The following is a 70847-nucleotide window of genomic DNA, read 5'->3' as shown; positions in this document are numbered from 1 at the left end:
GCATTTATTATACGTGATTGTAGCTATATTATTTAACAATAATCCTATAATATCGTCATAGGGACTTGAATGTGTATGTCAGACTCTCTTTCCAAGTTTTACTTCGTATTTATATAGTATTTTGGTTTATACCGGATGTCTAATGTTATATTTAAGGACTCAATAAGTCGTTGGAAATTAATCTACAATGAGATTTTAAAGGATTTATAGGATATTTTGTACCTTGTGTCACCATAATTTCGTAATAACAACATCATATTATATTTAACATAAGGTTGTAGTTGTTCCTATGTATAAGGTGATAAATAAAGACTTCTACCTTTGCTGTATGATTATACAGCTTGTGTGGAGAATAAGCTTGCTCGACATACATCATGACTTCACACACACACACAGAGAGAGAGAGAGAGAGAGAGAGAGAGAGAGAGAGAGAGAGAGAGAGAGAGAGAGAGAGAGAGAGAGAGACACTCAAACAACAGATCCCTCCTCCGGATACAATCACCTTTATGCAAACACGTGGGTCTCTGTCTGAGCACTTCACTCCTGGAGTGGTGGGAGTGGAGTGGTGGTGGTGGTGGGTGGGGGAGGGGGGATGGGGGCACAGGTGTCCAACAATCCAACAGCCACCCACCCCACCCCCCAAAACACCCTCTACACACACTCAAACACACACTTTCATGTCATTGACCGCACTGCAGATCCCAGGTCGCAACTAAAGCTTCGACTAAACAAAAAAAAATCAGGAAATTTTTATCAAATTTCATCAAGTGTATCGATGAATCTTGATTTTTGTTTGCATTCTTCGTAAAATAAATGCAAGGCCTGTGCAAGAAAAGCGCCAAAGAGTGCTAAAAGAGGCGTTTTGGGGAGTTTTGGTGCGTCAAGTAGCTCAACAGGCCGTCAGAAGGTCAGAGCCCAGCTTGCATTTAAAAGTATATATCTAAAATAACATAACTCACTGTGTGTTTGCATTTGTGTTCATTTATACCTCAATATAACTGAAAATCATTGCGAGTTTTCTGCTTCGTTCCGCCTTGTTTGACGTCAACAGCTCACCTTTATTTCAGAAAATCAATGACAATATATGCTGCATCTAAATTTCCTATTTGACCTAACGAAACCCAGATTTTCAGACTTAGTAATAATTATAAAAACAGACCTACAAAGACACACTGTGTTCACGTTTCCAATAATTCCTAGACAGTTTTGGTCTGCAGTTCCAAAACATACAGACCTGAATTCAGGCCCTCCATTCGTCACGCTATAGGTTTAAAAAAAGAAGTCTTTTTGGGGAGGGGGGTAAAGGGGGTCAGGGAGCTTTAACTCGGTGACAAAGCCTCATTTGCAGGTCAATGCGATGGCACACTCGCCTCTCCTCTCCATCCAGCTCGCCTTTGTTCCCTGTCGCCTGCGCCGATGCCAGATGGTCATGGAAAATGCTAATTCCCCCTGGCTGATTTTCCTCCTTTCTATATTTAATTGCAGTCTTTGCAGACTGTCCCTGTTAATTGTGTGTTTTGAGTGGAAAATGTGATTTAAGGTTGTTTTTTTTTTGTTTTTTTTCTCCTCTGAAATTATATTTTTAGTTGCTACATTTGCACGAAGTCTGCGCCACATGTGAAAGTGGCTGCATCTAAATTATTTGCCACCTTCTTCCAGACTCATAAAGGGAATACTTTTCAGTGGAATCAATGGAGCATTTTACTGAGGACTGACGAGATATTATTAGCAATCAATGTGACTAATTATTAGAGGCAGAAATAACAGACTCCTGCCTAAACGCACAGGTTAGAGGACGCATGCTCCCTTCGTTGTTTTCTAACTTTCATATATATGACAAACGTAATCTGTCAATGCAGAGTTTATAAAAGAACGAATAGACTCAGATTTTGATGTGAATTTATTCGTTCCTGTTGGGCAATTCAAGTGCAAGTACAGTTAAAATAAATCCAATTTTACCTACCTGTTTTATTATATTTACACACATTTTTAAGGAGGGAATACACATACTTTTATACATCTTTTATCTTATGAAGTAAATTTAAACGTGATCTATTATATTAAAGGGATTAGAACCTGTTCATATAAAGTCTTAAAAAGCTAAAAAATATGGCTTTTCTGACCTGATAATTGATGATCACACACACATATGCAGTGATGTAAGATTGATAGATCCTGGAGGGATAGACTTTAAAGAATCGATCAAGACTAATACCGTTTTTACTGATGACTGAGACATATCAGACTGTGGATATGAGTTAGTTTAAAGGTCAGAGAGACTTGCAGGGCCCACGGGGCTGACTCTCTCCATCAGCAGCTGCCTGTTTAATTATATTCTATTGCAGCAGGCTTGTTAATGAGGCCTGTATGTTAGCTGTCATCTCTTTCCTGTATGCCCATCAAACTGGCCTGAATTAAGTTATAATCGCCCTGTACATCCTATACGGAGCCCGTCAATAAAGATGTACATATTAAATGTAAAATAAAAACAATGTAAAAGGTGTAAAAAGTGTAAAATATTAAGGCCTTGGTTTAGGAGTTCATATTATTTGTGAAAACAATCACTTATTATGCAAGCTGATTATAATAATTTACTCTCAGTTTCATGTTTCTGTTTAAAGAGGAGCTCACTGAGTTGTATCTCGGGCCTTAACCTATGACCTCTTCCACAATGGCTCAAATTCAACACCATTTTGGGAAAACGAATGCAATTTATTTGGACAAATTTTATATAGTTGCACAGCTGAGGAGATAAATAAAGGAAGATGACCCCTTTAACTCTGAGGGGGGACCTGAGCCCCCGAATGTGTCCAGTCTTCAACATAGAGGGGACTTCATTAAAGTAACACATGAACAGCTGTTGTCTTTAACATGTAAACTATTGAGATTTTAAAAGTACACTGAATGGCCTCGCAGCTCCCCGTGGGCATATGGGCGTTAATTAGCTGGATATAGCCATAGATTAATTATAATATTTTTTTCTCCCATTCGTATCAATAGAGCACCCAGACAAAGTGTCTTTTGTTCTCTGATGCAGGACATTCTGTGGCTGACTGAATGGGTCTTGGCTATGTCTACATGGATTTGCCATATGGCAACAAAAAGGAAAGAATGGAGCCGGAGAGCGCTTTGTGTTGGAAATCAGAACAAGCCCGTCAGAGCTTATGGCTGCATAGAGCTGACAAAGTCACTCTGGCCATCAAAAGTCTCCATTTTTATCAAAACATTAATGTCAGATAGTCAGAACCATTCAAAGAAAATGGAGAAACTTGTGGAAAATTATGAGATGTGGCTTTTGTTATGTGCGCACTGACAGGCAGTGCAGGCCCAGCACGCATTCAGACACTGCATTTGGCTTCTTTCAATTAAGGGTAAACTTGCAAGTATGACCTGTTGAATGGTTTGTTTCAATAGACGAGGACAATTACAAAGACTAGTAGTTTTCTTTTTCCAGATCTGGCAGGTGGCCTCCACGCCCGGTGTATCCACGGCGGGGTAAACAGTGTGTATGAGTGGGTCTTTAGAGGGCTTGTTGAGTGCGGGTGGATGTGGGGGTGTCTTCTTTGCGGACAAAGCGGGGATCCAAAGGCAGCTGCTGCTTCTTTAGAGGGGCGAAAGGGCCTTTAAATCCCAGCCTATATCCCGCAGCTGCCATGCTGCAAGGGTGCACGTCTGAATGCGTTTTCCCCCCGCAAGGTATATGAGCCCACAGAGGCAGACAGATACAGGCGGAGCTCAATGAAAAGTACCTGCGTCCTCTGGGGGAGGAGGGTAATAAAATAACACTGCATGGATCTTATATATATATATATATATATATATATATATGCAGATGTTAAAGTCTCTTATCTCAACAAGTAACCTGGACAAAAACACCAACAAATCTGGTTAAAGTTGAAGTGAAAAATATTTTTATTCTCCTCTTTTGCAAGACATAATTAGGGCACTTGTATGAAAACACAAAAAAAACACGGCTCAGAGACACAAAGAAACCTATTTTTTCAAGTGTGGACTACTAAAAGGGGAAGCTACATGATTGCAAAACATCACAATAAAAAATAGTAAATAAAATAAAATAAAAATATGCCCTTTGGCTAAATCAACAAGGCATTTAACAAATATAAAGAAACATAAATAAATTATAAGTTAGAATAAAATATACATTTACAGGAAAAAAAAACACAAACACAAATAAACATTTATAGGCTATTGTCTCTATAAAGCTGTACACTTTTGGCCAGTGTGGACCATTTTTTTTAAAAAAGTAATTTAGGATTGCACAGATGTTAAAACATTTAACACTGTCGAGTGGCTGTATGCAAAAGCAACAATGAATGCTACATTTGTACTGGATAGAAGTCATCCGGCGAAATCCCCCCCCTCAACCCCCCCAAACCGTTCAGTCCGTTCAGTCCTGAGAGTCTGGTCCGGTGTTCAGGCTGCGCTCCGCCGGGGCGCACCGCGCTGAAGCAGCCGGCGGCCGGTCGGGCTTCTTTCTCCCACACCGTCCCTAGTGTTTCCTCTCCTCTCCGGCGTTTAAGTGTCGGGGAGAAACATCGTCCCCCTTGATCCTCAAAAAATGCGCAAGCAAGTAGTGCAAAAGAAAAAACACCTGAAAGGAAGAATAACACACAGTCAATTTTTCTGAGCAACAGTCAATCCGAAGAAAAGACGCGAGTCAGCTTTCTGAGGAAACAGGAGATGTAACCTCAGCAGCAGGCGTCACCCTTTACCCAAGCCTTTTCCCGCCACATCGTGACGCACACACCCCTCCCCCAGCCTCTAGTGTTACTACAGCTACTACTATCACTACTACTTCGATTTCTCCACCACAAACTCTCCCCACCCCACCTCCCTGATAAGCCTGCCAGCGCTTTTTGGCTCATTAAGTGCTTTACAATTAACACAGACAAAAAAAAGAAAAGAAATGACTAGCTATAGGGCAACAAACAGCCTAAAAACAACCCATAATATTTAACATTTTAACAACATTTCAAGATGTAAGAAAGTATCATCATAATATGAGACCATATTAAAGCAGTTTAAACTGGGTTTTAACAATTAATAAATGATGATAAATCTTCATACCTTCAACGGATCCTCTTTCGTGGAGTTTGTTCCACCTTGATTGGAGACTTGGAGTGATGGCAAGCGTTCATATCATTAGATTTTCTATCAGCAGCCCTCCTTCGTTTAACGAAGAAGTCTGTAGGAAAAGAAGAAATACAGTTAAGACACATAAATATCTTGGAGGTGAAATTACGCACGAAAGGGAACGAAAAAAACCAAGGGATAATTTGGATACGACGCGCACCTCTGAATCTAAGAGAGCACACAGCCAGAATATGAGATTTAACAAAACCTTTCTTTTTTTTTCTTTTTCTTTACCTGTGATGTGTGTGTTGTTGTCAGTAGTGGCCGACCTCTTGCGTCTAACACACGGGACTTGTCTCTGAGTCTGATTCCCTGAGTTGAGCTTGTCTGTGCGGTTCTCCTGGTTGACCTCCACAGGGCAGGGAGTACTGCTGCTTTCGGGCACGACCAGGCGCTCCAGTACATCCATATGAGGGGTCTCCGGGGCAGCAGAGTCCGAGGAGGGCCTCTGCTTAACAGGCGTCGCGGGTACCCGGGTCCTGCCGTTCTGTGCGGAGTCCTGATAAAACGCCGGGGTCTTATCCACGGGGACCTCTTCCCACTTGTAATCCCCATCCAGCGGGGTGTTGGCCTCGAAATTAAAGTTCCATCTCTGCTGGTCCCGCTCGGAAATCTCCCGTAGCTTGGCTTTCATCTCCTGACTCAGCTCATCGTGATCCACCGGTCCGAAGAGGTTGCGACAGACGCTGGTGCGCCTGTGGAGAGGGAAGGTCCTCCTGGCCACCAGCCTCTCCAGCGCGATGCTCGATAACTGGACGTTAGACATGTCCAAAATCTCTCCAACAGAAGCCCCAAAAACACAAAGTAAAAGATGCCCAATGTGTCTGATTGATCCCCGATGAGAGAATATCAGGTGATGGATGTTGTTGTTGTTGTGGTTGATGATGTGTGTGTGCGTCTCCTCGCTCCTCTGTCTCTATACACCACACAGTTCTGTTTAAATGTACCTTCGTCTTGAGACGCGAGGTATATAACCTCCCATCAACCCGTCAGTCAGAGCAGGCACCTCGGACGACTTCCTCATTGGTTGCTTTAAGTCCAACCCTTTCCAAAAGACACTCACAACCCCCACCCTGATTTCCCGTCGGGTCGCGGTGCTGTGAGCCGAGCTGAGCGCAGCGTTTTGATTTTTCTCTCAGAGTGTCAACCCTTGGATAACACTGAGCGGACTTTCCCGGTGTCAGCGTGAATCTGTTGTAGCAACATGTTTAGGTCGTATTCGGGCACTACTGGGTACTATTATTACATAAGCTGCTGGTAGTGGTGCATCCATTATCGGACAGTGTGTTTCCCCCCCCCCACCTTCCTCAGCACAATAAAGCCACTGCCGTGATGTGTGTCCGATTATGCGTTTATAGGAGGCTCGATCGTACGGTGTAAAATGAAGGCACTAATGGTTGACAATATGCAGACAGAATCAAACGTACAAAGAAGGACTGAATCTCGTCCGTTCAATTTTTTTCTGTCCGATGATTGACCCCTCAACCTTACTCTACACATAGCATCCTGTGCCAACACACCCTCTTCGCTTTTATCTCTCACCACAATAACACTGCAGATGAGCTTCTAGGGTCATAGACTATCTTCACTCAGCAGTTTGTGGGGATTTTGCACCGACGAAACTGCTTTGGTTTTACGCACAGAAGCAAAGTAAACAGCAGCAAGAGAGGACAGGGTCACTCCACATATGAACAACTATTCCTCATAAATGAAAACGGTGTCTGTGTTGACATAAGACCATTTGACAATTTTTTATGCAGACCCTTCTGTTTATGAACTGAGCAAGATGCCTTTTCAGCTTCTTTTTCTGACTGACTATACTCTTTTATGTTTAAACGATTGATGTAGTCCAGTTAAATAGTGAATTGCAACCCCTACTTTTCAGCACTGACAAAAAATGGCTGTAGTGAAAGACATATTCAGTGTATTTTAAATAGTATCAATATCCCATTTGATCACTAAAGGTGCTCAATTTGCGTATGGCAGAGTAGGATTATGCACAAAGGTAAAAATCACTGCAGCCATAATCAGGTGTGGCTTGGAGGATGATTATTGGTTATGATAGGTAAGTAATTCAGTATTGGTTTATGTATCATTATTACATGCAGTTCATTGTGGGGTAACATATAACTTTCCCTTGTCAGAGCACCATCAATTGACTGCAAAGTGCCCGCAGAGTCTCCAGTCTGCTGACCTCAGGTCCTCAAATTCAGGAGACAGACAACGCCTTCGCAGTGGATGATGGGTGCACAGCGGCCCCCAGTGGTTTTAAACTGGAACTGCTTAAGCATGGTCATGCTTAAAGTACAAATGCAGCAAGAAGACTTGCCAAGAAACAACAAATGAAACACACAGCACAGCTGCTTTACTATAATTGTCGTAACATAAATATTAATATTGTGACATATTACTGCATATTTAAACACAGGTTTACTGAATTCAACAGTACAAGTATTAAACTTTAAACATGAAAGAGTTATCAGTCATAAAACAGGTATTTATTGTTAAAATACTTGTACAAATTCAATCCATTTATTCTCAGTAGCATAAAGAACAATGTCACAAAACTCATTTAAAACAGTAACATAGGTTTCTTTTAAGCTTTTCCATTTAAAAAAAAAACACTAAATGTACAAGAACAAAACCACAGGACCCTAAACCTACAAGGCCGTATTGACAGAAAGCACATAAATTTAAATGAGTCACCTAACCTCGGTTAGCATCTCTGGAATACACAGTTGTGAGGTCTGAACCTGTGACTCTTTGTTTACATGTGACACCGCGATGACACCCATGAGTGTCATCCAGTTCAACTAGGTCACAGTTACTCTACATGTGAGTTCTCAGAGTCACATGAATTACAGTGTGAGACCCCATGGGGAGGGATGACATTAAGTAGCTGCCTGTTTAAATGATTTAGACCACCTCTAAGGTCAGCTGTCTTCCCAGGTGATGTTCAGGCTGCTGAGAAATGCAAAGAAAGAGATATTGTATAGATGAATCTGCAGTACATACATAAAAAAGCACTAATATCACAGTTAATACTTCCTGATCTCACTGAACTGTGACAAATTCTATGTATCTGGATTATGTACTTGTTTATCTTTTGTTTATTACTAAAATCTAATCTAATGAGAGAACTTTCATCCTTGTTGCTCATTTGGTGTGATTTACGTAAAGGTCTTTGTAATACATGTAAGCACTGATCACTGCTGTTCATTATAACGGTTTAAAAAATGACAAGATCAAATTGTGAGTCACTTCTGCTAAGATACAATAACGCCACACCCAGCTGATGATTTAGGCTCTGATCAATAACATGAATTCACCGTGATCAAAGCTACAGAAATCTCTATGTGTTGTGTGTTGGTACCCTCTAGTGGTAAAAGGTAGTTACTAAAATATGGCCTTTTTTATCAGTTTAACTCAAAGCAGTACATGCTTTCTGGAAAATGTATTGAATGTGTATATCTCATAAAATGAAGTGTCAGTAAATTATCAACTAAAGTACCCGATTCCCTCATATTAAAATTCCCTGTAAACAATCAAGAGCATAAACATAAATAGATAGTTGATTGGATTACAGAGCATGATGATGAAGCAGACATCAGTTCATCAGTGCTTTTGTCCTGATAATTGACATAAAAACTCTACCTCAAGAGAAAATATTCTTACCTGTCACATCTCATTGATCACTTTCAAACTGGTTACAGATTCACTTTGAGGTGTAGCTGGAAAGCCTCTGTTCCTGCAGGTGTTGTTTTTCTTTCAGATGTTATCAGCTGGAGTTTTAAGAGGCATGAAAATGCAAAGAGAAAGTCTGTATTAACTATTTTATCTCACAGCTTTCATCAGAGTACGTACAAGCAGTCAACACAAGCGATGTCCTCGGACCTGTTTCTCTGATAAATGCATCTGTATGATTCTTTCATCTCAAAGGTACACACATACCTCCACTAGCTTAACCTAAGAGATGCATAGACCCAGAGGGCTGAATGCATGTTAAAAAGAAAGACCCAGGCCCTAAAGACTCTGATGTCGATCGATGGAGCAGACAAAGACCAAGAACAGGTTTGCACGGTTTGTATTTGAAGGCGATGTTGTCCAAGAGCTTCTAAAGGTGTTCAAGCTATTGTGAAAGAGCCAATAAATCATTGTAAGACCTTGAACCAAGAAAAGTTTTTTTTAAAAAAGGTTAAGTTAAGTGGAGTTTGTGTGTTGCAATTTATCTTGGTGAACAATGTTTTTCATGTCTGCTGCTGAAACACATATAAGACTTGTTTTGTGCTCTTCTTTTATTGTTGCTGTTGTTTTTGAAAAGCCATTTTTCCAGGGTGTTGCTATCCACCCCCCGCCACCCCCACCTTGACCACTCACCTGAGAAAATCTCAGCCTTTTAATGTTGCAGAGCGGCTGCAGGCAACACCGCAGGGCCTTTGGGAAGGAGGATGAATAGTCATTTGATCCCCACAATTCAACGTGACACCTATAAAACTGTTTTCTCTGCATGGTGCCTGTAAAAGCTTGATACTTGGGAAGCTGGGCATGGTTTGGCACACCCGGTTTGGAGTGATTTCCTGGATGAGTTAGCTACTGTTTCCTACCTAATGACCTGCTCCGCCAAATTATGTACTGCATGTGTGTCTGTAAACTCATTAGATCTTTCAGAGGCATGCCTTCTAACAAGAAGTGGGGTGTTGTTCTGTCATGTCTTGCTATGGGATGAAACTTCAGCTCTGTAGAAAGCAGAAACAGAAAAAATAACAGATTCATTTATGTTTTAAGCTCAGTTAAATATAGTATCCACACTATCTGGGGACATTTCTATTACTTTTGTCATAGATATGCATGTCTTTGGATTTAAAGCGATATTGAACTTAAGCAGTTGACTGTAAATGTGCAAATATTGCTTGAGTTTATTTCACTAAAAACCTGCAGCTACATTTCTGTGAATCCTCTCTGGTTTTCATCCAATTCTGCTAAAGTCTGGAAGCATTGAGAACGACACATCCAGCTCATGTCTCTTACTGTTTTATACCTTGAAGATGTGCTGACAAGTAGGAGTAGCAGAAAAGTGCATATCAGTGAAAAATCCAATGGGAAGTAATCACATTTATAATATTTAATATTGTTTTCATTTTGGTTGGGAAAATGTATATTAAAGAACCCTACAAATTTGAGTCTTTATTCAGTGGCATCTCCATTTTAAAACAATTAAAAATCAAACATCCAATAGGATATTTCACCCAAAACATGTTCTGAAATACAGCAAATGGTGTCCAAGGATTTATAGATACCTTTCCGCTGTGTTGCTTGGAGCTGTTAAATATAGAGCTCAGAATGTTCTCTATCTACGTAAGATCTAAATTAAATTAAATTATGAAATGGCAACCATGTGCTGCTTGCACCTAACTTGTGCAGTTTCTTATAAGATAAGACTTTATAGCTGTGTGGTTTATCTAACTGTGTCCTGCACTACTTTTGAACTCTGCCTCAGTATTTTAAGCTGTATTTTATAGTCTTTAAAGATTCTCCCCTTTCCATCCCAGTTGTTTTATGCCTTGTATTTTTTTTTTATTATTTCTTTTTAGTTATGGGATTTGAAGAGCTTCATGTTATGCTTTGGATCAGAGAGATTGTCACCATATCAAAAGCATATTCTTTGTTTAGAAACAATATTTATATGCTAAATGTCTTTAAAGGAGCAGCCTCTTCACCACTCGGGGATTTTTGTTTTTGAAAGCAAATTGTTTTATATGCCATTCAGTCAAACATTATAAACTGAGTTCTTCAGAGAAGTACTTGAAGCCTTGGGCTAATCCTGCCATTCATTTACTCTTATAATAACAAAACCCCTGTCCTCACAGTTTATGATCTACTGTGGCCATTATGGTTCTCAGCTCTCAGTGGGCCTCGTCCAGCCTGCGGAGAATGTTGTCTTTGGCTGTAGATACTACAATACCAATCATTTTACACACACACACACACACACACACACACACACACACACACACACACACACACACACACACAGTCAAATTTCCATAACTTCAGAGAACATTACATTGACTTACATTCATTTCCTGGAGACTTACCCTAACCTCAACATTAACAACTACTTGCATAACCCTAACCTAACCTTAATATAACCCTAAACTAACCTTAACTTTAAACCAAGTCTTCACCCTAAAATTAATGATTTACGTTAATAGGACTTGAAGGTAGGCAAGTCCCCACAACATGAGGAATACCTGGTACACACACACACACACACACACACACACACACAATGTGGTTAAAGTCACTACACTATTCCAATAGCTACCATGAGCAATGGAGTAAAAAGCCATTTAACCCTATAAAAGTAGTGATATCACATTTAAATGTTGCATTCAAAACTGTACTTGAATGTGCAGCAATAAAAAGCATTAAATACAACTCATCTATTACTAAAAGTACTTTGAACAATATATTGATGCATTGACCTGTAATTAAATCCATGTAAATGTGGTGTAGTAATAAGTACAATATTTCCCTCCCAGATACACTCGAATAAAAATAAAGTATTCCAAAGTGGAAATACTCAAGTAGAACTGTTTTTTCACTTTACCTCTGGCCTGCAGTCACCAACTCTGGTTACACAAGAGAAAGATAAACGGTGTTTTTTTGCCATGTGTTGTCAGCTGAGGGATTTTCCCAGCAGAAAATTAAGTCTTGAGGAGAATTTTCTGAATGGATCTTTGACAAGCCAAAGATGGCGATGCAGTCTAAGCAAAGGGTATGATTGCCCAACAGTGTCTGTTCGAAAAGCTTTTAAAAAGCTTCTGTAATAGTTGTTGTTGATCAGAGTGAGGCTAAGGTTTTCAGATTGCTTCATCTGTGGGCAAGTAAAGCTGTTGGGGACCGTTAGGGTGAGTTTACACCACACTCACTGATAGAAATGAGATATTCTGCTTCTTACACAAAATAACCACATTGTTTGAATTTCTAGGTTTTTTAAGCTAATAAATTATGTAACTACAGTACTATACACAAGAACTTGTAAGTTCTAAAAATAACTTGTTACTAATGGCTCCATTAGTTTGAACGATCATCTACTAAAAACATTACAGAAAGACATTTAGGTTTCCAGGTGATGATAGAAATCTGTGTGTCTGGTTGTTATCCTTCTCCAGCATGAAACTTGCCAATTTATATTCAGTGGAACTTCTGACGTGATGGATTGTTGTTTAAATATAAACCTAAATTAATGCCTCATGAATCACTGCTGACATGATGGCTTATTACAAAGAAAGAACCATCTTAGCATTTATCAATGGATTACCAACATTTATAAGATTTAAAAAAGAAGAAGAAAAAGAAAAAGAAAAAAAAAAAACACAGCCGAAAGGATTTTGTCCAAACTGGCAAACCAAAAGCTGCATTTCATCTAGCCCAGTGGTTCTCAAAGTGGGACCCAGGACTCCCAGGGGTCCTTGAGGTGGTTCCCCGCAAAAAGGAGAATAATTTATTTTCACTATAATTCCATCCATAAATAACACAATGACAGAATGTATTACTATTTTGGTTATTTGTTTCATAGACGTTCTGTAATAAAACATCTAAAAGCAAAAACCTTATCAGATGGGAGTTCATGGTCTAATTTGTGTCAGTTTGGGGGTCCTTGATGTGAAAAAGTTCGAGAACCACTGATCTATATGATCGATGAATCAATTTAACTAATTAATAGAGCCATTAGTTGCAATTTATAGCCTTTATTATTATTATTATTATTATTATTATTATTATTATTATTATTATTATTACCTTGAATTCCCGATGCGTAGATAAACGGAAGTGACGACATACAAATTAGTCAAAACATCTTGTTGGGCTTTTGGTAGCATGATGCATGTCTTTACAATTTTACAAACGGCGCACTGTGGTGACGTTTCTCATATGTCATCGACAGTTACTGCATGGTTTTAAAACTTAAACAACAACTCATCAGCTCTTACAATCAAAGCACAGTCTGTCTGCTACGGATGATCTGGTAGACCCACCAGATAGGTCAGGCTGACAGAAAGTATCAAGAGTACGACTTCAGATTTAAAGTTTTAGGTTTAAAAATAAAATCACATCCCATTAAAGTAACATTATTTTGAAGAGTGAATGACCGGATGCTTTCCTCTTTACTTCTGCTTAACAGAATCGACGCCATCCATGCCCATGTGAACACTGTAGACTATGGTTTGGAGCGGTCTGTGTGATTGTTTCCACAGTAGAGACAGTCTCCAGGCGGTGTGTGGCACAGTTTACCGCCAATTTGGTTTCCTTTCTACTTACAAAACGGATTTCAATCGTTTGTACTGATGTAGCCTCAGTAGCTCGTTAACTCACCCGGACTGGTAATCCCATAAATTCAGTTGGTAAGTAATGTTAGCTTAAATTTAACGGCAACACCGTTCCTAGTACCTAACATAAAGGTTATTTGTGACAAACAGATAAAGCACTGGCTTGAGTAATGATGGTTTTGCGTCAGTTTATTGTTAACGAGCTTGTTGATTTAGCCTTGTTAGCAAGGTCAAATAGTCAAAAGAAAGCCTGCTATAAATAGCTAACGCAGTTAGCCAAGCTGAGAGACTGTGATTTGTTCACTATCTGATCAAGTTAATATCCCGAGAGTGGTGCTGTCAAAAAGTCGTCGCCATTGTTTGACGCGTGACAGTCTTGCCACGCTTGTTTTTGCAGAAATGCGTTGGCATAAGTAGGCGGTCAGAGAAGTCTTAGCTACATGTCTGTCTCGTCTGCATGCATATACTACACTGTACTGTATTGTGCTGGGCGGTGTTAAACAGCCAGCAGCTAAAGCAATCGCAGGACGTGAATTTCTGGTTATTCTCTCCTCTCTAGTATCGTGTAATAAGTAACGTTCATGTCCTCCGACCACCCCAGGATGTTGACAGCCACTTGGGTGGGGCTGACGCGGATGACAGTACAGGGGAACACAGCCCGAGGTTAAACCAAACCGCATATTTTATCTCACCCTGGACGGTTGGTCGGTGAAGACATGACCAAGCAGGAGTCGAAGAAAAGCGGCGTGGCCGCGGTCAACGCAGCCGGCAAGTGTGCCAGCGCCGCATGCGCCGCCGAGCAGGTCAACAACGGCCCAGTGGAGCCGCGCTGTCCGGATCAGAGCGCACCGATCAAAGCCAAGGTGATGAAGCAGACATCCAGGGAGAGCCTGCACCGGCGAAACACCGAGTCCGAAGTCTACGACGACGGGACCAACACCTTTTTCTGGTGAGTGCTCTCTGGCAATGTCAACTATAATGTAAATGTCAAATCCTGGACACTGCAGCGTCTGAAGTGTGATGGTGTTGTTTTGTCAGTGCCAACAAGAAAATACCTACAGCGCAATAAGAGGCATGTGTTTGGTAACAGCAGGGTGTGTTATAGGTTTCAAGGTGAACTGAAAGACAGGCCCAAGTGACCTCCATTAATTATAACAAGTACTGTCACCTTGATCGACATCTTTAAATGTGCGTTACAGTATATAGTAAGTCGAGCTGAAAGGAGGTTTTGGTTTAATTATTCAAATGCAAAATGATAGCAAGGAATCACAGATGCTTACTCCACAAGGTGTCAGTTTTTAAGGTGCTCTGCTAATGTTTGCCTTGCTGCCATGGATGCTTACATTGCAGATTCAAGCTCAGAGCTTGTTGTTGACAAGCCAAAAGCTAATATGCCTACCTGCACCTTCAGCAGAAAGAGATCCACGACAGAGTTGAAGTCAGAGCGGATATTTTGCTCATGCAGTGAACTGGAGGAGTCAGTTGTGCATGCACCTACTGACACAAGTACACACGCACACAGATGCAGCGTGTTGAAATGTGCAGGATGCAGGTGCTGTCATGTGAGAGCATGAGGCTAGTCTGGAAAAGTGACATTCTCCTCTGCAGCCTTCCTTAATTTATTGCTGCCGCTGCCTCTCAACCTGTCGCTCCAGCAGTATTTATGCCTGACTGTGCCTTTGTGTGTGTGTGTTTCTCAGCTCTGCTTTGTGTAGAAAGCGAGGAGCGGTAAGGATCTGCTAAGATATCCAATATCTCTGGCAGCGAAACCTTAATGAGAATTTGTCATTACTGTGATTCAACCCGCCAAAAACGACCACTAAGTCACATCAGCACCTCTCTTAAACGGTTGCTTTTCATGAAAGGATAGCTCAGTTCGGACACAAACCGCCCATGGTAACACTCGCTTGTGATTTTGTGTGGAGGAATTTGTTCTCACAGTGGTTGGTTGGCACTCCCAGTTTAGTTATAATGGAGAACTGATAATGAATGTAGCTATTTACTTTGTGGTCAACTTGGAGACTCGTGGCCATTGTGAATCATATGGCGTGCTTTGTCTTTATGGGCAACTAATGCATCCATGAAACACATTGAGAACAAAAAAAAAAGAATGAGAATATGTAGCATCTCAGTGTTTCCTGTCTGATTTCACTAGAAATTCACATTAGTTGGTTCCTTTTTTTTATCGCATTATAAAAACCATAATGGGGATTTTTTTTTTTTTTCCTAAAGCTAGAAGCTTTGCGGTAATGAAACCACACACCGGCATTCAAATAGAGGAAATGGCAGTGAAATAGTCATATGTCTGATTATGGAGTCAGTATAGGAGCACTGTGTTGTGGGAGTATTACAGATATACTAAAGAACTCTCTGGTGACGTTCGCAGCTTCCCCTGGATGTTGTTGTAAGAAACTGTCGTGCAACCTGCCTCAGATTGGAATTAGGGAAGTGTTTTTTTTTTCCTGAGAAAACTGAAATAGCTTTGATAGACTTCAGATAGCCCTATAGACCTTAGACAGATGTGACAGAATTTTATGCTGTGACACCACTTTTGCTATTTCCCCAAATAGCATTTCTGCGCACACATTTCAGTTCTAAGAAACTACTGAGATTGTTTTCAACGTTTAGACTACTGGCAATGTCTTAGAGAAGGTTTATTTTTAGATTTTATTGAAAGAGAAGAACCTAAGTTGGGGTAGTGATTGCACTCATAAGAACATAGTGCTCCCAACAGTATTTAATTTTATAAAAGTGTCACAAGGCTCATGAATTTAACAAACTTGGATCATAGAAACCAGAGGCTGCTGTGGTCAAACACATGAAACGGCCACAATCGAGTATGTTGTATCGAGTGAACTCATATTATTTGGTTCAGTTAAGTCACAAATTGTATTTGACAAGCCTGTCTCAACCCTGCTGTCCGCCTCAAGACTAAATCATATTGGACATTAGGCTATTTCTGTATATGGCTGTAACGGTCATAAGACTGTCAACCATCAGCTCATTTAATCTTGATTCTCCACCTGTGAGTTTAGCCTGTCTCTCAGTCGCACCGGGTTGGTATTTCCGTTGCATCTTTTCATTCCCAGTGGTGTGTGGTTGTCAGGTGAGAGAGACGCCAAGCCTTCCCCCGTGTCTCCTGTGAAACAGGTTGGATAAGGAGGTGGAATGGGGGAGAAAATGCTAATGACACCCGGTGTGCCGTCTCCATCACTCAGACTCTGAGCCAAAAGGCTGGCAGGGGGTGGTCTTTAGTTTGAAGAGCGGCAATAGCAACCTCAATATGGAAAAAAAGTGTTTTAAACCATTGTTATACTTACCAATAATAAGCACTTTAAATGATAAGACTGGTGTTGTTTTATCAACATGTCCCCCTGGCTGCAGCCATGTATAGCTTCTGCCTCTGTGCTATAGATGTCTATTTTTGTCCGAAAACACATAAAAGAGCTGCATTGTTGCATCGGACGACATTTTCCATACCGACAGGGAGCATGGCCGGTGTATTTAATTCATAAACAATGCCGTGAGTGTATTACCGATCTCTGGAGAGAAACTCTGTGTCACACGTTACTGAGAATGCTCGGGCACATGGTGTCGTGTTTACACAGCTTTTGCCAGTTTGATAAGCTGAGAGGAATAAACCACGCTCACTGTTTTTATTGTGAAAAGCTGCGTTAATCGATTTTTGGTCACAAGGGGCAGAAAAACAAGCTGACTAACGCACATCTACACTGAAATCGCCAGCAAATTTGACTTCATTATTTCAGTTTCCCCCCTCGTCTGACGGAAAACATCTTTATTCTTTATTAAACTTATTGTTTAAAAAATATTCCTTTTCCTCATTCCTCTAATTACCCTACTTTTAAATGATTTACTAAGCCTACATTAATTGAAACAATTAGAAGTCACCGCAAATTGATGTCTTAGTAATAGGTAGATATATCAGTGTTGATGTATATGTTGCTCTAACACCAAACTGCAGTACAGAAAAGATATAATTGAGCAACATAGTTCACCAGAGAGTAATAAAAAGTTTACATACATCACTATTTGTAATGGCCGATGCCACTTGCCATCTGATCGATCTGACATTACAAACTGTATGTTCATGTGACTCATATCAGCATGTTGATAAATAAAACTTTGCCCTCTGAGTTACGATAAATCACAGATAGCACGGATGAATATCTGGACCGCTATTGTTGAAACTGTTGTACAACAAAGGCCAAAGTTTGCTTTCTCCCTGCCGTCCGGTAGGATATATATGAGCCTGTAGCTAATGTCATAGCCTTAAACGTCATTGAAGTATATGTTATTAGTCCTACACCATGATTTTTTTTTTTTTTACAGGCCTAAGGCAGAAAATGAATACACAACTAAAAGAAAATATCAAACTGACTCAGAAAATCTTACGGATTCCTCATTTCAGAAGGTTGTGAAGTTTCTTTCTTCACAAGCACAGGATGTTTATTCACCTTCTAAACTAACCACCAATGTGAACAGGGTTCAAATGACAGTGCAGTGATGTTGCTCAACTTTTCTCCCTCTGCAACATCAGATAGCATCAGCAGATTTTTCTCTCTCTACAGGCTTTTATTGTATTTTTTTCTCTTTGCAAATGGTATTAATATCACTCTCCTCTCTCTCTCTGTCTCTCTGTCTCTACAGGCGAGCCCATACTGTGACAGTGCTCTTCATTCTGACCTGTGCTCTGGTCTACGTCACACTGTTGGAAGAAACCCCACAGGACACGGCCTACAATACTAAGAGGTCAGTTGTTTGTGCTCATCACTTCCCCAACTGTCTCTACAACCAGAACCACACAGGACACAACAGCCAGCTCCAAAAACACTTCATGTAATCCACACGAGTCTTGTTATTGGACTGCAGAACTGTCATATTGGTAGCAGTTTCTTTTACCTATTTCATTAGTAATCCAAACTACTATTAACTCAGTGTTTATCCTAATTTTGTCTTCTCTTCAAGTATCATTCTGTCCATCCGGTGACATGTTTTATTAAAGAGGCACGAACGATTTGCCTCTTTGTGTGTGAGATGTGGGGGAAAAGGCAGCAGTGCGTGTGTTTGTCTATTTGTTGTGGGTCATGTCACATTGTCACTCAATGAATAGGTCACATAATGAAAACCAGCAAATGAGCACACCGATGTTGATCTCACCTTTAACACCATTTGGCATTAAGCCACACAGTCGCCGCAACACGTTTGCAGTACAAAACCCTCATCATCATCAGTCGAATCACTTTCTTCGTCAGCAGCATTCACCTTGAGCCCAGCTGGCCCTCTTTTTTTTTTTTTTTCAAGGCCACATGTAGCTGTTTGGAGCTGGGGAGAAAAAAAAAACCCTGATGACCATGAAAAGAAGAGCATGAATATCAGGTTACAATTTGATCAGATTAAGATTCGGTAAATGTGTTTGAAGCTTTACTCTTTGAGCACAGAGAAAACACGCAACCTTGTACAATTAATTAACTGAAGCATGCAGACTTTGATGAAAGCAAGATGATAGAGGTGTAATCCAGCTTGTCTTTTTAGTGTCTTATGACCAAAGAAAGAGGCACAGCATGCTGAGTACTTTGGGGTTGTGCAGTAGCTCATATAGGTATGAAATGACCTATATCAGGATATGGGATTTCGGGAGAGAGAGAGAGGAGGAGGCTGGTGCGGAGGGAAAGCCAATGAGAGGTTCCAACTGAGACGTAGCTGATTATGAAAGTGCAGGCAGGGAGACACCGACTGAGCCAGTGAAGAAGAAAAAAGTACTACTTTGAACAACAGCGGCTAACGCAGTACGTGTGGTTGCTGGTCACTGGTGCTACCAGTGGAAAAGTTATTCCGGAGCCCAGATATCTTTTAAATATTAATATTCTGGCTGTCTTTGGCTTGCTCGCTCGGGCTGAATTGACCTCATGGTGTCGGTCAGGAGTTGATTCACACTGGTCTGATGACAGCCACCTGAGCACTGAGCTCCTCTCTGTTCTGCCAAACTCTAAACTCGGCTTCGACGAGTGTTCGGAAGCTTACTTAACGCAGGAAAAGGCCTGCTTTGTGTAACGTCTCATGTGAACTGAAAGTGTAGAGAGAAAAAAAAAGAGAATCTTAACTTAAGTCTTATGATATTATACGTTTCCAAGGGCCGTGTGTGTGTGTGTGTGTGTGTGTGTGTGACACAGAGAGTGATTGTAGGTTGTGTTTGTGTGCTTGTGAGGGATTGTGGGACAGTTCTTAACAGGATTTGCTGCAGTCAGCGCAGACTGGCTCGTGGGGGATAAAGACGCTAGAGCTTCTTCCTGGCAGCAGAGAGCACACACACACACACACACACACACACACAACGTCTCAATCACTTACTCATTTCTACACTGTTTAATACACCAATTCCATTTGAAACATTGTTATCTGGGCCATTTACTCACTCTCACCAGCTCACTAACACACACACATACATCCGCCCTCACTTTGACACATATTTATGTTCCCAAACCCACACACTTTCACACAATCAATCAGTCAGTCATTTACAGTCACGCTCCCACACTCGTTGGCGAGCACGAGCTTTAATCCCGTCGTGTGTCCAGTGTCTAATCCTACCCTGTTAATTTGTAAGTTCAGAGCAGCGACCTCGTCTTGTTTTCAAGAGTTAAACACAACAGGGATCAGAAGCAACACAATCTCACACCAGCAGCTGCAAGACGGTCTCATCACTAAGCAAACACAGTGGGGAATTGTAGTAAGGTGGCTGCTGCCTCTCTGCTCTTTGTACTCGCATCATAGATCTTTGAGATTAGACAAGGGTTTTAAGTCCATTAGAGACTTATTATTTGAATCAATAGTGTAACGTAGACGTTTTTTCTGATTTGTGCTCTCGTAGGGGGATTGTGGCCAGTATCCTGGTGTTCCTCTGTTTTGGAGTGACACAAGCCAAAGATGGACCCTTCACAAGACCACATCCAGGTAAGATGAGTACAGTTATTGCGTAAAAACAAACATGAACAAATATCCCCCTTTCTTTCTTCTTCTCTTGTTTCCTGTGCGTCTCTATGATAGAGTTGCAAAGTGGGAGGAGCTATTTTGGACACTCCTGGTTCAGGAAGTAAAAATCCCATTTTCCCCATAAACAACATTATGTGACTCATAGTTTCAGCGGCTTATTTAAGCAGTTTGCGGCTGCTTAAATCAACAGTACGAAACAACAGTACAATACCTTTTTCTCTTCTACGTCATTCGATACCCATCGTGTGAATGGAATCATTCAGTCGCGTAAAATGCCACCACTCCTCCCCATCCAAATTATTTTTACACAAATACATTTTGAAAGTGTTGAAATTATTGAAATATTTATTAAATAACTGTACAAAACTGTACAATATAGCATTATCGCTACAAACTGTATGGGATGTGGCTGCTGCTGTAGTTGGCCAGTCACACGTCGCATTAAATCAAAGAATGCTTGCAGTGATTGGCTGCTAGCAAAACCATACAAATAGTCATTTTTTTCTACATCTGGGTTCAGCAAGGATCCAATACAGGTGTCATTTGACTTGGAGGAGCTTCGATGCTGCTTGGTACTGAGTTATTTCGGTCGATACCTTAAAGTTATCGAGTACTGCTGATTCTTTTTTTATTCTTATTTCAACCAATAATATCATGACATCCACCCATCAATCAATCTTCAACTTTTAGTGGCACAGAGCTATGATTCATTATGACACGCCCACCCTCCCAACGTCATGTCCCGCCTGTCTATCCAGTTATCCTCCAGCGGCCTCTCTCATCTCATCGTTTGTTCAGTAACGGATAAAATGTCAAAGAAACTGAAGGGATGGCAATGCAGGTTAAATATCACATGAAGAATATGAGTCAGTCAAGCTCTTGCAGTGCCATTCTGAAGCATAACGGGATGCATCTATGAACATCCTCCTCATCACTGAAGCACTTGTTTACAAATATAAGCAATGAAACATAAGAGATAGTAATCGACAGGAACTTGCTGCTGTTCATATAGCGTGCTATCATCAGGAGAATCCCAGGTGTTGAGGCTGATGTTTTAACGGCACACTGTTTTTCCCTTTCCCTTCCTGTGCAGATGAGTGAGAGAACCTGAGAGCAGTTATCACTATATCGATCAATAGCAACATTTGAGAATCTCATCTTGGTTTTTAATATGATATATAGATCCTCTGAGTGCTGGGAATCAATGGCTCACTGAATGTAATTGTCCAAATAAAGGAGGCATATGAATAAATGAAGAATCCATAGTGTCTTGAAAGCAGGTGGGGTGTTTTTCCTGGCATGGCTTAGATCTAATCAAATCCCTTTTAGAAAACAAGATAAACAACAACAAACAGAAGCCCAGACAGGACTGTAATTCTCAGTGAATAGCTTAATCAGTAAAATCACGCACTCACTCTAACATGACGTTCCCAACCCGCTCATTTCTCCCACTCGTATTTTAGCTGCTGTTTAAATTCAGAAAAGTGACATCAAACACATCAAAAAAATGTTCCTTATGATCTTAATCCTCCTCCACAGCAACCCCTATCAATCCAAGAGATCCAAGAGATTGAGACAAATTTACATTAAGCAAGTTTGTTTTACCTGTTATTATGTAATGGCTACTGAGAACTGTCTAGTAACCGAGCAACATAACTCCATAACACCTCTGATGCAGGTGTTTGTTTACAGCTCTAATTAAATGCCTCAATATTTAAATTCTAGGTAAAGACGGCAACCACAGGGTTTCAGCTAAAGAGCTCGGTGCTTTGTTATTTATGTAACCAATTAAAAAAAAGATAGATAGCTGCTCTGTAAATGCCACACAAATGTATTTTTAAACATCTTTGATATTTGCATGAATCTGGGCATCCAAATGGTAAAAGGAGGAAAGAGAGGAAACTGGTAGCTGGTGGGTTTGAAGGACAGCTGCAGGGAATCATAGTGAGAAAAAGCGACCATATAATTTGTTGGTTATTATCCCGTAAACGTACACATCAGAGTTTTCCTCAAACACTGACTAGGAGTGCTGCTGAAGACTTTATAGGATCGTGTATTGTTCATAAACATATATTGACTGCTCGCTGTGTTGTTATAGATCTATAAAATAAATAACAACTGCACGGTGTCTGGATGCAGAAGAAGTGCTGTTACAGTTGGATTTATGTCCTAATAGTTGATATAAAGTCCGCATCATTATTGAAAGTGCTTCTTTATTTGCTCAAGAGTTTTATTGTCACTTGCTTTCGATAAGGGCCTCAGCCACAGTATGTTTTTATAGTTATAGTTTTATATAATTTTACAGACTTAATGAAACTGTTTACATGGTGATATATTTGGTGAGTGCATTAGCTTAACTGTGGCACCTTTTTTTTTTTTTTTTTTAAATCTCCCATTCAGTATGAAAGGATGCCTCTATGTAAACAGTGCAGTTCTTAGTAATTGGCTATTTATGTTTTTAACCAGGAAATTCATGCAGAGTACACTTACATCTCATCCCTCACGCAACTTGTTCCTCACTAAATCCTGAGAGAAAGGAAGGAAGGAACTACAATAACAGGGTGTGGAGGACAGCGTGCATGGAAACACACATAGAATATTTGCAGTCTTCGAAGGCGTGAAGTGGCCGGGCAAGAATTCGAGCCGCTGTTGCTGCATTTCTTGTGCCTTCTTGACCCCTCCTTTTGTGGTCTGAAAGACAAAGGGGGTGTTTTATGTGTGTGTGTGTGTGTGTGTGTGTGTGTGTATTTTGTGACTGCGTCATACTCCCTGACCTGTTGAGCCAGACAAGTAGGTTCCATTGTTGTTCACCTGGTTGCAGTCGAGTTGAAACTCCACAGGTTTGTATCCAAGGAAAAGACCCAGAGGGGTTTTCAGATGTATATCCTCACAGCAAACTGAGCTCACACACATGAATTCAAAAGGGATTACAGTTATAGTAACGGTTGAATTTAAAAACAATAGCTTCATTCTTGTGTGAGACATTCATTACAGTATCTTACAGTAGCTTTAGGCTGTGGAAGTAATCCTTCCACTTCATTTTTTTTATCTACTGATGAAGTTTAACTTTAATGGAAACCAGGTTCTTCTGACTGATTCTCTATTTTATTACTTCATTTAATTTGTTTTCATTTTACATCTCATAATCATGATTTGGCACTAAATCAAACACCCGCACCCCGAGTCCCTCATGTATTCCTGTTCCTAAATGTCAAAACACACGCTACCCATTTATTTCCTGTAAATTAAGGGCTTCAGTGTGAAGACCGAATGTCAAAGTCAGGGCAGTTAACATAGAAGTTAACTTACCCACCGCTATGATTTTCAGTGCGTTGAAAGCCAAATGCTTGTAAAACAAAGGAAGGGTACAGAAACAGCTAGAGGTATCTATAGGTGCAGTTAGGATTGTTAGGAAGGTTTGTCTATGACAGAGAGAGAGACACATAATGGAGCATCACTCACATTGTCAGACTGCATAATATGAACATAATCTTTGATCTGGAACCTGTAAAAAAAAAACAACAACTCTGTTCTCTGTTTATTTTTTTAGGAGTGAAGAGTGTGCAGCGTAACTCTGACCGTTACTTTCTCTCTCTCTCTCTCTCTCTCTTTCCCTGCAGCTTACTGGCGGTTCTGGCTTTGTGTCACAGTCGTCTACGAGCTGTTCCTCATCTTCATCCTGTTCCAAGTGGGTGTGCTGATGATATTAATGCCTTGATGGGCTAAAAACCTGCATTCAAATATTTAAAGATGCACACATACAGCAACATACGCACATACAAATACATGAGAGAAGGTAAAATCACGAGACACGTGCATATTCATACAGTGTACATCAGTTATATTTGATTACATCGCATGTTTGCATGTACATCTTTCTTTTGTGAACCGTTTTGGTAACGCAGAAGTCATCAATATAGAAGCTCTCATTCTTCTAGACATTCAAACGGACCTTTATCACTGCAGAATTAGCCTCAAAATATCTCTTAAAACAAAGTGGTAGCACTCCTCATATTCCTTCCTAGTCCTCAGTATTGAATGAAACCCGATGGATATTTCTATGATTGTACATTTATACAATTTGTAGGACTTGATGATAACAAACCATCACTATCAACTAATAGTAATCATTTGGCTTTGTAAAAGATATATATAGATTCTTTCTTTTGTCTAAAAGTATGAATCTTTGGTTGTAGAATTTGTTGCAGATCTTTAGTTTCATTTGGATCTGTATGACAGTAATCTCTATAACATTCAACTTTCATTTTAATTCACGATTCCTATAGCGATTTGCAAATCGGTCCTGATTTAAATTGTGTATCCTGTAGTGTCCAGAAACCAAAGCAAAGCAGCTCCATCCTGAAATATCACGTGGTGGAGTCAATACGGGCATCTTCAAACTAGCCAAAATCAGGGATTTTGTTCAGAGTTTTCTTTCCAATCTCTGGTACTTTTCTGATGTCATCCTCCTACATCTGAAACCCTGGAAGCCTCTCTACTCTCTCCCAGTTTAATTAAAATGTCTCACAGAATCAGACTCTCAGCAGAAATAGCTGCCTTTTACATAACACTTTACCACCGGCAAACTGTACGTTCTTGTTTGGACACTGTTAAAAAAAAAAAAAAAAAAAGTTCAAATACTGAAGCCATCTGCCTTTTTAAATAATAAAATAAAAAATGTCACTTGGGAAAAGCTTCCAGAACAGTTTTGTTGTGTGTTGATGGGAAAAAAAGAGGAAAACTCACTGTATTGAAAGTGAAGTATGTTATGGAGGAGCTCAGTTTAACTAATATATGATATATATTTTAAACTGATTAAAGAGATTTTTCTATCTGTGACTTAAAGCATATGTTTTTTTGTTTTGTTTTTTTAAATAACATTGTAAAAGCAATATGCAGCGTAAACAAAAGTATAACAACAAAATCCCTTTTTGTAGGAGTCATCATAGTGGTGCCTTTTATGGTTGAAATTGTGATTCTAGGTAATAATCAAGATTCTTCAACATTATTATTTTTGGATCTCAGTTGTCTTAACCTTTTATGTATCACCTTTAGCCATTAATTATGACTTGTAACTATAACAACGGTGCACTTGAATACGTTTTTCTTTCATGAATTTGTCAGTGTTCTATAATGATAGTCTCATTGCAGCTCTGTGTCTCTATAAAGCTCTTTTTTCAGTTAGAATAAGTGCTAATGTTGCTTTTTCTTTTTTTTAATTCAACCCCTGTTATCCAGACGGTGCATGATGGGCGGCAGTTCATGAAGTACATCGACCCCAAGCTCGGGGTGCCCCTCCCCGAGCGCGACTATGGAGGAAACTGCCTCATGTACGACCCAGGCAACACCACCGACCCCTTTCATAACATCTGGGTGAGACTGTTAATTTTATTTTATCTGTGCACCTTGTCTGTTTGGTTTTTAAGGTTTTTCTCGCTCCATTTCATTTGGGAAACATATATGTCATTTAGTTTAAAACATATTATCTGAGAGGTGTGATATTTTGCTAGTAACTGGCTGCACAGTGACAAGTAACTTTCTCCTGCTGAACGTTTAAAGCTATTTATATTATGACAAGCTTTGCCCTCAATTATTACTAATAAGGAAATGACCCAGATCACAAATTGCGTGGCTGTCTGTACACAGTCCTCTGTGTTCATGTGAAATTTAAGAGAATCCTCTTTCTCCTCTTTCTGTTCCTTTCTCACATTCATTCACACACACTCATTCAGCATTTGATGTGATTTCTCCCTCCCTGCCTCTTTCTATTTTCTGTCTCAGTTTTTTTTTTCTCTTTCTCACACACACACACACACACACACACACACACACACACACACACACACACACACACACACACAGACATTTGGTGTGGCTGTGTGTTAACTGGCTCCAGAGGCCTGTGTCTGGTGCAGATTAAAGCCCGTCAGTAGAACCAGGCCTTCTTTCCTCCTGGGGAGGCGGTCTGCAGCTGCCGTCATGACCCAGAGCCCATCTCTACCATTGGCCTGCTTTCAGCATCACCACTTCCTCCACAAAACTATAAAAAAAAATCAGTTTGAACCCCTTTTCAACCTTGTAGGTAACAGTAAATGACATATAAAACTAGAAGAGTGCACTCTAGTGCAGATATCCGTCAGATCTGTACAGTCAAGATGGTGGCGAAGATAACAGAAACAGGGATTTATTCATGTCGTATCGCACCTAACTTTAGTGGATCATAACATCATAACATGTTTTTTAGTATTATTGTAAAGAGAACAAGGTGTTAAAAATAACATGTTGGTTTTTCTTTACAGGACAAGATGGATGGCTTTGTTCCAGCTCACTTCCTGGGATGGTATATCAAGGTATCAATGCTAATTGCCTAACTGAACGCAAATGAATACACCAGGATGCACTAATTGACTGGCCTTAATCAGACATTAAATGGCAAAAAGACTGTTGGAATGGGTCATCATTATTTCAGCTGCCCAATCAAAAGAAAAAAAAATATATAGTTTACATATCAGGGAAGCAGTTAAATGCACTGGATAAAAGGAAGAGCTTGTGTTGCTGTGATGAAAATAAGACTGCAAACACTAACTGATATGTTATTACAATTGTCCTGATAAAATCTATGATTTATTTACTGGAAAATAAGCAGGCGTCTGTGAAACACAGTGCTGTATTTAAATGTTACTGTTCGGTTTTGCTTGGTTTGCACTTTTACATGCTAGGTAAATGAATGTTTGGGTGGGATGTTTACAGCACCAGTCTTGCCGTGTTGCATTTGCCGCACTGAACAGTGTTAAATCTCTTCCTGTGATATCTCGCTGACCTCCTCCCACTCCACACCTCTTACTCATCCTCCCCCCCCGCTCTGTTTTCCTCCTCAGACGCTGATGATTCGGGATTGGTGGATGTGTATGATAATCAGTGTCATGTTTGAGTTCCTGGAATACAGCCTGGAGCACCAGTTACCTAACTTCTCAGAGTGCTGGTGGGACCACGTATGTATAAATATTACTGCTCTTATCCTTTGCTTGCTTTCAGATTACCTCGTGTTATCATGCCAGTATTTTTTTATGCTGGGGTGGTTTGCAGTGGGACGGTGTAATCATCAACAGGTGTTGCCCTTAAAACAAATAAGATTAAAAATGTTGATTTTTAAAGCTCCTCAGTATGTAAAAGAATGAATATATAAACAGGAAGTTGAGAAATCCTCATACTCCTTATAATGTGAAGATAAAATAAAGTTTGTTAATTCAAGACCAGTAAAATAATTGATGATTCTGTTTTTTAGACACATAACACAGGTTGAGATGTTGCATTTTTGGCTATCTTGCCTTCATCTGATGAAGAGTTGTGTGACATTTTGACTGACTTGCATTGAAGCTCACACTAGTCCGCACCTCACTGTGTGTACATCCTCAGTGTCTTCCACTGAATAACTGATATAAATAGAAAGAATCTGGCATGTTTTCAGGTTCCTCAAAATAAGGAGTGAACAGACATACACGAAATGTAGCATACCAGTAAAAAATAAACCTAAAAAAACCATAGAAACTCATCCCCCTTGTTCAGGTTTGTGAAGGTCACTGTAATCCTGAGCTGTTTCTCTGCAGTGCAGTAACTGGTAAAAGGGCAAAATGTGGAGCAGTGTTCTGCATTAGGAGATGAGGAAGCACTGAAATTCAGTCATATCCTGGCCCAGAATGCCCTCTGGTGCATAATTAAAGCTGTTTCATTTCTGCTGTTGAGATTTATGGTAACAATTAAATGCTCAATTATTTTATGGTAAGAAACTTCAGTGATACCAGTGTGGAAACTAGGTGGTCAAAAGTGACCGTAAACCTTGTAAACAGCAATAGAAAGCATTACAGCAATGTCATAGAATGTAAACAAACAAAAACTGGGGCATCATATAAAGATAAACTGTTGACTGTAAAAACACTTAAAGTAGGCTGTGTCAATTGATTGTAAGGGCAGTTACTTAACAGTTGTTAGACAAACTAGGTTATTGCTTATCTACAGTAAATATGGATTACAATACAAAAATATAATCTATCATGTCTATCAACATATGGAGTTTATACACCATAAAATGTAAGTATCTACTATTAATTTAAAGGCCCTAGTGCACACCCATATTTTATTATAGGTCATCACACCACTTTTCAGGTTAAAGTTGAGTGAAACTGTGATGGAAATTTGTTAAATACTAAGGCTGCAACTGATTATTTTCATTATTGATGAATCTTCCAATGATTTTTAAAAAATGTATCTTCTGATGGTTGGTCTGTCACAGTTTCCTAGAAGTCAAGGTGACGTTATCAGCTTGTTTGTCTGACCAACAGTCCAAAAGCCAGATATTCATTTTACTATAATGCAAGACAAGGGGAGGCAGTAAACTGTTCATGAAAAGATTGACCTGAAACCATCAAATATTTTGACCTACATGTTGAATTATTAATCATTGCAGATTAATTTTCTGTCGATTGACTCCATTAATCAACTAGCAGCTCTACTAAAAACAGCGTCAGGCAGATGTTAATGAAGCGTACAAAGTGCTTAGAAAAGATCTAATATAACAAATAAAACATTTGTGTATGCCCTATTACCCTTAGATAAAATTATGCTTTTTTTTTCTCTCTGCAGTGGATCATGGATGTGTTGGTGTGTAACGGTCTGGGGATCTACTGTGGCATGAAGACGTTGGCCTGGTTGTCAATGAAGCCCTACCAGTGGCAGGGCCTGTGGAACATTCCCACATACAAGTACGACTTCACACTGCAACTGCAACAACCTGCAGCTTACATCTCCTGTTCTTTCCAAAATCAGATAAACTTATCATTGGAGAAAGACCTCTACTTTTACAGAAGTATTGAATTCACAAAATCTCAATGAATGATTAACATTTTTGGTTAAAGACCATGTGATGCTTTTTTTTTTGTTCTGTTTCAATAACTGGTATCCTCCACATATTGTTTGACAGATATATGGAAGGTAAAACTGCTCATGTTGGGATGGTATTGCCTTTAGCTGCAGAAGTACCAACATTGCTGTGTTTCTAACTACGTCTCTGCCGTGTCTCTCTCAGGGGGAAGATAAAGCGTATAGCCTTTCAGTTCACACCGTACAGCTGGGTGAAGTTCGAGTGGAAGCCTGCTTCCAACCTTCGTCGCTGGCTTGCTGTGTTAGGCATCATCTTTATGGTGAGAAATAAACCTGTCTCTACTTAAGTTAACCTTTCAAGAGGACTTTTTCACGGGGACAACACAATGAAAAATATTAAACAGTGTACACATACCTTAGTCATACACATCCTCCACATAATTTACATTACCTCATCTAAAGTCTATTTCTTAAACTTCTCACAGTAGCTTAGTTCTATTAGTATTTACAAGCAAGAAAACTTTATTATATAGAAGTTTTGAAAACAAAAGTTACAGATGGCTTAACAGAAAAAAAGGTATAGCATGAGATAAAATAGTTCCTCTTCTTGTCACCATACTTATTCCCTTTTTTCTTCTTTGTGTCATAATATTTGACCGCTGAAATGATTTAATGTTTATCACAAAGTCTTTAGTGTATATAGTGCTCAAAGAAGTAGTTGACTAAAATGACTCAGTGTAGTCAATGATAAGATTAGCTATTTTCTCTCTCTATCTTATCATTGTAAAGTGAGCATTTATGGCTTTTATGACTCTTTGTCACACAGTATAAGCTATTTTAAGACAATGTGCGATGTGGACATTGGTCATTGTTTATGACATTTTATCGAGTAAATGATCAATTGATAAATTGAAAAAGTAATCAGGTGATGAATTCTCACTGCTATCTCTGTCTTTACTCATCATTTTCAGTTCCTCCTGGCAGAGCTGAACACCTTCTACCTGAAGTTTGTGCTGTGGATGCCCCCTGAACACTACCTGGTGCTGCTCCGCCTGGTGTTTTTTGTCAATGTCGGAGGCGTAGCCATGAGGGAGATCTACGATTTCATGGACGACCCGTGAGTAGCAACGACATGGAGTGAGGCTGTTGGGTGGCGCCGGGGTTTTTTTTTTTTAGGTTTATAGGCTGATCATGTGTACAAATAGAGTGAGTAACACTTACCATACAACACCTGGAACAGTGATCCATACCACAGTATGTTGTATTGAATAAAGATATTGCTGAAATTCATGTAGTTGTGCTGTAGCTATTACTCAAGTTTATTATACTTTATTATAAGTGTTTGCTGCTGACTTTTGTACATGTCAGAATGGAAAGCTGTGCTACATTTTCAGCCAGAAAAGTAGATGATAAGCGATACAATAGTGAAGGAATAAATGAACCTGTTGCACAACTGGTAGCAAACGTATTTAATTGGTCAAAAACATGCTCTAAAAGTACCGATAAACCCCATAGATTATTGGTAGCCATCCTGTAAAGAGCCATTTTTCTGACAGTTACCGTGTATGGACATCCAGTCTGTACTGCTATATTTCCAGTGAGAGAGAAATCAGCAGAGACCTGTGCCATGATACCTATATGAACCAGTATGCATTACATGTAAGCTTCTTGTTGGCAAACTGATCAGCTTAGGAAGTGAGTGTATTTATCTGACTGATAATAAGTAAGCTTCTTATCACATCCGTCTACTGAAAGCAAGCATTTCTGCTTGTCTGACAAATATGCAAATGCTATTCAGCACTGTATTTAACATTTGACAACACCTTTTTTTGTGCAGTGGAGATGACTTTCATCTGCATATTAATTCTGTTTACAGTCTGCTTTTAGCAAATATGCTCCCCATATTTAGCAACCATAATCACATGAATACTGATACATACTAGCCATATACAAATCTCTGTATTATTTCCATCGGTATTGGTAATTTATTTCAAGTAATCTGTGAGGAAAGTTTCAAGCCTCCCTTCATCCAGTGAAACACACTGCATCATATTGAATTGGTTTCAGTTCGTTTGTGAGAAACTGATTTACTGAATATCTGTTTGCTTCAGGCAGCTTTTTCTTAACTGATGTGGATAACAGCGCTGCTGCTTTCATGTGGCCTTCAAGGCTGTTACTTTTATGTATGCCATTATAAGAGTCATTGACCTTGAGTGCTGAGTTTACAGTGATATAATGTTTATTTTGTTTGGCCCACATCAAGAGCTTACCTATAAACATAAGAGATCCTCTCCACAGTTATTTTTAACTGTTCCATAATAACACCTTTTTGTCTTCTTGTCAGGAAATTCCATAAGAAGCTCGGCCAGCAGGCGTGGCTGGTGGCGGCGATCACAGTGACAGAGTTCCTCATAGTGGTCAAGTATGACCCCAACACCATCATGCTGCCCATTCCCTTCTTCATCATGCAGTGCTGGCTTTTAGGAATCCTCCTCATCTTCACCTGGACCCTGTGGCGGTTCTTCATCCGGTAAGAAGTGGAGGCGGGTTACTGGGCAGAGGGAAAGTCAGTGACAGAGTACAAAAGACACAGGACATGGATGCCTCAAAGAAATGATAAAACTATGTATTCATCCAGGTAAAGAATTTATTTTGGTGCAAATAACCCTTTGGCAAAAATGGGTAAATTACAAAAATGGTCTGCACTCAAAGATAATAAATCACATTCACATCTGATTTATCACAGGAGAGCATAAGAGCCGTGTGATTAACTGTGTTTATTCTTTTAGTGGAGAAAACAAAGTAGAGCAGACAAAAGAAGAGGCGATTGAGCAAAAAAAAAAAAAAAAAAAAAAAAGATGTTTTTTGAATGAAACCTTGCACATACAGGAATCAGTCCACCAACACTAGCTTCTGTAGTTTAATGAATGGCCAATTGTTCTCAGTTCACAGTTGCATTGTAAAAAGTACAGTTTGATCACAATAGTCCATTGAAGTTCATTGGTGTTGGCTTCACATGCGCATGATCCCGTTCAACTTGGGTTTCAGCCACAGCTCCTGTACAGGCCACAAAATTAGCACCAGCCAAAAAAAACAATGGTAGTCTATTGAGTGGCTGGTAAAATTTGAACATTCACTAGCCATTTGACCAGTGGACAAAAAAAAGATCGCACAGTGGTCCCATATTTTGATTTTGTTCTTCCTCATGACATCATGCAGCAATATGATTTTAGATTACTTTTGCTTCCTCACCTTCTGTTGAGTAGTGTTCTCGTCAAGCGTAGCCCTGCCCCAGCATGTTAAGCTTCTCATCTGTTTTTTCCCCCCCTCCCTGCCTCCCCGTCTTCCCGCCTTTTCTCCTTCCCTAAACTTCCCTAAACTCCATCCTGCACATGCTCAGCAGTAATGTCCATGTCCAGTGAGGTAGGTATGGGAGAGAAGCGTTTGGCCCGTCCGCTCCCTCCATCAGTAATGTTGTATTTTGTTTTGTTTCCTTTTTAATACATCACTGTTTGGATCCATAATTACACAGAGGATCTTTGGGATCCTCTAGACTCTACATGGATCCATCTCTCGCATGGCACTTTTCTGTTTTTTGCTGTGGTGGATTTTATCATCTTCATTTTTTAGTATTTTCCTTCACATCTGTATTATTTTTTAATTCTGAAGTGCAGTTAGTTAAGCAAAGGAGAAGACAGCCAGCTTGTGCTGACACTATATGAGTACATCCCAAGTCCCTTATTTGATCTTTACTCACTCCTTGATCATTGCTTGAACTTGAAGACGTTCTGTTATATCTATATCCATACCTGAGGAGCCATGAGTGACGATTCGCGAGAGCAACCTTCAGGGAAGTCTTTTACCGGGTGACACGCCCCCTTATTATCAGTTCTTAATTGGACACTGGCAGCTGATTGGACTGATCGGATACATCCCAACATCACTGAGTGGAGACAGATTGCACATTAAACTCAAGAGTATCACTCTCAAGTTTTATATTTAATTTGTTTTTTTTGATTCATCATCTAGTTAAAAATCTGTGTTAACTGTCGGTCTAAACAACAAAAGAACAACTTTCTTCATTATTAGAAAGATTTTTCTTTTCATGATGTTATTTCCCCCATTAACTTTTATTATGGATAAAATTAAGGTAAGGAAAAGTCTGTCTGTCTGTCAGCAAGAAACGCTTTAAACACATGTAGGCTGTATTTTACATCATCCATCGTCATTTCCATTCAGTCACACATGAGGCTGAAAATTCCTGAGTGTCAGGTTTGATATGAGTTACATAAATTCCATTTTCCCTGAAACATTTAGCCAAATAAATAATGTTCAGTGTTCAAAAGGCACCCTAACCATATTCTGGGTTATTAAATAATAAATTCACAATCAGAAAATCAATAAATATAGATGCAAATAATTAATAAATAATATGAACGTATTCTGCCAGTAGAAATGGTTCATGTGCCTCTGAGCAGGACACAGTATAAATACAGAATGCAGGTTTTTATTCATGCACAGGTGTTTGTCAAACAGGTAACAGGCTGCAGAGATAAAACAGCTGCTGGCAGTGATAACGGTGCACCTTTATTAGTGTCACCACAGCGTACATGTGTGCAGACACAAACTCTGTCTAAAGTTGCTTCAGCTGTTAAAGGACCAGTGTGTAGGATTTAGTGGCATCTAGTGGTGAAGTTGCAGATTGCAACCAACTGAATGCCCCCCTCGCCCTCGCCCTCGCCCTCCCCTTCCAAGTGTGTAAGAGAACCTACGGTGGCTGCGAAACTCACGAAAAACGCTGAAGGCCCACTCTAAAGCTAGTGTTTGGTTTGTCCTTTCTGGGCTACTGTAGAAACATGGCAGCGCAGCATGGCGGGCTCGTTGGAAGGAGACCCACTCTCTATGTAGACAGAAAAAGGCTCATTCTAAGGTAACAAAAACACAACAACTCTTATTTTCAGGTAATTATGCACTTATTAAAACATACTTATGGATATTAAATTCCATTTCTGCCAAGTCTGTTCCACTAGACGCCACTAAATTCTACACACTGCACCTTTAAAGCCAACTGACAGCTGATCCAGCAGTGATCAGCTGCCGCCGTCATCAAAAACGGACGTTGTGTCACGTGACGCTTCAGAGGAAAGGACATCTCATTACTCTAATAACATATTTCCTTATTTCCTTGGGAGGGACTAAGACAAAAGGAAAGGACACAAGTGAGGGAAACGTTGATGCAATTGAAGGGACATGGGATGTACCCTGTAAGTGATAAGTGATAGGAAACAGTAGGGCTCAGTAAATGAACCAAACAGGAACTGTTGGCACACTTTATGCACCAATCAGCATGTCGGCTCCTCCAACTGAAATGCCCGTTATCTGATGAAAGCCAATCAGATAAGCCCCACCACTTCTCATGGTGCACCTCCCTCCAGTCGTACAGTACAATGCACTGGCACAAAAGCATGATATTTTGTAGTTCTCCAAACCTGGGAGAAATTGTATTTGCATATAGTTTTAGGCTTCTTTGGTAACAGATTGGCTGGTTTTGCCACAAAGGATCATCTGGGGAAGTGTTTTAATTTATTATCAGAATATTTTGCTGAAATTTGTTTTGCATCCCATTATTCAATTGAGAGCCTACCTGATCTAAGTTGCTGCTGCTAACCCAACTCCACTCTAAGCAGATTAAAACAAACTGACAAAATGATATGCAAATACTATTTGGCCCAGTTGTACAGGTTCAGGTGTGTCATGTTCCTCTCCCTCATTCAAGAAACCGCATTAGCATCAGCAGGCCAAGGGGAGTATTAAGGGGATGTTTCAGACTGGCCTTTTTTATCTGAGACACAGAATGTTATATTACCAGCATTTGAATATTGACAAATCCTGAATATAATATTGACAGGTACCCACATTAGGCCTTTAAATTGATTTAAATTTAGTATCTTCAGCACGGCAGGGGGTTGCCAACCTACTTAAGACTTGTGGCTTCCCTCCACAATGATGCATATTATAATGAAAATAGAAATAGTATAAAAGCTTTTATACATAGCTGTTAGAGAAAGCCAAGTGGTTTATCATTTACTTAAAAGACAGTAATCAACAGCATCAAAGCACCATTTCAACAAAAGGAAACAGCTCTCGTGTTAAGTCCTAGTTTATGGGTCACTGTACTTCAGCAAATGAACTAACTGAAACCCAATGAAAACAGCTTCCTTACCTAGAGGTACTTCTTTAAATTCATCTGAATTGGTGAAGTATATAAAGTCCAGTGCTCCTGTAACACTCTGGGTTTCTGCATACAGAGTGTCTTTGTAAATCATCACCATATTCTGTTCTGGATAGTAGAATTTCATAAGATAATGATTGTTTTGTTGGTAATAAACAACATCTCCCATGAGTCTTAGTTACAGAGATCCTGTCAAAGTGTCATGTGACCTGTGGGTTTTGACTTGTAACAAAGGAATACATGTAAAATAAAAAGTAAAAATGTTATTCAGTGCAAAAGCAGATTTAGCTCAGAAATGGAAAAAACCCCTCAGGAACATGTTTGAAAGAAGTGCCCTGAGAAAACACAGCTAGTGGAACAGAAACTAGCTTGGAAAGCGTTCCCGTGTCTGATGTTATATTAATAGTTTGTCCGCTCTTCCTCCATCCTCTCACAGTGACATCACACTACGCTACAAAGAGACCCGTCGACGCAAACAGGAAGTTCCCTCGGACTGGGACCGCCCTGTGGGCAACGGCAGCACAGCCACCCCATCCGGACGGAGCAAACTGAACGGCAGCTCGGAGACGCTGCGGCAGAGGAAATCCTGAGGAGGAGCACGGCGGCTGAAAGGGGAAAAGGACGAGGTTTAACGGGGAAAAGAATGAAGGAGAATCGTGATTCAAAGACACGTGTAGAGGCAAAAAGATTACAGATGGACACATCTACAATGTGTGCAGTTTAGACTGTTCTTGTGCCTACATGAACCAAGTAGTTATTATACAGAGGCGAGGGGTGGAAGGGGCCATTTTCATTGGTTGCATTGTCTAGTTATTGTCATACTACAGGGATTTACCTCATTTTATTTTTAAGAACATTTTGGGAATTATACACAGGAGAAGATACATTTTGTGTTATTTATACTTTGCTTTGGATGTTGGGTGATGAGGGGAAAATGATGAATTTAAGAGTAATAGAGGGAGGGATGGTAGGTGACCAGGGAAGCAGATAAGACTCTTGACCAATAATCGACAGCAGTTTCCATTTTCTCAGCTGCACTACTTCTTAGAAAACAAGTGTCAGGAACATGCCCTCCACTGTAAATATGCTTTATTCTTTGTTGTGCAGTCACATCAGTCCAGATGAGAAAATGGAGAGTGCTTGAAGCAGTGGCAAGAGTTTCTGTAGGTGTGATGTGATTCCGTTTATTGTCCCCTGCTATGCAATCTTCAAAATCAACCTGGGACTTTGGTTGGGCTGCTTGGGTAGTAATAACACATTTCTGTTCAGGTAAAAGAACAGTCCTTAGGCTTCAAGTTAAGAAAGTTTAGAGTGCTCTCTAGTTAGGTTTGGTCCCAGGTTCATGATACGTAGTTTACAAGTGGGAGACAATATCAGCTCTTCATTCACAGTTTAGGGTTTTCATTCCAGGAAGCACTGAGCCTCGAGGTCCTTGTCACTGCTGGGGATCCTCGCTCAGTCGGACACTAAGAGGAAAACTGGCCAAAGCCGGTCTCTCCTCTCTAGCTTTGTTCTTGAAAAGAACGACAAGTTTGTAAAGAAAAAAAAAAATCAAGATGTACCATATTCTAGGTATTTAACTGCTGATAGTATACTACATATATGGGATATAGTTTTGGTGTCTTTTTGTAGATGTTTTGTTATCACTATCATCATTTCTTTAGGGTAAATTGATAATGAACACTAGATTGTACTCAAGTTCCTTTTTGTGAAATGAGGAACTGAGAAATCTGCAGCACTCTAATGAACACATCCACGACAATCACACTGATAGAAAGCTGCGCTCCCTTCTAAAGGAGACATGTTGGCTGACGTTTAACGAACGGCACAAATCTGGGTGTTCCAACAGGACTGTAACTACAGCTGGGCTCGTTCAGCTCATTCAGTCACATCGGAATGTGAATTTAATAATAACTAATCCCTTTTATGCCAAATGGTTTGTTTTTTTTTAAACTTGAATTTTATTAAACTGTCATGTTCCCTTGTTGCCTGAATAAGCTGAACTAGTCCTATCTTGAGAGGTGCTATAGGTTCAGTTGTGGTTTGGTTTGGGAAGGGAACCGAACTTTCCAGCTCTGTGGGGGTTGCCATATTGCACATGCAATCAGCCAAAGCTTAGATCTCATTCTTGCTAAAGCCATAAATGCCGCCCAAACAGCTGTTAAACCTCATTTAGATTCTTTTTCATTTCAACTAAAGCAAGCAGAGTTCCAAAGCTAATGGGGTCAGCGTACTTAATATTACAAGAGGAAAAAAGGACACCAGGAAGTTAGATTTTTTTAAACCAAATTTAGGTAATGAACGTATGTCCAAAATTAGAGACTCCAACTCTTTGAATTCAGATATAAAATTGAATGTTTTACAGTTTAAATACATGAATGGTTTGTTGTTTTGATTTGTGAGATATAAAGTTGTTAAATGTTCTAAACTTCTCATAATGATACAAATTATTGGCTTTACATTGAAAAAAAAAATCTGCATTCATTCCTTGTTTTGATGACATTGTTCTTCATCGTCCAGATGAATAACCAAAAAAAAAAAAAAAAAAAAAAAATCCCGCCAAAAAGCTTCAGTCTGTGTCCTGTTCAGGTCTTGTGGCTGTCAGAGATCAGTTGTACATTTCTGTGTGTTATTCATTGTGTCCCAGTGGCTACATAGTTGATGACGAAGTAGACATCTATGAATCTAGCTCCAAAATTGTCCAGTTGTAAACTAGGCTGATGTTTAATGATGCTATAGTAATTTTCTTGTGAATGTAATCCAGCAGAATCTGCTGTTCAAATCAGAGGGTCTCATCATTTATCATTTTTATTTTACCACAGACACTAAATCGACAGGTTTGTCATCTCTGCAAGGCTCATTCTCATGCTTATTCCGGCTGTTTGCATATTTCACCCTCTTTTTTGAATACAGAGATTTCTGTGCAAATTTAAAACTGTAGAAACGATGTGTAGCTGATATGTCCAAGTTTGTAATCGCTTATCCTGTGCTGTGATAATTCAGTTGCTTGAGAACTTAGTAGAAGTTCAGGAAGTTTGCTACATTCCCTCCACCCCCCTCTCCCCTCCCCTCCTCCCACCGCCTTTATTTAATGAAAGCTTTTAAAGCGTGGGCTGGGGATTCTCAGTGTAACAGTGTTCATGCCTTGGATTGGTCAAAGATTTTAACCAAGCCAGGTCATGAATTTGCACATCAGCTCTGAAAATCAGTGAGAAAACGGTGAGACTGAAATCACAAATGAGCTGTGGAAGGAAATTAAAATTGGGCCAAAAAAAAAAGAAAAGAGTAAAAAAACAGGACCTTTTTCCACGGTGTGTTATTAGGGTTCAGTGTAGTTTGACTTGCAGCCACATGGGGGCGGTAGATGTTCTGTTACTGTCTGCTCTGTGCAGTCATGTCTCCTTGACAGTGATCACTGGTAACTTGCTGTAAAAGCCATTTTCAACTTGGTTTGTGTAAATGTGAACATGTTAAAGATCATAAAAACTGAAATATGCTGCTGCACCACATAATTTTATAATGTTTTCAATAAAATCAACCGAAAACCTGAATTTCAACAGTCGCAGATGGATTATTAACATATCAGTTGGCAAAGTTTATCTTCTAAAATCTAACTGTTGGTATTTTCTTACAGTATTTCATCCAATGTGGTTCTGGTGGCCTCATATCACAATGATACTATATGTCTCGACTATTATAAATTACTCCCTGCAGGCGAAGGCTCACTGTTTACAGCGTTTCCACAAACAGAAGCTGTATCCATGCACACAATTATTCCACTGATGAGGCCAACAGGTTGGACTGGACAAGTCAGAAACCACATTACATGCACTCCACTTTGTAGACGAGTGGCAGGTACTTTGGACTTTTGTCACTTACTATAAAAATATGTCGGAAAAAGGTTACTTATCAAACTTAGTTTTGACCAAATCAAGGTAATTTTGTCTGAATCCGTCTTAACACTAGAACATTTTCCTCATATTTTAACCAATGCCTCTCCTCCTATTGTGTAGCTGTGGGTCAAAGGTAGTAGAGCAGGTTGCTCAAGTGTCGTAGGTTCAATCCCCAGCTCCACCTGACTGTTCGTCATAGCGACCTTGAGCATAACATGCCAGCAATGCAATGAATGTGTACATTAGTGAATGAGAGATTGCTTTGGCATGATAATCTGTAATTTCCTCATAATTTACAAGAACGTTTCCTAAAAATAACTTAAGTACTTGTTACTTAAGCAAAATAATCAAATTTGGCACTTATTATAGTTAAAGCAGAGACAGTGTTCAACTATTACACTTTCAGTTAAATGCTATGTTATCTTCAGCTAGAGTCATTCATTCACTGCACAGCAGGTCAGCTGAGTAAGCAAAAATGTGTCTTCAAGTTTACAATTCAGTATGAAAACTTAAGTTTACAATAATAAATTTTAACTTTGGTTTAAAAAGAGCAGTTTTTTCAGGGAATTTCCTCTGGAAATCAACTGTTTTCAAAAACTTAATATAACTAAACTCTATCATTAACAGTCTATTTTCTCTATATTTCAAGAAATAAAGAAAGTTTTAGGAGATAGACCATAAAAAAGTTATTCTTCCGTTAAAAGCAGTACACAAGTGCAGATCATTTACTTTGTATAATTGGAAAATTAGATTAATTTGTTGGCCTTCTCCTAGTGTCTGACACATAAAAAATAACTCATTTAATGTAGTTTATGATTGAATGTATCCAACAAGGAGTTAGGATCCCATTAAATTCACACTTTGAGCCGTGAAATCCCACTTTTCCTTTATTGCATAGCTCAGACTCCATCTTTCACCTGATTATCTCACCATGAATCCTTTACTTACACGTAAAACTGATTATAATAAACTTGCATAGTACAATAATCTGTAAAAAACACCCCAGGAAGTAGATGGATCCCATCACATCAATGATGGATCAATGCATTTTCCATTCTGGTGTTTCTTATGAGATAAATACTGTAGTTCTCACACCTCAGCTTGTAGTGCATTCACCAGTAGAGTTACAACTCTTTCTGGAGTCCCTGAAGCTGCTGGAGTAGATTTAAGAATCAACTCAAAAGCATTAGACATTTCTGTTACAATAGACACAAAGCAGCGCTCTGAATATATTCAAGCTTTCACCAAATGCATTTCATAAAATACACTGTAGATTACAGAAGGGTGTAGGCGGAAATCATTTCACAATTAAAATACGATTATATAACATTTTGATCTCCTTTGAAGATGTACCGCTGCCACTTTGGTTCAAGGTTACAAAGATCAGCCTTAGTGAGCGTCATGTTCTTTGGTGATTTTACGGTAAAAAGGCACAGTGCGAATGTTCTTAATATCAAGATGGAATCAGATCTAACAGTGGATACGATGTAAAAATGTGCAAAATAGTATCAATGTGCTCAGTATCATCACATAAACTGACATATTATCAAATCTAAAATCCAACATTAATAGAACAATTTGCAAGGAATATAAAAACCAGTACTAAAAAGACAGAATTTCAAAATGCACCAATCAGTAACTAAGATTTTCAGTAACTTAATGGATACTGGTTAGTAAGGAGTGTATGATTCAATAGCTGCCTATGTTGAGGGTTCAAAAACCTCATTGCCTTTCAGAAAATATTCTGTGAGGAATATATTCTAGAAATAAAAAAAATAGGCTTTGTTCAAGATCTGACCAGTTTGAAGCCTTGGCCAGTGTCCAGTATCGCTGGCGGAAACCAGTTGAGTTTGACTCTCCTGAGACATCGCAGGCAGGCGCTGCAGAGCCACAGCAGGTTCAGTCCGCCGCACCACAACGCCATCTGCACCACCGGGTAGGTCATCCGAGGGAAGTACATGCTCCAGTGGTTGGTGACGTCACTTCCTGTCGGCAGGTGAAGCGTGTAGTCGCTCCAGTGTTTAGAGATGCCGTAGGAGGCAGAGACCGCCCTGCCCCTCTCCGACCACTGGATGCGGCTGTTGGAGTTGCAGTTATACTCCACCCACTGAGAGGTGAAGTCTCCGAGCTGCGGGGGGTCCTGCTGCTCGACGTCCGTCACGCGGGCGAGAGTTGCACCCTGCACCGCCACGTGCACGCCCTCCACCTTCTTGACCTCCTTCACCCACGGCAACGAGTCGTCGCAGTCTAGCACCAGAATGAGGCGCGAGCAGAAGCTGCCGTTCTTCTCCCTCCACCACTCCAAGATCTGATCCAGACGAAGAGTGTCTCCTCCTGAAGACAAAGACGTCAAAGTTCACACGGGTGGAACATACGATATTTATAGTGTGCTGTTTTACATTTACAGATGAGGCATTTGGCAAACACTTAAAATGGCCGGAAGAGTAGAATAAGCTCAACTTACTAAAATTACAACAAAATGACAGTAAGAAATGAGGGTTAAAGTGTGACTGCAGAATAATCATGTAGTCTGCACACTGAATATTGTAAGCTCCCAACATTTTTAAAAGTTTTTTCAAGGATGCTACAATTAAAACTTCAATCTTCAACTTTTAAGGTTTTGTCAGGACCTGAAGGTTGAAACATTGCATCATTAAAGCTCGAAATCATAATCACAGTTATTATAAAATTCACTTTAGCCCTAGCTTATAATTATTTTAGCATTCAAATGCTCAGTTATCAACATAAGGTGTGCTAAATTTGCCATCTTAATCCAAAACTATCGCTACTCCTCTTACCTGCCAGCGCCCACTCTCCAGATCGGTGGGTGTGACCGCTGTAGTAGATCACGTAGGTGTCGTGGCGAGGCCCGTCGGCGGTGCGGAGCTCCAAGAAGGATTTGAGCTTGGCCTGCAGAGCCTCCAGGGTCACTCCGCTGGTGGAATAATCGCAACCAAAACTGTCGATCAGGTGGTGGGCGAAGAAACGCTGCACGTGGTTCAACATGCCTGTAGAGCGCCTGTTCAGCTCCTGCACCTGATCTGGAGGCAGCAACAGGGGCTGACCGTCAGAACTACAAGGGAAAACGCAAAGAAAACAGCAGAGTTTGAGTGAACTGATCATGTCTACTAAGGTTTGGCCATTTACTGAGTCAAAAGAGACTTCAAAATATACAGAAAATACAGCAGCCTTTAGCTTTCAAGTCCTCATAGTAACTCATATTCGAAAAATGACTTATAACAATTCACCAGAAATTGACTGGTATCCTACTCTGACACCAATCATCTGATGAACCTACAAAGTACAGGTGTATGTGTTTGCATGATGCATTTACCTGCAGAAGTTGGTGGGGATGACCAATGCGTAGCCCACACAGGTTCCTCCCAGGCTGTTTCCGAGTTCATGGAAAAGGCCGTGGAACAGAGACTCCAGAGGCAGCACCAACAGGAACATGCTCACAAAGATGCTGCTGGAGGCCTGAACGTTAGAACATGAAGGAAAAAATAAACTATTTAGCTGAGAATAAGAAGACGCTCTTAAAAACATAAGTTCTTAACAGTGAAATATCAAATTCTGATTACATGTAGGAGTAGGCATAAGTGTATTTTTCAATTTATGGTTCTCAAATCAATCATTGAACAACTCCGTGTGTCTTTTAATAACATGAAATGGAAAATGTAAGGCACTTTTTCAGGCAGTCCTGTGGTCTAGACCATGAATTTTCTTAAGTTCCTTGCAATTCCAAATTTGCAGCATGATCGATCCATACAGCACTGCTATATATTTAGTTAAAGGTTAAGTTACATGTTGTATGTCTTGCTGCCCCTACCTGCCAAGAAAGAGCAGCAACAGCAACAGTTGACACCAGTGTGAAGAGCACGAGGCGTTCAGAGATGAGGCAGAAGTGTCTCATGCCCTTAGAGGCCATGACCCTATCCAGCCCGCTGACCCCTGACCCCTGGATCACGCAAAGCCTCTGGCAGTCACTGAGCTTGGTGTGAAAGCCCCACACTGTGATGACAAACACCATGTGGCAGATGGCCCAGAAGAGTGCGCACACTGCAAATCCTGGGATCATCAGGTACCACTGGTCCAGGTCTGTCAGCTTCCGCGCTGCCAGAATGATGAAGATCACCTCCACCACCAGCAGAGGCAAGAGGGAGAGCCGACGCCACAGACCCTTCCACACCAGGAAAGGCTGCCAGCGCTCGGTCACAGAGAGACCGCTGAAGTACACATCCAGCAGAGGGTCGCAGATGAGCTGGCTGAAGAAGCAGGCGAGGGCGAAAGGGTTGGTGGTGATGTTAAGAGACTTGAAGAACAGCACAGCGGTGATGACAGCGAAGCAGACCAGATTGGGCAACGCCAGGAGAGCCTTCATCCTGAGGGCAACCATGACCGTGGCCAGCGCCATCACCAGCACCATGACGCTCAGGGACTTCTGGATGAGCAGCGCCGTGCTGGCGGCGGCAAAGCCCGCCAGCTCCAGCCGCTCTGCCGACGTGAGGAAGGCCGGGCGGTACCTGGTACATCCCAACAGTCTCTCCAGCAGCGCCCACAGCGTCCTCAAGGCCACACTGGCCAGCAGCAGGTAGTTGGCCGCCTGCTCCTTCACGTCACTCTCCAAGGCGGGACTGCTGAGGAAACACAGCAGACCCAGGAGGAAGCCGAACCACAGGTGCAGGAGGCTGAGGCTGACCCTCTCCATACTGAAGAAGTAGTACAGTACACTCGCTATTCCGAGGACAAATAGAGCCAAAACTAAAATGATAAGAAGAGTGGACTCCGCTGTGCTCTCCCACCGGGCATAGAGCCCCAGGCACAGGGCGACCAACAGGTTTAGACTGGACAGGTAGCCCAACCACCGGACAGATGACCACATGCTCACCTCCCCGTTGACCTCCTCCAGCCGTGTCATCGCCGCATGAAGGCAGTGGCTGACGCAGTAGCGTAGAAAACGACACATTTTGACACCAATGACTAACTGTCCGAAGTCAAAACAGGCACTTGGATGAGTTATAAAGACGCTTTAATGCACTTATGATACTGAAATCCCGCGACATCCAAAGTTTAGCGAGCTTAGCAACCGTTAGCAACCAGCTTCATCTTTGCACGGGTAAACGTTAGCGCGCATTACCGTTTAACGTTACATCGTGGAGTTTCATATTTGTATGTTTCTCATCTGATGTCCGCTGCGGTTTGTAAAAGGTCTAAGATGGGGCGCCCTAAAATCAGCTGTCAGGAGATGGAAAGACATATCAGCAGAAAAGTTTGTCACGTCAAAAGTTTTGAGTCAGATGACAGGCGCCATGACGCTCTGAACGGCTGCAACTACGGCAAGGACGTAGGGTCAAAAGGGCTCTGCCACAATTAAAGGCCCAATACGTATTTTCCTTTTACTGTAAAAATTAAAAATCCCCTCCAGACACGTTTAATACATATAAAAATGCACTGATTTGAATAATAATTTTTGTCTGATATATAAGTTCAATTACCTAGTTAGAAATTCTTAAAATTACATCTTCTCCTTCTCCCTCACTAAAAAAATCCAGAATCCATGAATATGTAAATATTTTTCATTTAAAAAGTTTAACTGCTTGACACAAGACGTCTCCTACTTCACTGAAAAGTCAATTCTCTGGTATAAAGCTGAGCCTCCTTCGACAAGACCTGGGAAACGTGGATCATTTACATGAAACACAATGCCAACAAGTAACTGAACTGTTATTAAGTTATGGAATAACTGAGAATGAGAGTGTATACATGTCTGAGCTGCCCTGGACAGCTGTTTTTGTTGTATTTGTTTAGTGTTGTATTATTTAGTGTTATATTGTATGTGTGCTCATGCTTTTGTGTCCAGAGCTGAAAATGCAATAGAAATTGAAGTATTAAAAAAGTATCCTATATCTCAGTATATGTGCGCTGGAAACATCAAGTTTCCACATCACACTTGTGTAAGTGGCATATTCGAGCAGGATCGGCTTCCAAACTAGTTGTGATGTCATCTTCTTTTATCATCAAGCAGAAGTTATCTAGATACTCCATCGAAGTCAGGACCCCCAGCATCCTAGCTCCAGATTTGAGGGGGTTTTGGATACAACTCAGCAAAGGTATTTCTGCCCTCTGTTGCGGCACAATGGTTACCATTGCCACATTTGGCATCAGCATATGTTACATATCAGTATAAGTTAAATATATTACTGTGAATAATGTATTAATTAATAATGGGTCCACAACTAACTGTTATTTTCATTATCAATTAATCTGTCTATTATTTTCTTGATTAATTGATTAGTTGTTTGGTCCATAAAATGTCAGAAAATGTTGATGACTGTTTCCCAAAGCTGTCTTCAAATATCTTGTTTTGTCCACAACCCAAAGATATTCAGTTTACTGTCACAGAGGACTGAAGAAACCAGAAAATATTCACATTTAAGAAGCTGGAATCAGAAAATTTTGACATTTTCTTCTTAAAAAACGACTCAAAACAATCCAACTAATGGTTGCAGCTCTGCTTACAGTATAAGTGTTACTATGTATAATGCACATTACTAAATAAAATGCAGATTTTCTGTGTATAAAACCACCAGTGAATATGGTTCCAGTTTTGTGTTTTGATACTTGGTGGTGGGGTTAACATTAACCATTTGTTAACATTTTTCAGCCCAGAATTTATAACTGCTGGTTTTAAACTATGATGTTTGCAGCTACTTTATATTTACTAGGATGTTATTTACTATAATAAAGAAAAAAGAAGTTAATAAAAGTGAATCAGGTTGTGAAGTGTGTCAGCCAGAGGCATCAGTGGTATAAATGTGGACGCATGTGAATAATTTAGTGTAGGCTGTTTTGAAGTGACAAAACAAAACCAAAAGCCAAACAAAAGCAAAAAGAGGATGCGGGCAAGAGAGAGAGAGAGATATCCGCAGTGGTCACCAGGCCCAGGTGCTCCAGGTTTCATTAGGCAGAAGGAGTTAGCCATCAACCAAACATTAATAAATAACCTGTTCAACCTCCTGAGCCTCAGCCACCTCTTCATAACCAAATATATCACGTATTTTGAATGTTTATAAGTAAAGGCACATCACACACAAAAAAAAAAAACACACAGACACTTAACATTTACATTCATTTATAAAAGAGAAACACAACCATACTATAAGCACACATTGTTCTGCATTGTTGAAAATGTTGATAATGAAGATGAACTGTCTCATGCAAAATGGGCCAAAAGAAACATTGGAAGACAAATGCACCAAATATATCACAAAACACGCTTCTTTAAAGATCTGAATGTGTGATACCGTGATTTTTTTTTTTTTTTTTTTTCCATTTTCCCGGTAAAAACAAAGGAGATATCAGCAGAGAGATGTGCATTAACTGGCAAATGATATGAGAATGGCAACAACACATTATTACGTCAACACAGGAAATGTTTCTTGTTAACCATTAATATGACAAAGAAGAACGGGACAGCTGTGTGTAGCATTTGGTCAAAGAAGCTTGACATCTTTTTGTGTGAAAGGATAATGAGTTCCTTTTTCACCTGGGTCATGAACTTCTGCTTGCAACATAATTGTGAACAAAGAAGGCACCTTAGACTTATTGGTATTATCTTATGGGCCCATCATACTGGTTGTCAAACTGTCATCTTAAGAAAATAATTACATCTGTGACACCCTTTGGGATCAATGATAAAGTGCCACCGACAAAAAACACATCAACATAAATTAATTCCTTCATTCACACTCACAAACCCAACCGCACCCACACATTTGGCCTGTTCAGGGACAGGCAGGAACACACACTAACATGTCATCTGGTAGTGTCTTTAGCTAAAATCTCCCCCCTCCCCTCCCCTCCCCGCTGGATTCAGTATTTTCGGATCAGATCTCACTTGCTATTGCTAAAATCTACAGTTTCTCACCTTTTCAGAGGTTCCATATGACAAAACAGTAAACTAGTGCAAATCTTCTGTTAAGGCGAATTTTCTCACTGTGAGGAGCTCAGATCTGGATCCTTTTCGGAGGCAGAGTACTTACCATATTTTCACATCAAAGTTACAAAATTGTGTCAAAGGATACTGGTGCTGTTAAGTCCATCTGATATGGGATATTGACTTGCGCTGTTGTACTATTTCTTTGCTTGAGAAGAAAACGTATATTGGAAATCTAACAGGAGATAATTCAGTATTAATATCTGTGAGGACAACGAAGAGGAAAAAAAAAAAAAAGTGTAATACCTACTTTGAGACACTCGTACCTTGTTACACAATGAGTAAACACAGTTACAGTTTCACATTAGTAAACCTAATAATACTCCTACCATATGGTTCTGAAAATGTTTAAAATGCTACAAATACCACTTTCTTGTAAAAGATACACAAATCATTCAGAGGATGCCAAGTTAAAATGGCATTGCCACACTTAACACTGGACAACACCAATGTTTTGACTGTTGAGAATATATATTTCAACTTTTTTCGTCTTGGAAAACTAAATGCACATCAAGAATTTTCAGAAAGTCTAGCTGCATGACTGTGACAGAAGCAAGCGTACCAAGTCCAGTCGTTCCATCTCGAGTCTCTCCAGTTTAATCAAACTCATGTCAGACTGCTCGGGTTGCTGTATTTGGCTTTTGTACTAAGCAGCCTGCCACACTAGCTTATTCAAATAGAGACTGAGTACAGATGTAGACAAGCTGACTTTTGTTATTGAGAGCTGATTGGAAGATGGGATGGAAATCGAGGAGCAGGGACTTTAGATATCTTAAGGGCATTCAACTTTCCAACTCTTAAAAAATCTAGCTATTTATCAAAATATATCCATCTTAGTGTGTGTGTGTATGTGTGTATGTGTGCGTGTATGCGTGTGTACTCTCAAAGGAGTGTGGATATGAGAAAATAATCTGTAAACTTCTCTCTTTCACACTGTGCAAACTGCATTGTTTTGGGGGGGGAGAGGGAGGAGAAGTGGGAGAAAAATGCAGCAGGTTAAATTTGGCAGCGCAGCAGTTGAAGGGGAGATGACAGTTACATAGAGAAAAGAGGGGAGAGGGGAGGAGGAGGAGGAGGAGGAGGGGCGGGGAGTAGCTGGTTTAGCCTAGCTCTGAAGCAGGATGGGGTCCTCTAGCTCATGGAAGCCAGGCACAGAGCTGCTCTGGCTCTCCCCAGAATCTGAATCATAGGGCGTGTCAGGTAGCTCCGTGAAGCCCCAAGCCAGCTGGTCATCCTCAAAATCGGAGCGCACCTGCACGGGCACGTCGGCACAGTCTTCCTCCTCATTGGAGTGGAAGTCCTGAGGGATGTAGAGCATCTCGGGGTAGTTGCGTGACACCAGGTCGCTGGTGGTTGCGAGAGACACCTTACGGAAGGCGATGAGATGCATGTGGGAATACTTGACGTATTTGTAGCGCTTGAAGCCCAGCGACTCCACCGCGACGCGCCAGCTGCGCATCATGAGGGCGTGGCGGTTTTGGTGGGAGGAATCGGGCGTGATGATGAGCAGCAGGCCGTGCAGCTCCAGCAGCTCGTGGGCCTTCTTGCAGCAGATCCAGCGCTGGTATGGTGAGGGGAAGTAGGAGAGGAGCAGGGAGAAGACCACCACGTGGAAAAGCTGGGCAGGCAGAGCGTCGATGGGGTTGTGGAGCTGGCGGAGGAAGGCCTCTACCGCGTCGCCTGCCAGCTGGAGAGGCTGCTGGAGCTGAAGGTTGAGGAAGTCACACTTGTACACACTCTAAAGGGAGAGAGAAAAGGCAGAAAATCAGCACATAAAAAAGGTTCACACCTGATGTGTCGCTCTTTTGCATGAACTGCCGTTGTCACTGCCGATTAAGTTTCTCCGCTTGCAGCTGCAGAGTGTGCTGCACTTTTCGTTCTGCTTTCTGCTGAAATTGTTCACCGAAGCTGTCTAACCACAACACCAATAGCCTGCATGAGTTATTTCTGGTGTTGCTTTTGCTTTGTAATGCCAAGCATTGACCCAGCAGACAGGAAAACCTCATACATTTAACATGTCAACAAAAAGCGAACAGAATGAATAATAATAACTCTTACCTCAACTGCAGGCACTATGTCAATACCAACTGTAAGGAATTCATCAAACTTCAAGAAAGGGTTGAAGCAGCTTCCCACGTCAAGAAGGCGCATTTTCCCCAGTTGAGAGATTGAGCTGCAACGAACAAACTGTATTAAAACTTCACACACACAAATTGCTTACTGTAAGACAAACACACAACTTTTGCATCCAACACGGTCTCTTTACCCTGCATGATGAGCCATATAATTAAATTTGAATAGCATCAGATAATCTATACCAGTTCAATCTTTTCCATAGTTCATGTGTTACCACTGAAAAGTCTGTCTGCTACATGTTACAGAAGGTTGTGGTGAGGATGGAGTTCCACGCATAATTTCCCAATAAAACTGCAGATGCTTTTTTATAAAGAGAAAGGAGACAAAAAGAAACACCTATTTCATAACTAACAATAATGATATTTTCTCCAGCCGGTGATTCAATATACAAAGTTCGTGCTAGTCATTGAGGCGTATGTATGCCATTACTTTCATGGTATATTATTACACACTTGACACACTTGATAAGCATGCCCCACTAAGCATTTTATAAGTGCAGTAGAAACTATAAATGAGTGAGTCAGAGACCTGCTACTGACCAGATGTTAGGTATAGATATTCATGTCCCTCAGAAGTGAAATTGAGGTCATACTTTAACGTTAGATTCTCGAGCAGCTAGACTCTAATAATAGCAAAAATGGTGCATGTTGTTCCTGATACCCAATGCTTTTGAATTGTGTCTCTGGGGGCCACTAGGAGAGCTGTATGTTTTCAGTTATAGCAAAGAGATAAGCAATGTGAAAATTCATCTGATGGTGATCATTTGCATTAGTCCAGATTTACTACTACATGTGACAAATATGTAAATATGTAGGAGCAGAAATAAACAAGAAAAAAAAAAAAAAAAAAAACAGAAGGTGTTTTGGAAAAAAACTTTAAAACTGTGGAACATCTTGTCAAGCCGAATTGGTCACGGACAAAGAATCCAGAAAAAAAGAATTTTCAGAGTTCAGGCTTTAGAGGTCAAAGCTTAGAAAACACACACCATCATCAGGGCAGTCTCTATAATTTCATTTTTATATAACGCCACAGACTTTAGACTGTACTTTCAAGTCTGCTTTCTCTTGCGGGTTCTAAATGTGTTCAAATTCCATATTACACAATTACTCTCAGCAGGTTTTATATATGTAGCGTGCATCTGCAAAAATGTCACTGTGCATACTAAAACAATAACGCTAACCCTTGATTCTGAGTGTGCTCTTGATCTGCACAACTGGGTCATTCTGAGTCAAATCAGACAGAATCCAGGAAAGCGGTTGCAGCACCATCTCAGATTTTGTTCAAAGTTTTGTCTATATAATACATATATATTATATGTATAAACACATCCAACCTTATAGGTGGAAACACATTTAGATACTCCCACTACTGAGACATTTTGGACACCACTTATTCCTCCTTATACTCTATTCCAATGAACATACTAAAAACATGTTTGTCCTTTAATTCTTACAATTCCTATGACGCAGGAATTCAATAGTCACAGAGATACTGAGGCAAAAAAAATGTAATCCTGAAATGGACATTTTTCTGCCATAGGTAAAATATCTCTCAAATCTGTGTCTATTTTTTTGTATGAGGGAAAAACAGAAGGACATTGACTCTTAATAACCATCCATCAAGCAATTTCCATGTACATTTTTATGTTCCTACAAGCTACCCCACATACTATTTTGGTCCTATGAAAATTACCAAATATGCTTCCACACCTTGTTTTATTCATAATATCTTCATGCCCATTGGTGGTAGAGACCACAAATATTGGCACAAAATTAATAACAGATTGTATTTGCAGAAAAAATAATGAGTGGTATCATATTGGTGCAAAAATGTGGGTTTGTAGTACGCTCAATATAACTCTCGTTTAGGAATTTTGCACTTTTTTCCAGATGCAGTACAGGTGTTTAATGGTTTTGGTAAACAGAACACATGTTTGTCTTCCATCCTACAAAGCTTGGTTAGGCTAGGAACAATACTTGTCAAGATATTAATCCCCAAACATGGCTCCCCAGATAAGGTGTTTTTGAGGTTATAAAAATGAAATAGTATCAAGGGCTGAAAAAATATAAAAACATAGGAAATATTTCACAGGCCTTGGTATTTGGGACCCATTCATGATATAGACAAGGTCTGAACAAAATCTGAGACGGTGCTGCAACAACCTTATCTGATTTGATACGTAGTGACCTAATGGTTAAACAATGCTTAACTTAAACTTGAGCTTAAAGTAAATTTATTTGAGAATGGTGGTGCAGAGACAAGAACATACACAGTAAACCAAGTTTAATTTGCAGTGTGACAGCAGAGTCACAGTTTGAACGTCTGATGCTGCACATATGGTATCATTTTAGTATGAAACAGTAATGCATGTTGATTTCTAGTATACTAACAGCATACTATAAGTATACTATGATAATACTATTATATTAGTATAAAGTACATACTTTATTCAGTTAGTATGTAGTGTGGAATAGGGACACAAGAGTCTACTTTTATGGCAGATGAAGTTTACAACTTACCTGGGGATGGTGCTGTACGGTTGGGCACTTACAGACGCTGCAGTCAGACCCATGGCGAGCGTGGCACTTTTCTCATCCTTCTCTAACATTCTTTTTATCCCGCCATCTAAGAAATATTCTTGACAGACACTGTGGAAGTAGAATCAAAACACTACTCAAACCTTACTGTGACATGTCACAAAAGCACGTAGTACAGGTTCAGATGAGTCACATTTCGTTGTCATGTGGTCTATAATTGCAACTGAAAGGACGTTTGAAGTCAGCTGTACCTGCGACACCATTCGATGCGACCCTCTCCTTCGCAGTTTATGGCCCAGTGGTTGTCAGCGAGATTCTTCATGGCAAGGGCGTACTCGCTCAGTGTCTGCGCATCCTCACAATGCTCACGCCAGATCTTATCGAAGTCGCCCACTGCGAAAAACCATAAAATCAGGACAGAACCAACAAAAAAGAGAAAAATAAATCAATCAATCGATCACAGACCTCACAACATATAGGGATCATTTAAGACTTACAAGGTTAGGTTACTAATAGGTTCTGTCTTCTTATAGTCTGACCAGGCCTATACCCAGAAAGTAGCAAACTTTCACCACCTACTTGCCAACTTTGTTCATCCACTTCAGCACCAAAACATGATTGTAATCCTTTGGAAAAACATGCAGAAAAAAGCTCTAGCCACTGCTGGTTCTCTGTCGCTTCAACATTGCCTCCATGTTCGCTCGTCTCTGCCAGCACAGAAGTGGAACCACTTCTCTAAAAATCATCTTCAAATAGCCATTTCACAGTAACAATAATGTCCACAAAAATTCCCCTCAGTACATCTTCACAGCTGCTCAGAAGTTTACAGCCTGTAGCATAGGCAAACACGCCGATAAAGAAGAAATCCCATGACCACATGAAAAAAAGACTCTATATCAGATTTGCAGAAATGAAAGGACAACAAGAGGAGTGGTGGTAAACAGCAGTGCTCTGAAAGCATGACCGCTGTGATTCAATGCCAAGCCTACCAGATCATGCTTTACTTATTAACCAATCATGAGGTCTGCTCGCAGGACAACTTCTCTGTGCTGTTCTAGTCTCCAAAAACAACAAACTTGTCTCACTTTGTCTGAATATTTTCTGATTTAACTTTTATTCAAAACATGACTTGATTTAACAGTACATTTAAAAAACACTATATCATGGTTATGTGGTGTTTTTCAAGTTAATTAACTGGGAAAGAGCCTAAACAAACTGCACAACTTCACATCTTTATGCACTATTTACAAGACAAATGAAACACCAGAATGTGGCCATATTTGCTGCAGCATGAGACCGACTCCTGAAACTCCTTTTGGATTTTTTTGAGTAACTGTTTGAAGCTAGTTAAACTCTTTCTGCAGTTTACTTTGAGATTTGAGAGCAGTGAAATTGTTAAATGATTGTTTTTGATTTTGAGACAACCTCAATTATATTTAAGATCTTTATATGTGCAAAGTTAAACAGCCTACAGACTGCTGTTATTCTGCTAAAATAAAAAGATGATCCAGATGAATGAATTTTTCTTTTCTCAAGATAAAGATTTTGCACCTGCTGTTTTGAATTTGCCTTTTTGTGTTCCCCTCCTACACAGTCTCAGTAGGACTGTGCATTTCTCAGAGAGAGAAAATGAGAGTGCAGCATCAACAACAGCACAAAGCTTCTGTGTGGGTAGGCATTGCAGAAAGTTTTTTTTTTTAAATCCAGGGCCTTGCTAGTAGGCACTGCAAACTACCAGCAGTCTTCAACTGAAGGCTTGCAGCTTGAATAAGCCCTTCTGTCAGTGCTGTAAAGTGAAATGCCACTTATCCTATGAGCCTCCAAGATGTCGAGCACAATGACTGACACTCTGATGTCATATGTCAGTGTCTGAGAAAAACAGCTGATGTGTTATAAAAAGGGGTTTTCCAAACTTCCCATTTTTACACTATGCTCTTGTCCACGTTGACTCATGATAAGAAATGAGACAGAGGTTTTTGTTTCCTGGGCAGATGGCTGCTCATGATTGCACACTGACTCCAACGTTGACATAGCCTCAGTTTGACCGCCAGGCATGCATAGGAATCCTTTCAGTAGCATAAAGCTTTAAAAAAAAAAAAAGATCCATTAACTAGTTTTTTTTAGCCACTCGAACAAATGAGGGAATTAAGCTTCATTCAATTTTGCATTTTTGTATCTGCAAAGTGTCCATTAGGGCCATTCTCATTTTATTTTCAAACTGTTATGGGCTTGAGTAAAACAAGAAAAAGGTGATGTAGAGCAATAGCCCAGGGGAACTCAATCATTTGTCAATGTCTGCAATATGACAAATCACTATCTGAGAGATACAGTATCCTCTGCTGCTATTAGCTGACAACTTTTTGCCTTCTTGTGCCTCCCATAATTGCAAAAAGAGGAAGAAAATACTCCTTAGAACCGTGTCTACTTATTTTCTCGGATGTGACTGATTGACCTTCTATAAAATGTGCAAACACTTCATTCTCATGGTGCCAGACTTCTTGCCGTAAAAAGTGTGGGAAAGAAAACAGTAAGAAGCAGCAGTAGACAGAGTTGAGTGACATGACAATACATACAGCATCACGAGATGGCAGACATACGTCTACCATCAGAGATCTGTAAATCAAATCTGTATCAGGGATTATAGGAGTCACTTTATGAGTACTTAAAGTCCCCCACAGCTCAAAAATGTGTTTTGCTTATTGTTACCTCACTTGATTATTTGACCCTCACTGTGCATAATGATGCTTGTGCAGAGTTTCCCCACTCAAAAGCAAATTTCAAATTAATCTGCTGAAGGTTTCAAGTTGCTTTTGTGCTCACCTTAAATCTGCACATACAGTACAAGCAGGATTTTGTGACATCACAACCGGTTTGGAGGCCCAGTAAGGTCCGACATGCAACTTAGACATGCATGATGGGAAAACTCCAGCTCTTACTGAGAATGCATCCTGCATCCAGTAGTTAGCATATATTATATATAGCATATTTAAAAGATTCTGAATATTTCAATGAGAGAGAAGGAGTATCAGTTGAAGCAGAGCTATTTTACATCCACTAAAACATGACTTATTATAGGCCTAATCCTTAACTTATTTGGGTAATATATTTTGTCCTTGACACCAATACACTAAAATAGAGCTACTTCAGTATACCAAATGTTTGTTGAATCCACAGTTATCTTTTTTTGGCAGGCAATACACTGTCATTCATTGTCAGATAGGTTCAAATTGGTAACACATTAGCGTCTAGGTTTGTCTATCTACTGGTTTTAGGAGAGAGCCAATCAGAGTTTACATTAGTGCCTTACAGCAATAACATTTGCAGTGTATGTGAGGTTAGGTTCACAATTTATCAAGTCTGTCTTAAACAAACAGTCAGATGCCCGTATGAACACTGAAAGAGGTTTTCCTCTCTGTAATCATTCCTCCTGTTCATACTGGCTAAAAGATTCCCTTAAATCGTGCTTTTAATGTAAGGGAAGGCCAAAATCCACACATTCATTTTGTACAAAAAATACATTTAAAAGTTTATCTGAAGCTTATATGAGGCTTCAGCAGTCTGAGTTAGTCATATCGAGTGGATATCTGCCACATTTACAGTCTTTTTAGCATCAAATTCCCTCTTTGTGTTTCCTCAGACAGTGTTTCCCTGTTGAGCTGCGGTGGAAGTATCGTAACAAAAAGAGGGACTCTGGCATAAAAAAGACTGTGATGTTGAGAAATATCTACTTGATTTGACTCATTTGGACAGCTGAAACTTCATATTAGCTTCAGATTAATTTTTAAATACATTTTTGCATAGAATTGTAGCTTTTGGCCCCCATCACTCACATTATAAGTGCAGTATGAAGGGGTCTTCTAATGGCCAGTATGAACAGGAGGAATGATTACAGAGAGGAAAACCCTATTTCAATGTTCATTTGGGCACCTGACAGACTTGAAAAATTGTGAACCTGTCCTTTAAGTAGATTTAAAGGCCTTGCTTTGCTGAGTGCAACCCTCTTCTGCTGCTGCCGACTGCAGTCCATAAAAGCTAACATAGCTACAAAACAAGACCGTTTGCTCGGCAAGAGTGACGTTAAACGAGTAGAATATGTTTGCTGTGATAACCGTGAACAGAAAGTGTTATTATTAAGTATTTGTCAGCTAACGTTCAGTGTTAGCCTCTCGGCTACAGGGCCAGAGACAGACAGAGGGGCCCGCTGAGGCTGCTTACCCTCTCTATATTTCCTGCGCAGTTTTCTGTGGACGTTTTTGACGACCCCTGACAGCTTCTCCTGCTCTTTCTTGCCCGGTGCTTCATCTGGAATCGGCACGTAGAGCAGCTCCGGGATGTTTTCCGTCTCCCCTGTCTCGACATTGTCCCTGGGGTCCATAGCACAGCACCGCACCGCCGATGCTGCCTGCGCCGCCAGTTGTTTCCCCTTTTCTCAGCTGCAACCCGACCGGCGAACCGGTGGACCGGCCAACAACACGCAAGCTGATTGGTTGGACTTGACAAACATGCTTCCGAACTGACAGCCCAACGTCCAATCACAGGCCTGGAAGCATACCTGAGCCAGAGTGCGTGTCGTGGTGAGTTTAAATGCACCACGTAAATCCCACAACTCCTTTTCCTAAAGTTATCTCAACAACACATGACATGACAGAAAAAAAACTGTTTGCTTTCAATGATGTCAAAGACTATGAAATAATTTCTTCTTCTTTGAACAAAAAGGCTTTAAAAACTGTCTGGAAATTTAATTGATACGACTTATTTGTGTGATTTTACTTCTTATGTTTATTTTTTTCCCCTCTCAAATCAGTTATTTATTTTAATTAGATTATTTATGTATTTATTTTAATCTAATTATACTTATTCATGGCACCCTTGCTACCCTGCATTTCACTATACATTGTTTTATATGTGTGTATGAAAAAGCATTCATAAAAGTATAAATAAAGTTAAGTTGGGGAAAAAAATTGCATGACATGGAACACCATGCTTAGGTGTGTATATGCCAATACATAATTTTTATTCATAAGCTAAAATGACCATTAATTTTTTAAGTTATTCTGTAAATGGTGCTTAATTTAACTGTTTTTAAAGGTCTTCATACTCATAATGTGACAAAATCACACTATAAACCACATAATTTATGTTGGTAGTAGTAAACACATGATTATAGATGTGTTCAGTACAACCTACAGTGATTTGGCACTGATACAGCAACACAACAAAGACCCTTGGCCAACTGCCTCGACAAGTGTGATAATCTGATTAGGCCCTGAAATGGGTTGTAGTCTGTGCAATAGATTTGGAGTAGAGTTAGTGTGACTGGACATGAACATGATTTTGAGTCCTGTTCGGGGGGATAGTGTGAGAAAAGGCACCAGGAAAAAAAGCCCCCCAAAAAATACACAATGAAAGAAATGTCCCTTGTGGTGTGATTTTTGGTGTAAATATTTCAGAGGCATTACATAAGTATTAGACACCTCAAAATTTGTAAGTCTCCTGAATGCATTCAACTGTCAAATAGGCTAAGAAATCAAGTCTAAATAACAGTAATACAACAGTAAACTGTAAATTACTTGAGGAATCAGTGGTGAATATATGTACAGAGAGGCCCAAATAACTGTTGCTTAAGTATGGTATACTGTAAGCCTTCAGTGGTAAAATTGGTGTTAGTATGCACATGAAGTCAACAGAAACATCTCACATTTACTATGAGAAATTCACATCCTATACAGGGTTATGAGGATAATTTTATATTTAATTTATCATCTTTACAGGACAAATTTTGATTTAGTCCACCTGTATGATTTTGTGCTTCCCCATTTGACTTGTGCTAACTGTATATATGTTGTATATAGTGTCACCCAGTGGTTCCAGTCTTATTTGTTCGTTTAATTTGGAGGACTTGTTGCAAAAGACAGATCTCCACTTGTCCTTTTCATCTTTTCATTCATAGTTGATTAACAACGTGCCACATTTGTCAAAAAGAAAAACACTGACTTGGTTGATTCTAAAGGGGTTCACTTGTTGCAACAATGAAATTATTATTTGAAACAATTAAAATCTTGCCATTTCTACACTGCTTTTATCCTAAAGTAAACTTGAGCTCAGGACAATTGCATCTAAAGCCTCAAAATCCCAACCGAAGCTATAAATTCTTTTAAATCCCTTGAAGAACATAACTATTCCCATCTTCCAAAAATAACCCATAGCACATGATGGTGACTACACTGTTTACTTAGCTGCAGATAGACCTGCTTGAGGCACTATGATACTGTCGTGGATGGGATGTAATTACATCATAAAACCATACTAATTTTAGCAGGTATTATAAAACCTCATCATGTGAGGTTTCACATGTATGTAAAGGATACCAGTAGTAAACAAGAAAAGTTGTAACAAAGAAATGGGAAAGTCCTGTTAAATTATAATCTATTTAACTGTTCTCCATTGCAATTTGTAAAGTTTTATTGCTGTGTTTATAAAGATCGATTTGGATTTTCTCTCACTTAACTTTAAATGTAATTGTGCGGTATATATTGTGTGGGTCAGATCATAAGTCATTCATTTTGTATCTTAATATTTTAATACATTAATATGAAAATGTGTCATATTTTATTAGAGATAACATCTTTAGATTTTCTGACAGTTTAAAAAAAAACATCTAGCACTGCTCATCCAATTTCAATGAGAGTAAAAAGTGGTGAATTTATACAATTTTCCTAAAGCTTTTTGTTTTTTTTAAATGATCAGACCTTAAATGTTGTGATTAATTTGTAATATATATATAACTTTGACAAATATGTTACGAGTATACTAAAATTCTCCTTAGTTAGCATAATCACAGAGGCTTGGCCTGTCATCCACAGAGACCTGACATGGTGGAAATACTGTAGACTTCATATTTAGGTTGAGGATAAATTTGTAAATAGCTTTGGTTTTTGTTTTTTAGTCCCTTTGGTCATGGAAACTAAGTAGCCTTGATTGGTGACTAAATTTAACATTTAGATTTTACTTTTCAAGTGTTGAGTATCTTGGGTTCACTCAAGACATGCCCTCTTCACATGTCTTTCATATAAAGGTGCCCTTTTCTCTAAGACAGTGGTTCTCAAACGTTCTCACATCAAGGACCCCTAAACTGACACAATTTAGACCATGAACCCTCGTCTGATAAGATTTTTGCTTCTGGATGTTTTACAGAAAGTGTATGAAACCCATGACCAACATAGTCGTACTTTCTGTCATTGTGTGACACTTATGGATGGAATAATAGTGAAAATAAATTATTCCCCTTTTTGCTGGGTACCCCCTAGAACCTCTCAAGGACCTCTGAGGGTCTCCAGACCCCATTCTAAGAATCGCTGCTCTAAGAAAACTGGCCCATTTTTTGATATTTGAAGCCAAGGCAGCGCTCCTGCTTCTATGTAAAATACTTCAATGCTCTAGATGCTGATTCACGTACTTGGACTCTATTTATCACCGCACTCGAGTAATAAAAGGCCTAGAAAGAGGTCAGACAGGCATCTGTTAGTGTGGAAATGAAGACAGTTGGCTGGCTGCGGTCTGCAGTAGCTATTAAACATTGAGGTCATCATCAGTATATGCAGTCTAACAGGTGTAAAGTTCAGCCAACATGCTGCGATGATATGTGGCCAAAACAAGCTCCACCTGCACAGCTAATAAGAATTAATTGTTATTGCTTTTGTTGCAAGGCAAACACCTAATACTCAGAGCCAGGCCAACTAACAGGAAAATGTCATGTTTAATAAGTAAAGAAACTATTTATTAATATAATACTGACAGCAGAAGGGTGTCACACCTCTGGCAGTATTACAAATCAGATACTAATCACTAAAATGACATGATCTCATTTAAAATAACTAAAAGACAGAAAGGTGAGGCTGAATTGAAATGTAGGACTCAGCACATAACTAAGTGTTGAACAAAAACCCTTGTTCTTGAAGGCTAATATTGGACTTTGAACAATACAAAATGCATAGACATGTAATTAATTACAGATATATACACCCTTCTGCATGTCTGACTTGTGAAAAATGCAACTGTGTTTCTTTTAGTAGCTAAAAATGTTCATGTCCATCTGGCAAACAAGAGTGGTAATCCTCGCAGTGGACTGCCCAGAAATCCCCTGGCAAGAATACTACTGCAGCTGTGTTCAGCTCAAAACAGAGCCAAAAGCCAAAGTTCAAATGGAGCAAGAGCTAAAAGCTATAGCTACAAGTGACTTGATTTGACACTCTGTCCATTCAATCTGAGACCAAATTACTCAGCTACTTTGGACGGGCATTGCAAACTGTCAGAGGAGTTGTCCACTTTGCCAGATTTACTGCTGTGGACTGACACTGAAAGACAGTATGTCAAAAATGCACGCGCACTTGGCTCAACGTCTTCTTTTTGGACCAGTTTCATCTTGGAAAGAAGCCTGCCATTCTTTCCCAGGGAAAGATAAGAAAAGAACGGAACAAGATCAGGAATAATCTGAAACTATTTCCGTCAATTCTCTCAATGTAGCTCTGTGTTCATTTGTAAATATTGAATTTCTGGATGCAGCATGCATCCATAAAACCCAACACATGGCAACTAAACCGTAAAAAAGTCAGCAGGTTAATACTTGTTTTAGTCTACTTGATGCCAAACATATTTTAAAACTGATAGCTGGTGATAACAAGATACGTGATTTGATCAGAATGCAGCCCGCGATAAAAACATTTCAACACACCAGGAACACAAATAAGAATCCAAACTGTCGGGTCAGATCTAGTTTCTGTGTTGCTGTTCCTGAGTTTCAGGGTATGACCCCAGATTTCTGACATAACACACCACTGATGGCATTGCATTCGTGTTTCTTTTTGAAACTCTGTTACTGACCTACGGCATCGGAGGGGGAAAAAAATAACTCTACTATTTAGTTTATTTTTCAATGTCAGCACAGTCCAGTTTACTACAGAAAAATATTATTTGTATTTTGAAACATCATTCCATAATGCCTCAAGCCAGTTTTTAGCCACGCTGACGGCATGGTTCGAGGGACTGCAATGTCGTTCTGTTGGTCGAGCTTCAACTTTGGTCCAGACTGAAAAATCTCAACAACTACTGGATGGTTTTTAATGACATTTTCTACAGACATTCATGGTTCCCAGATGATAAATCCTAATAACTTTGGTCATCCCCTAAATTTTCGACTAGCACCACCGTGACGTTGACATCTGTGATTTTGAGTGAAATGTCTCAACAATCATGGATGGACATTTGGTACAAATATCCATGTCTCCCTTTGGGATGAATTGTAACAATGTCAACTAAAAACCTGTAAAACTAATGACATTTCCATCAGCCTCAGTTGTACTTTATGTTTACTACTAATTACCAGTTGTTATGCTGACATGCTAGTGAATTTGGTTAACATGTTACCTGCTAAACATCAGCATGTTATCAGCATCATTGTGAGCATGTTAGCATTTAGCTAAGCACCGCTGCGCCTACAGCCTCACAGAGCAGTTAGCATAGCTGTAACCTCTTAGCCTCGTTTCCAATGAACATGCTGGATACTGAATTCCAGAAACTGCATGAACAATTAATTTCTTAATTTTTTTCATAAGAACTGGACCCACACCACACCTCCCATTTGATCCTTTCCTTAGTATTTGTGATCATGAATGCATTTTTTAAAAATATTTTTTTTGCTATATGTTTAAATATGTATGTGGATTGACTGTGTTATGTATGCATTAGTGCTCTAAGCATTGAAATAAAAACTTGTTAACCTCACTGATGTGTCAACAGCACAATTTATTCATTCCTTATGAAAAGTAAATGTAGCTTACACAAATACTATGATTTGGGGTGTCATTCATACACAGCACACTGACGATTTCCATTTACACCTCGAAAATGAATTAATGCTCTGCAGAAGTGATCAGTGTGAGAAATGGTCCGCAGCCTGTTGGCTGAGTCTACAGAAAGTTTTATGTACAGTAAAGCATAAAGAAAATTGGTTATTACTCTTAATAACAGAGAGTTAACATACTCCCATAGGGAATATACAGCATTTATTCTGATGTGTGTCATATAAACTTTGCAATTAATGCCCATTTTTATCTACTGCTCTTCTATTTAGACCATTAATAACTGTGCATGTCTTCTCCAAATAAATATCAAATGTCATGATAGTATGTAGCGGAAAAAAAGGAGTTAAAATCTACTAAACTAACAGACCTTGTGGTCTCATGTGAGTTCCTTCTACACTCATAGACCTCAGAGGTTTATTTTAAACATAACCACAACTGAAACTGATTTTTACAGCTTCACTTAACCTATCTTGTTGTTTTTAACTGGCTGCCTCTCACCCTGACAGAAGAGCCAAACCACAGTTATTAAATACAGCCCGAAACAGGCAAGAAAATCATAATGGTATGCCACAACTAAAAATACCACTAACAAGGTGGCGTATAACAATGTTTTTGAGATATTGCTACAGGAAAAAGTATCTTTCCACCATGAAACATTTCTGTCGATGCCTTCCTGTACACTTGACGCTGACAGAGCTGCAGCAGTGGGTTGGATATCTGCCATCCCTGTGTCTTCATGACTGACCTGAGGGCAGCTGAGGTGTTCCTCATCCAGAGACTCACTGATGGATGGCATGGTTGTGGACAGCAGTTTGCTTCTGCTTACAGAGGGCCTTTTGCTCACACTCAAACCTGTATCTTTGCTGTGGTCTTTAGAGGCCTGTGCTCCTGTGTGAACAGCCCTCAGACAGTGCATGTACAACTCTACCTCGTCGTCGGAGTCGGACTCTGCTGACGCGCTGTCGTGGCTTGTTTGGTCACTTACAGGTTCATCTGTTAAAATGCACAAACCTCCCTCTGCAGCTGCGAAATCACTCTCATCTTTCCCAGCTTTTGATAGGTCATGTGTAACACCCTGGTTGCTTTGAAATTCCTCCTCTTTGCAAGGATGCATTTCAGTTGAGATGTGTGCATTTTGCCCTTCTCCTGTATTTTCTTTGTCAATTACATTCTTGTCTGCACCTTCCTGCACAATGTTCACCGGAGCAGATAAACCATCCTTGACCTTGTTTTGTGTACTGTCTAACCTCTCTTCAAAGCACTCGACTTCATCCTGTCTGTCTGCTATTGCTGTATACTCTGACTCTGCATCTACAATTTCCTCCTCTCCTGCCTCATCGACTAACATTTCCTCCTCATAATCAGGATTCTCCTCTTCTATGTTTTGCTCTTCTGGTTTTACCTGATCCCCCCACTTCACGTCTGTTTCATCTTCATCGTAGAAGTCTATTTCCATTTCTTCCTCCTCCTCTATCTCATCCTCTTCTTGGATGTCTGTCCCTTTAATATTTACCTCTTGCATCTCTGCAAAGTGTTTTTCTTTTTCGAACTCTGCCTCTTCTTCTTCCTTTCCCTCCCCTATTTCAGTATCTTCTGCTATTCCTTCCTCACCAGGTATATATTCCTTCTTTGTGGTTTGAACATAGTCTAATTCTTTCCCAAACACAGTCTCAACAATTTCTTCCTCTCCTATTGTGCTCCTGTTCTCTACCTCCAAAGCATCTTCAGCTTTGTCCTCTTTCTCCTCAACGGCTGTGATCTCCAAAGTTTCTTCCTCTGTTTTCTTCTCTATTGTATCCTCATTTTTCTCAATCCCTGTATCCTCCATTAGTTCTCCGGACTCTTTCTCCACTGCTTCTGTGTCCTCTGTGCTTAAGTTTATCACCTTGCTTCCCTCTTCATCTGTTAAGATGTTTTTTTCCTCTTCCTCAACCATCATTTCCCAGTTTTGTATATCAGTAATCTCCGCTAAACTAAAATCCTCCGGTTTTGACACTTTAGCTTTCGTTTCTACCTTTTCAGAAATAATCTCTGCTTCATCTTTTAGCTCCACAAACATGTCACCATGTACGTGATTGTTACACGTCACTGCCTTTGTCAATGACTCAGCTGCTTCACCACTGACCTCAATTTCAGCTGAGTGGTCTGTTTCATCTTCATGCAAATTGTTTGCCACTTCATTTCCATCTCCCATGTTACTAGTTTCTTCCTGAGTTTCGAAATGTGTCTCAGGTGTTGTGACATCCTTTTCCTCCACAATTTCAAAGCATGAAACACTTTCAGCTTCTTCTGTAGCTGAATCACTGATATGGTTAGCATCCAAATCATGTAAAGTTTCTAATAGTTTATCCTTTTCTGGAGATGTATTAGTGGTTGTTGATCTAATTATGGTTTCGTCAATGTTTTCCTCTTTGTTTGACTCATCTACAGAGTCATGACTATTTGCTCCACTGCTGCTGGCCTGTTGGTTTGCGTCATCGCTAACATGCTCTGATACACTCTGAGGAGGCTGAAGTGAAAGAAAAGAGGTTTGTTGACTGTCCTCTTGTGTTTCACTCTGTGAGAGTTTTTCATCCAAATATGTTTTAATTTGTGTACATGTACTCTCTGGCAGTTGAGCCTGATCTGTTTCTTCTCTAGTTTGGTTTTGGAGGTCACAGGTCAGAATGTCTTCCTGTGCTTTTCCCTGGGGACATGAAGTGTCTCCGGATATTTGTGCATCCAACAAATCCGTATTTAAAATGTTCACGGTCTGGGGATGACTTGTTATATCTCCTAATGGTGATAATAGAACCTGAGGTGTATCTGTGCTTCGCTGGTCTGATTTTTTAATCTCAACCGGATCTTGCAGAGTGTCATGGTGCAGAGTGTCATGTGCTGTCATACTCAAATTTGCCTCTTCTTTCTCAAGGAGAGGAGTATTCAAATTGGCATCTAAATATTCTTGGTTTGATTCCTGAGTCTCTATCACATTTCTCTGCAATTTGTTGTGGTTACTTTCAGTATCTGCTGAAACAGTGGAGCTACTCTCCCTTCTTTCAGTGTGAGGATAACTTTGAGTTAAGTCTGCAACACTCGGTTTAGCCAATACTGGATTTCCACAATCCCCTAAGCTTTGACTTTCATTTCCCACTCTGCCAAACATCTGATGATAAAGTGGAGCCACCACAGTTCCAAATGTGAAGCTGGTGGTCTGGCTAACAAGGCTTTCACTGCTCTCAGCTGAAACAACACTGTCAGCTGTTTCACTGGCAGTGTTGCTACCGCATGTGTAATTCACGCCTTGCTTCTGACTTCTCTCCTCAGCTCTAGAGATGGACTTGTGGATATTTTGGCCTTCTGCAGAAGCAGGCTCATCATTTGAATGTGATGGGTTGTCTGGGATATCTGTGGCAGTTGCACCTCCGGTTAATGTTGCTGAGTCAGACAAATTTATGCTCTCAGGTTTCTCTGGCTCGTTGTTAGATATGTAGTCTTGTGCTCGTGATGTATCATGTCGGACATCAAGAGAGGTTTTGCTGCATGTTGCCAGAGCTTCAGAGACAAACTGATAATCTTCTGTTTTGCTGTTCCCCTCAGGAAAAGACTGTGTATCTGAATGCTTTTCCACTGGGTTTTCTTCTTTGGCTGCCTGTTTTGCTTCTGGAGGTGATGCATCACTTTCACCACCATTTACTACACCGTCTCTTTGAGCAAAGTAGTCCCTCACCCGAGCCATCCGCGCTGCCTTTCGGCGGCTTCTTCGGCTGCAGTTCTGTCTGCTCTCAGTCTGTCCATCAACAACATGGATAGATTAATTACAGTTAGCTCACACAATAGTTATGCTGTTATAAGGAGAGGGAGCAGGGTGACATTTAAAGGTGAATGTCACACAGTATTATACTCGGATTTAATACTGTCCTTGCATTTTAAATTAAATTAAAAAAGGAGAACGATTAAAATACTATTGAAATAGCATGCACAACAAAATATGAAACTTTGAAGAAGTGCAAGCATGGACAGAGTGTTCTTTTGGTGCACAGCACATTATGTTACACTGGTGCTACTCAAGCTCCAGTCATGTGACACTCACTCAGAAAGGAGAGAGGGATCATCTTAAGTTTCCTATTCGTCTTGTACCTCATAAACACACTATAGTATGTTTAAGCTTCCTTTCAGAGCTAATAATGCATCAAACCATGAGTGATAGTATTGTCAATCACTTCATTTTACAGCACTTGATGATTTAAAACATCAGGACGATTAGGTAGTGTCAAGTAAATTGTTAATCGCAAGATATAATATTATGCTAACTTAACCTGCAAATGTGTTAGTGTAATGAAATAAGCACACATGTACAGTATGTCATGCATTGAATTGGCTTGTTCAAACATGACTATTGTGAGACTGAGACTATTGTGTTTTGATTCATAGAGGAAATGGTAAGTATTGGTGTTATTTTCCACGCACCTCTAATTTCTGTGCTTCTTCCTCTGAAATTCCTGGCCGACCGTCAGAGATTTGATTTACTTCCACAGTATCCACTTTCTCTCCATGTTTTGAAATATCTGGAGAAAAGAGACATTTTACATTTGTTTTGTAGCTGTATTATTACAGTCATGTTTAATTTCAGGATTAGAAAAATTAATGTTTACCTGCTGGTATGTTTTCCTGTGATGACGTTTCCTCAGCTGACACGATTTCCACAGCAGAGAAGTTCTGACTGTGAATTAATGAAAAATTAAAATACAATGGAAACTTGTAAACTTTTACATGCATATTATCAATTAACAAACTGTTTAAGCTGATGATGGGGTTTGTCAGAGAAAGGCACAATATTGCTGTTTTAAAGTTTTTGGTTTCCCATTTAAAAACAGCCTGTATGAATTGTTACACAACTCTTGCATCTTTCCACAATTTTGTAAACCTCTTGTATTATTTGTTTAACAATGACACAGAAAATTTATATGAAATGGTTTATTTCAACTTAGAGATTATAGATGTTATGTGCACCAAAATAAACCAGTTTGGCTACCTTATTTTTACGCTTCAGAATATGGTAAAATTTGACTTGTTTTATATTAATTCTAAAACACTACTTGATGGCTTCAAACAAAAAAGTCCTGACAGTGGTTTCAACCTGGGGGTCAGACCCCCACCAAGGCGTCATAAGATAAAAAGGGGTCAAATTAATGGATAAGAAGATAAAATATTCTTCTGCTACACAAAATAATGCATATTTTTTCTGACTTTTCTCTTATCTTTGTATGTTTCTTGTGGAAAACTGAAAACTGTTACCTCTTCAGACCTCAGAGAATTATTGAACTTATTTAGTGGAACTGAATTGACCTTTGCACAATTAGCCAAACATGTTCTACAGTATCCTCACCTGACAGTCTTAAGGCAACTTTTCTTCTGTGAACTTTCCTTTTGTGATGTCTCCTTCTGGTCTTTTGTTCTCTGGTGACAGAACAAAACATAGTTCTTGTTGTTATTGTTGGACCAGAATGTTCCAACAGGAGTCTCATACCTCAGACAAAAGTCAACTCTGGCTCCGTGCTGCCCGAATGGGGGCACTAGGGTTATCTTAAAGGAGAAACAGTCCATCAGACCGTCACTGGAACCGGGTATGTACTCTGCCAGGAGGTCAAAGTGACTCGTCCAACCGTCCAAACTGGTTCGGATGTATACCGCTTTATCGAAGGAGATGTTGAGGACACGGATCACTCCTTTCACTATAGTGGTCCCTGGAAGTAACTCGATGGTCTCCAACTCTACTTTCTGCTCCTGCACCTTGACGGACAGCTCCTCAGTAGACATCGGAACGGTGAAAGTGAAAGGAGATAGGAAGTATTCCTCTGCATCTTTACCTTCGCTGTCGGAAGAGTCATATCCTGGCAGCTTGGGAACATCCCATGTGTCAAACTCCTTCACATGCACCAAACTGAGGCCTTTGGCGTCCGCAAAGGACACTCTTCTTGAGCCACACACAGGTGGCTCCCATTCCTCATCAGAGACCGAGCTCCTTCTCCGTGGGAGAGGAGAGGATTTGGGCCTGATGCCGATCACCACATCGCAGTCGTCATCGTCTATGTCCAGGGAGATGAGGCCTGGCACTCCTAAGAGGCTATAGGCACCAGAAGTTTTTGGTTGTCCCAGAAACTCCATGGGGCTCTCTGTGGAGAGTCAGCGGGAAGTGAACTGCAGCTCTTCTGCTTCTGGCAACTGACATTCAACATGCTCTGACTTAACAGATGGAGTCGAGTTACAGATGACATTGTTGCAAGGGCCAACACTATAAATAGGCCAGAAAGGACTCAAACTATGTACAGTAGTCTAAACTCAGGAGGAGAAAATATCATCCTCTTGCCTCTTTGAGGCACATCACATGATATAATCTGCAATTCTGGACTAATAATTCTAATTTTCCCTCTTAAAACTATTACAACACGTAAAAGTTTTCTGGACATCTCTCTTGTGTAACTTTAATTACTCCTTGGAGAGTTGTAATGCTACTTGTACAGCAAGCATTAGATTTACCACAGCAGCTATTTTTTTTGCTTTTGGGTTACACAAGATCTAAAACAGAACAAATGGCTTCTGGACACTGTTCAGGCCTCCACAATAATTTCACTGACCAATAGCTGACTCTGTGATGGTGCAATAACTGTGAAAATAAGTATGAAAGAAACAACCATTCCACATAAGCTTATTCTTTTATCTGTTTGCAGCTTATGCCGTATCAAGATTTATCTGTGGCTAACAGAATTATACAGTTTACAGCTATGCATTGTGTTTGGACTATTTCCTGTGTTTATCTTACAGCTGTGACAAAGTGGCGTATCAAGCTCAAACCATGACCAAAGTGGTTAATCCTTAATCTTGCTGAGCAAATAAAATACATTTTTCAGCAGTGAGTAAGAGTGCTGTGTCTTAACTGAGGAATGGTGAGCCCTCCCCTTATTTGGATGAGAACAGTATAAAAGCAAAGTCAAGCCTGTTAAGGGAGGATAATATCTGGGGGCATTTTCTCCAAAAGGAAAGAACCAAACTGTGAGAGCATGTAGGATCTGATACAAACCGGTTAATTTTCTGAACAATGAGCTCAGAAAATGGAAGAACAAGACAACATCTAAAGGACACTTCATACATAAAAGAAGAAAAAGCAGTATAATTAAATCAAAGAAAGAAAAGAGCAGCGGAGAAACTATTGCACGAGAAATTGGCTAAAACAATGGCAGATGCGGTCAGTACTTGTGAGAGCATCTTCACCAAAACAGCCCATCCTCCATGTAACCTTTCCCCTCAGCCAAACTCCTCAGACGATCCCTCCCCAGAGGACTCACCGCACATCTCAAAACCCTCACTCTCCTACATTGCCCTGATTGCCAAAGTCATCTTGTCCTCTCCCTCCCAGAAACTCAACCTGGCGTCCATCTACAGAGCAATGGAGGAGCAGTTTCCCTACCTCAAGAACCGAGGGCCTGGCTGGAGGAACAGCGTCCGGCACAACTTGTCCGTGAACGACTGCTTTGTGAAGGTAAGCCGCTGTGAGGACGGCAGGGGGCACTACTGGGGTGTTCACCAAGCTCACCTGAGAGACTTCCAGCAAGGGAACTTCAGGCAGTACAGGAAGGCCAGAGGGAGGAGAGAGAAGGAGCAGTATGAAAGGTTTGCAGGCTGTCTGGCTTGGATGGAGACCAGCTGCTTCCTAGGAAGGTTGTGTGAGAATGGATCTGAGTCTTTGGGTTGGGTGGAACCACATCTCCCTCTGCAGGAAGCAAGGAGGTATCAGAGGAGTCCTTTGAACTTGGCCGAAACACATTATCACCCTTGGAGCGTAAGCATGGGCTGGGCAGATACATCCAGCTGGATGAGACGTTACTATTTCCCTGAGAGGCTACCAGACTCATATGGCAGAGCTATAGCTGGGAGAGGGCACAGCAGTCAATCCTTGACCTCCAGGCCGCACTGTTGGGAGACGCATGACCTAATACTGAAAGGCATGAGAGAGTCTTATGACAGCAGGTTCATGACACCGCCACTACAACTGCTCAGCTTCCCAAGGTGCTGGTGTATGTCTCCAGTCATCCCAGAGTTATTAAAAGTCGGCTATTAATTGCACAGCTGAACTGCCTTGAACTGTCACAAAGAAAAGTGAAACACTGATGGAGACTACTGACATGTTTTGCATGTTTCTGAATATACAGAACAAATGTACATTTTTCCTTCAATAATAACTAAAGGGCAGGTAAATAATAATCCAGTAGGTGGCAGAAAGTTACCTTAGTAACAATATCTACAATTCAATCATGAAATGCTCTCATGGTTTGTCCTGCTTTGAGGCATTTTTTGTGTGATAACTTGATTTATTTGATCATCATATTTGGACTTAATTATTGTTATTTGTTGTGAACATAGCTATGCCATGCTAATTCTTATTTTTTATGCCATAACAACAAACAGTTTAATGTGCACAAATATTAACGGATGTATTAAGAGATTGCGTTCCTTAACTTGATAGCCCTCTTATATAACTAGGAGTTGCAACTAATGATTATTTTCATTATCGATTAATATATTGACTATTGTCTTGATTAATCGATTAGTTGACAAATCCTCAAATGTCTTCTTGTCCCAACCAACAGTCCACAACCCAAAGATATATAGTTTACTATAATAGAAGACTAAATAAACCAGAAAATATTCATATTTGAGAAGTTGGAATCAGAGAAAAACTCTTAACAATGATGAAAGTTAGTGGCAATTAATTTTCTGTTGATCGACTAATGGATTAATCAACTAATCGTTGCAGCTCTAAACTAAACTATACCATAAC

At 40.0% G+C, this 70847-nt stretch overlaps 5 protein-coding genes across 7 annotated transcripts; 1 reads left to right on the top strand and 4 right to left on the bottom strand.

The window, feature by feature from the left end:
• Positions 1 to 3888: 3888 nt before the first annotated feature.
• cdkn1cb (cyclin dependent kinase inhibitor 1Cb) lies at positions 3889 to 6344 on the bottom strand. Its single transcript, XM_067590379.1, has 3 exons — positions 5389 to 6344; positions 5089 to 5206; positions 3889 to 4612 (listed from the first exon to the last, which is right to left on the bottom strand). The coding sequence occupies exons 1-2, from the start codon at positions 5918 to 5920 to the stop codon at positions 5091 to 5093; spliced, it is 648 nt and encodes a 215-aa protein (XP_067446480.1). The 5' UTR covers positions 5921 to 6344; the 3' UTR covers positions 3889 to 4612; positions 5089 to 5090.
• A 6624-nt stretch (positions 6345 to 12968) lies between these two features.
• ptdss2 (phosphatidylserine synthase 2) lies at positions 12969 to 39158 on the top strand. Of its 2 annotated transcripts, none has more exons than XM_067590375.1 (13): positions 12969 to 13562; positions 14089 to 14436; positions 18156 to 18257; positions 20377 to 20459; positions 24119 to 24186; positions 25737 to 25871; positions 26798 to 26848; positions 27377 to 27490; positions 29139 to 29257; positions 29581 to 29695; positions 30347 to 30492; positions 31720 to 31905; positions 36044 to 39158. In XM_067590375.1, exons 2-13 carry the CDS (start codon positions 14204 to 14206, stop codon positions 36195 to 36197), a joined length of 1506 nt encoding a protein of 501 aa, XP_067446476.1. In that variant the 5' UTR covers positions 12969 to 13562; positions 14089 to 14203; the 3' UTR covers positions 36198 to 39158. The 2 variants fall into 2 exon arrangements, with proteins under 2 accessions (XP_067446476.1, XP_067446477.1); XM_067590376.1 differs by having other exon boundaries at positions 14047 to 14436.
• A 1211-nt stretch (positions 39159 to 40369) lies between these two features.
• On the bottom strand, positions 40370 to 44856 carry tmem168b (transmembrane protein 168b). Its single transcript, XM_067590371.1, has 4 exons — positions 43330 to 44856; positions 42835 to 42977; positions 42299 to 42573; positions 40370 to 41834 (listed from the first exon to the last, which is right to left on the bottom strand). Exons 1-4 carry the CDS (start codon positions 44464 to 44466, stop codon positions 41287 to 41289), a joined length of 2103 nt encoding a protein of 700 aa, XP_067446472.1. The 5' UTR covers positions 44467 to 44856; the 3' UTR covers positions 40370 to 41286.
• Positions 44857 to 46615: 1759 nt separating this feature from the next.
• On the bottom strand, positions 46616 to 61801 carry bmt2 (base methyltransferase of 25S rRNA 2 homolog). 2 transcript variants are annotated; one of them, XM_067590377.1, is made up of 5 exons: positions 56385 to 61801; positions 52421 to 52562; positions 52152 to 52280; positions 49555 to 49669; positions 46616 to 49234 (listed from the first exon to the last, which is right to left on the bottom strand). In XM_067590377.1, the coding sequence occupies exons 1-5, from the start codon at positions 56542 to 56544 to the stop codon at positions 48602 to 48604; spliced, it is 1179 nt and encodes a 392-aa protein (XP_067446478.1). In that variant the 5' UTR covers positions 56545 to 61801; the 3' UTR covers positions 46616 to 48601. The 2 variants fall into 2 exon arrangements, with proteins under 2 accessions (XP_067446478.1, XP_067446479.1); XM_067590378.1 differs by lacking the exon at positions 56385 to 61801 and adding an exon at positions 52749 to 56363.
• Positions 61802 to 61950: 149 nt separating this feature from the next.
• Positions 61951 to 68180, bottom strand: ppp1r3ab (protein phosphatase 1, regulatory subunit 3Ab). The gene is made up of 4 exons (XM_067590370.1): positions 67398 to 68180; positions 66664 to 66731; positions 66479 to 66576; positions 61951 to 65798 (listed from the first exon to the last, which is right to left on the bottom strand). Exons 1-4 carry the CDS (start codon positions 68174 to 68176, stop codon positions 62490 to 62492), a joined length of 4254 nt encoding a protein of 1417 aa, XP_067446471.1. The 5' UTR covers positions 68177 to 68180; the 3' UTR covers positions 61951 to 62489.
• Positions 68181 to 70847: the final 2667 nt, after the last annotated feature.

This window comes from Thunnus thynnus, chromosome 5 (assembly GCF_963924715.1).
Source record: "Thunnus thynnus chromosome 5, fThuThy2.1, whole genome shotgun sequence".
NCBI classification, from domain to species: domain Eukaryota; kingdom Metazoa; phylum Chordata; class Actinopteri; order Scombriformes; family Scombridae; genus Thunnus; species Thunnus thynnus.
Note: the sequence above shows the minus strand (reverse complement) of the source record. Positions and strands in the feature narration are given on the sequence as shown.

Excerpts from the sequence above, each read along its gene's own strand:
- tmem168b (XM_067590371.1), bottom strand. The coding sequence starts at position 44,466 with ATGTGTCGTTTTCTACGCTACTGCGTCAGCCACTGCCTTCATGCGGCG. Across the intron at positions 42,978-43,329 it reads TTGCTGCTCTTTCTTGGCAG|GCCTCCAGCAGCATCTTTGT; the intron begins GTAGGGGCAGCA and ends TCTAACGTTCAG. Across the intron at positions 41,835-42,298 it reads TGGAGAGTGGGCGCTGGCAG|GAGGAGACACTCTTCGTCTG; the intron begins GTAAGAGGAGTA and ends CTTTGTCTTCAG.
- ptdss2 (XM_067590375.1), top strand. The coding sequence starts at position 14,204 with ATGACCAAGCAGGAGTCGAAGAAAAGCGGCGTGGCCGCGGTCAACGCA. Across the intron at positions 29,696-30,346 it reads TGTTAGGCATCATCTTTATG|TTCCTCCTGGCAGAGCTGAA; the intron begins GTGAGAAATAAA and ends CATCATTTTCAG. Across the intron at positions 30,493-31,719 it reads TACGATTTCATGGACGACCC|GAAATTCCATAAGAAGCTCG; the intron begins GTGAGTAGCAAC and ends TCTTCTTGTCAG.
- cdkn1cb (XM_067590379.1), bottom strand. The coding sequence starts at position 5,920 with ATGTCTAACGTCCAGTTATCGAGCATCGCGCTGGAGAGGCTGGTGGCC. Across the intron at positions 5,207-5,388 it reads CAACAACACACACATCACAG|ACTTCTTCGTTAAACGAAGG; the intron begins GTAAAGAAAAAG and ends CTTTTCCTACAG.
- bmt2 (XM_067590377.1), bottom strand. The coding sequence starts at position 56,544 with ATGGACCCCAGGGACAATGTCGAGACAGGGGAGACGGAAAACATCCCG. Across the intron at positions 52,563-56,384 it reads GCGCAGGAAATATAGAGAGG|TGGGCGACTTCGATAAGATC; the intron begins GTAAGCAGCCTC and ends GGTTTTTCGCAG. Across the intron at positions 49,235-49,554 it reads ACATAGTGCCTGCAGTTGAG|AGTGTGTACAAGTGTGACTT; the intron begins GTAAGAGTTATT and ends CTCTCCCTTTAG.
- ppp1r3ab (XM_067590370.1), bottom strand. The coding sequence starts at position 68,176 with ATGGAGTTTCTGGGACAACCAAAAACTTCTGGTGCCTATAGCCTCTTA. Across the intron at positions 66,732-67,397 it reads AGTTGCCTTAAGACTGTCAG|TCAGAACTTCTCTGCTGTGG; the intron begins GTGAGGATACTG and ends ATTAATTCACAG. Across the intron at positions 66,577-66,663 it reads ACAGGAAAACATACCAGCAG|ATATTTCAAAACATGGAGAG; the intron begins GTAAACATTAAT and ends TCTTTTCTCCAG.